Consider the following 72,089-nt stretch of genomic DNA (forward strand, 5'->3'; position numbering starts at 1 on the left):
CTCAGAGACACAAAGAACAGCAGAAGCAAGACTTATTTTATTTTATTTGTATTTTTATTTTTGTTTTTCTTTTCCAAGATGGAGTCTTGCTCTGTCACCCAGGCTGGGGTGCTGCGGCGCGATCTCAGTTCAGGAACAAGAGTTTTAATGACAGTCTTGCAAGATCAGGTGTCTGGTAGGTAGACAAACCCAGGGTAGTTACAGCAGACAATTTATTTCCTAGCACACAAGTCCCTCCCCCAGTTTCTCATTGGTCAAGTACTATGGGTATACAATCTTCCTGGACTTTGGCTAAGTTTCATTATTCTCTTATAAGGTCATATCCTGTTCCCTTTCCCCATTTAAGTTTCGATTTCCCAGTAATGACACTTTATTCCCTTTTATGGGCTGACCCCTCCTCTAAACCCTGTTGCTTATCGTGACTTTCTAGGTGCATGAGCCATGCAGTTTGTCACGTTTGCAGGCTGGTTGCCAGTACTTAGATTTACCATGCCCTGAAAATGGAGCATTAAATGGTTTCTTATGAATTCCTCCCTGCCTTTTTTTTTAATCGTTTGGTATCATTTTAATCTTTGTGTCTTTTGGTCTTCAAGTCATTTTAGGACTATTTTCGTCTTCATAGTCTGGGTTGGTGTCTAACAGCAGTAAGTTACTTTGCTGGTAGGTCACGGGCATTTGTTTGTTAATAGCTGTTTCAATTAACCTTTGTGCTAGTCCCCTTATACAAGGGATAATACAACATCCCCCTGCTGTTAAGACCCCTACTACAATTATGAGAGATGTAAGGATTGAAGCGACAGTGCCTTTCCATTTCCCAAACCAACTTTCTAGCCAATTAGTAAATGGGTCATCAATTCCAGCATTTTCTGCCAGTTCATTGGCTAAAGTTGTTAATCCTTGCAACACTTTTGTGATGCTTCTATCTGGGGCAGTATTGTTGAGAATGAAAGTACAACATTTCTCACCCAGCATAACACATATGCCCCCCTTTTCTATTAATATCTTGTCTAGTGCAAGCCTGTTTTCCCAGGCTATTCAGCTGGTAGCCTCTAACTGGCTAGCTACCCCTTTGAAGGTGTCCTGAGTGTGACTGATGAATCTCTGTTGGTTATAGATGTAATTAATCCACTCCACATTTTTATTAATAGTTAACCACCAGAAGAGTGCTGACTCAAACCCAGCAGCTATTTGGCTTCCGGCCTTAAATTCATTAGGCATCCCCTAGCGACTCCTTTTGAGTCAACGCATATATTGGGATCAAAAGAATTTGTCGAATCTCTGCAGTTTCAATGGCCATGTGTATTTTCAGGTATCTTGTCGAATGCCAGGGTGAAGGGGATGGCCAATTGAACTAAAGCACAAGTCCTGGTCCAATTGGATGGTAACAGGTTGCAGAGGTTCCTCTTCCCACAATACCATCAGATATCAGCCTGGGGTATACGGAGAGCTGAGTAATTGTCATTGCCTGACTCACCAGTGACGTTTATGATGTGGATACAAGTTGAGAGTTCTCCCATGGGTTTATTGAACTCTTCCCCCTGTCTAGAGAGGCAAGAAAAGTGATTCATATTCCCTATAGAGAACAAGGGTATTGCTCTGGGATTTGACTTCCGCAATGCAGGAAAGAATAATGACAGACTCTTACAAGTCTCATTTCCCCATGCATCTTGTCCTGGTATACAGCCAACATGCAACACATTCCTTCAGGGTATGTATCCCATGCTAGGCATCCCAAAGTGGCTCCCAATGAATGAATCAATATTTTCTACCTGAGGCTGTTCTGCAGCACAAGCGTAGCAGTTATCTTGTTAATGGCTTGTACCAAAAATTTGACCCATTCGACTCAGGCATTCACATCTCTGTACGCTGTCTCAGTTTCTAAGGTTTGCCTTAAATCTTTTACTTCAATTATTTCTCCTCTTTTAGGGTCATTATTTAGTGCACTAAAATGTTTATTAGGGTCTGGGGTTGGAGAAATCTCAGGCAAATGGGAGGTTGAGTTCTTGATCAATTTGAGAATAAATCGCCTTAGGAGGTCTTTCCCTGTGCTATCTGCTCCTAACACATATACTTGAGATGCTACTTTTGCTTCTTGGTCTAGAACGGCTGGATTATCAATGATGATGAGTATAGGATTGCATTCTAAATTCTGGCAGTTATTTGACAGGGAGCCCTTGGACAGATGTATTATTCTTCAAGGGTCTCCAGCTCGGAGTTACCCACCCCGTGTTTACTGTCTAACCCTGGAATTGGGTAGTTCACCATACATTATCCCAGCTGGGGCAGGGTGATGTCCTACTGTAACCTGCATCTTGTTCAGGGAAAAGATATTTATCTGCCTGCAAGAGCTGTCTCTCTCTGATTTTCTAAATTTCCACAAGGTAAAATCTGGCAGGCATCAACTCTTATAGTCTGGGGTGCTACCATCTTAGTTACATTAATCACTAACCTGATTGGGTAGGGAGTATTCCCCTGTCAATTTCCATTCTGACCTTCTGCTCTTTATATAGTAACCCATACAAACCATATTAACTTCCAGAGATGAGGCCAGCCCAAGTTTTCCTTTTAGGTTTTTCTCAAAGTTAACTTTAAGGATTCCTCAGGTGACCCATACACTTTCCACTGGTCTTTTTCTCTCCCTTCTGGGGTCTTTTTTACAAGTCCCTTGACTCAAGTATAGTGAGTCCACCCCTATTCAGCTGTTTGCACGGCCGTCTTGGTGGTCAGGAGCACTTGATAGAGACCTTCCCAGCTTGGGTGGAGCTTGTCTTCTTTCCAAGCCTTAATCAGTACCAAGTCACCAGGATGGAAGTGATGAACCGCAAACCCAAGAGGCAGAGTTTGAGTCAGAAGTCCTTTTAACCTAAGGGGTGACAGAGTGAAAGATATGGCCAATACATAATTTCTTAAGAATTGGTCCTTGGTTTCCATAGTAGGAAGATCTGTAGCTCTGCCCAAATATGACAGTCCATATAATAACTGTTAGGGGGACAGTCCCAAGTCTTTCCTTGGGGCTGTCCTAATCCTAAGGAGTACTATTGGGAGACATTTGCTCCAAGGCTTTTTAGTTTTTAAGATGAGTTCAGTTATACGCTTTTTGAGAGTTTCATTCATTCTTTATACCTTTCCGGAGGAAAGGATGCCAAAGGGTGTGATAATCCCATTTAATGTGTAAACCTTCCGTAATTCCCTTTAGCACTCTTGAGGTAAAGTGGCTCTTATTGTCTGAACCAATATTTTCTACCAGGCCAAAACTGGGGATAATCTGCTCTAAGATTATTTTGCCCACATTCCTGGTGGAAGGAGTCAGGAAGGGGAAGGCCTCCACCCAGCTGGAGAGGTGAGTGGTCTACCATTACCAGTAAATATTTTAGTCTCCCTATTCTGGGCATTTCTGTAAAATATACTTGAATGCTCTGACATGGTCTTAGCCCAGGAGGTCTTCCTCCTGTAGGCTGTTTTCTAATCACCTTTTTGTTTATTCTTTGACAGGTCATACAACCCCCACACACGTGTTTAGCAAGGTATAAATTCCTATACACCCATAATTTTTGAGTATTGCATCACACATAGCCTGGGGACCCAGTGACTTCCCTGGTGCAGTATGGACATCGGTTCTGTCATCATGGGCTTACTTATTATTTCTCTCCCATCAGGAAGTATGCACCTTCCCATCTTCAGTTTGAGAGGCCCCTATCTTTTCTAATTCTTCTTTCTCCTCTCTAGTAAATTTACCCCTTAATACTGTCTTGGGGATGTATGGGATCTGGCTAAATAGTGTAATTTCTTCCTTCAGGGAGGCTTGCTTAGCAGCTTCATCTGCTGCTGTAAGCCTGTTTCCTACAGCTTCTATAGTGTTCCCTTTCTCATGGCCATTTACATGAACTATGGCTACCTCTGCTGGAAGCAGATGGCTTTCTAAAACCTGTTTGACCAGTTCCCTGTGTACCAATGCATTTCCCCTGCTATTTATCAGGCCCTGCTCTGCCCAGATTTTTCAAAATGTGTGTACCACCCCATAGACATATTTGGAATCAGTATATATAGTGCCTTCCTGGCCTTCAAGGAGCTTTAGGGCCTGGTTAAGCACATATAATTCACAGATTTCAGCCGACCAGCAATTAGGTAACCTACCTCCTTCACAATAAGATTGTTTGTCTCCATCAAAGATTGTATAACCATTATGTCTTTTGCCTTCTATCACCTGGGACGATCCATCCAGGAACAGCCTTATTCCATTATGTAGTGGGACCTCTCTTAGGTCTGGTCTGACTTTGGTTTGATATTCTATAATGTCTAGGTAGTTATGATCTGATGCCTCTTGACTCTCCTCTCCTTTCTACAGAAAACTGGCTGGATTTAGGCAAGTATCTGTTGTCAAAACCAAATAGTCTCTTTCTAATAATATGGCTTCATATTTTAGAATTTGGGAGTCTGTTCATCATCTACTGGCCCTTTGATTTTGTATACTGATGACCTGATGCAGAGTGCTCACTATCAGGACCCTGCCAAAAGTCAGCTTCCTGCTCTCTTCTACCAGTAGGGCAGTAGCAGCCACAGCCTGCACACACTCAAGCTGTCCTCAAGAGACAAGATCAAGGAGTTTGGAAACAAAAGCAACAGTTGTCTTTTTCCTCCTAGAGTCTGGGTGAGCACCCAAGGGCCACACCCTGGCCTACTGTCACAACAGGTGGAATGGCTTCTCCAAAGAAGGGAGGGCTAAGACTGGGACTGTAATGAGGGCCTGCTTTAGCTCTTCCATTGACTGAATTTCATCTGGGGACCATTGCAAGGGATTGGGTTCCTCTTCTAGTAACTTCAGATATAGAATTCTTGCCTTTTGAGCGTATGAGTCAATCCATAACCTACAGTAGCCAGTTAAACCTAAAAAATTTCGGAGTTCTCTCTTTGTCTCAGGCAAAGGCAGACCCACAATTCCCAATATTCTTTCTGGGTTTATTCTCCACATGCCTTCACTAATCAGGTGTCTTAAATATTTAACTTCTTTTTCCACAAATTGCAATTTGTTCTTGCAGACTTGCAATCCCCTCTCCCCTAGGAAATTAAGCAAGCCTATGGTGGTTTCTAATACCTTGGCCCTCCTCTCCCCAGAAATTAAAAGATCATCTACATATTGTAATAACTGGGTTCACCTGAAGGGTTGGAATTCCCCTAGGACTTCTTCTAAGACTTGACCAAATAAGCTTGAGGCCTCCGTGAAATCTTGTGGCAGCACAGTCCAGCAGTACTGTTGTTTTCTCCTAATTATGTGATTTTCCCTTCCAAAGGCAAAGAGGTCCCTACTTCTAAAGTCAAGGAGACACACCCAGAATACGTCTTTCAGATCCACCACACTGAACCACTTATGTTCATAGGGTATCTTACCAAGGAGGGTGTAGGGGTTAGGCACCACACGATGGTGGGATTGGACAATTTGATTTATAGCCTTTAGGTCTTGCACCAATCTATATGAACCATCAGGCTTCTTGACTGAGAGGACTGGAGTATTGTATGGTGACATGCAAGGTTCTAAGAGTCCATCTTTAAGCAATCCCTCTATTACCGATTGGAGACTTCTCCTTTCTTCAATGGGAATGAGATATTGCTTTCTGCAAACTACTTCTCCTGGTTGTTTTAGTTCAATCTGTAAGGGTGTGATATTTAACCCTCCCTGTTGCCTTCCCTAACCCATACAAGGAAATCAATTTTTCTTTCTTCCACCTCTGTTAGACGGCTCATCATTACTTTTATTTGGCCCTCTTCTATTCCTAATCCTAAACCCAATCTCACAATCAGGTCCCAACCAATGAGGTTAGTTCCTGCTTCAGGAACATATAAGAGTGACCCCTCAATTTGTTCTGGTCTCAATCTAATTAACATTTTCTTGACTATTGGAACCTGAAATCTCTCCCTCTTTACCCCTGATACTATTAACTTTTCCTTAGTGTTCTGTGCACCTTGCTTGGCGTATTAGGGAGGAGCAAGGCACTCCAGGGTCAACCAAAAATGTCATATCTTCCCCTTCCCCAACCATCAAATTTATCCAGGGTTCCTGGTGGGACCTACTCAGAAGGAAGCCCTGACCCCCATAATCTTCATCAAAAGTCATAAAGGGGATTAAATTCTCCTCTTTTTTCTACTCTGGGCATTCTCTTTTTAATATGTCCTGATTTTCCACATTTGTAACATTCACTTACAGTCTTAGTTTTTCCCTGTATCTCCCTCTTATCTTTTTGTTGAAATAAGTTAGTATTCTCTCATCTCCTCCAGGAGGGGTCTTGATCTAATCTTTTCCTGACTACCTCTTCTACAGTGGAAACCATGATTTTCACTTTTTGTGTCTGCTTCTCTTCCTCTCTCCTTACAGAAGCCTTTTGACTTTCCCTCAGTAACTCTTCAATCAGTTTCTCATTCCACTCATCAATCTTCTGTAGTTTCTTAGCAATGTCAGGTCAGCTTTTAGTTACAAAGTTAACCTTCAAAAGGCCTTGCCTTACTGGGTCTTCTGGATCTAATACGAGTATTTCCTCATTTGATCTCTGAGAGTCTCTGCAAGAATGCAGAGGGAATTTCTTCATTTTCCTATTGAATCTCGTATGCCTTCAAGACATTTTGTGTCCTAGGAGTGGACTCTTTGATCCCTTTAATTATTAATTCCCTGAGGTATTGTATTTGGGCCAGATCTCTGGGATCGTTATTTTCCCATTCAGGGTTGACATTCAGAAATTTTTGTTTGGCTGGTGAGACTCCTTGCCCAGGAGGGTGTTGCGTCTCCCAGATGGTCATGGCTGCTCTCCTAATCATTCCCCTTTCTTCTCCTGTGAACAGGATGCTCATAATAGACATCATTTTAGCTCAGGTGTAAAAGTTGCATCCTAGGAATTTGTCCAGCTGATCTGCTAAACTGAGGGGATCTTCTAGGAGTGTTTTTATTTCCACTTGTAAGAGGAACATTTACAAAGCCAAGCTCTCCCTGTCCCATGGAAACTTCCCTAAGAGAGAATATGCTAGATGTCTGCTGTTTGGAGGGGATAGGAAAGTTCTCAATATCCTTCTTACACTGTTCTAATTCTTTTCTTAAATTTGGATAAGGATCTAAAGGAGCAGTTGGTTTGGCTTTCCCACGGTCTCCAGGTCTTTCTTTCTCTAACCCTCCTGCTGCCCCTTGATCTTCCTCTTCTCTATTTTGGTGGTCGTATGGAGGGGGCAAGCATGATAGGGGGTCCCAGGGCTTTTTACTAGGCAAGGCCTTTTTACTAGGCTCTTTAGACCTAGATGTGGGGTTTAATTATTTGATCCAGCAGACAGCGTAACCTATCTCTTCTTGTGAGGATGGGGTTTTATCATTTACACACAGAATTAAAGCTTGGCATACCCAATCCTCATCTGAGCCAAACTTAGGCCAAAAGACCAAAGGCTTACGAATGGGGTCTTTGGGAAAGATAAAAGAGCAATGCTTTACCATCTTTTGCTTTCCCTTGTTCCTTGTTTACAGGTTCAAGCATTGTCCCTCCAAACCTGTAGCATTCTCCCCAAAGAACTATCTGGGGGAATGTCAGAGAGAGTCTCCTTGGCTCCCTCTTTCCTTTGCCCCCTAGGCCTAGAATTTCTGTTTCCCATTTCTGGCTAGTCTCTGTATCTGAGTTTTTCCCTATGTACTCAACCCCCGACACTGGAGGTTTCTTGCACACCCAGAGAATCACTTTGTCTGTCTCCAGTCATTTCCCTTGTGGGAGAATGGAACTGTGGATTGGGACTCCGTACTTGCTTTGTATCTAGGATGTGTCTCAGTCACACACACTTGACCTCCGAAAATGCCCAACCACCAAGGCAGTACCTATAGTCCAATTTTCCGACCTTGGCTCATGCACGAGGTTGCTTGGTTGCCACGGTGCCTGCTTTTTCTCTCTGTGTTGCCTCCGTCACCTCCTGAATAACAGTCTCGGGTATGTCTGTGTCCTCTGCGGGTAGCCAGAATGCTGGGACAGAGCAGGCCACCTAAAATTGGGTAGGACATGTCTCCTCTCTCAGCTGGAGAACCATTCCATTGCAGGCATAGAGATCCCAGACAAGACGCCAGGGTTGTGAGAAACACATTCACCCATCCAAACCCAAAGAATGGATTCAGAGAGGCAAAGAACAGCGAAAGTGAGACTTTTAATAACAATCTTGCAAGATCGGGTGTCTGGTAGGCAGGCACACATGGGGCAGTTGCAGCAGGCAATTTATTTCCTAGCATGCAAGTCCCTCCCCTAGTTCCTCATTGGTCGAGTACTATGGGGTTATAATCATCCCGGATGTTGGCTAAGTTTCATTATTTTCTTATAAGGTCATACCCAGGTCCCCTTCCCCACTTAAGTTTCGATTTCCCAGTAACGACACTTTATTTTCTTTTATGGACTGACTACTCCACTACATCCTGGTTGCTTATCATGACTTTCTAGGTGCATGAGCTGTGCGGTTTGTCACACCCACAGGCTGGTTGCCAGTACTTGGATGTACCATGCCTTGAAAATGGACCATTAAATGTTTTCTTACACCCATAAATATAAAATATACAGATATACACATACACATATATTTTTAAGTATGAAAAACATGGCTTATATTTTCATTGCACCACAAGTACTGCCTAGTGCACTTGGGAAAATAGTAATTAAATAAAAATGGAGAAAAATTTCAGTGATTTTTTTTCTACATTCAAACTGAACCCCATGTTTTTATAATTCTGAAAAAAAAGCATAAGAATAAATACAATTTCTTGAGTTACCTCATAATTAATAAACAATACATATATTTTATTTCACAGCTACAAATGTTAAAAATTTTATCATCAGAAAATAATTATATTTTCATTGTGAGGTTTTTTAAATATGCTCTTTGCAAATACATCTGTAGACACCCTCTACAAAGGTACTTAAATTATAATTTTGACTTAAAATCTAAGGCATAACCACAAATTACTATTATGAAATAGCTTTAAAGATAGAGCCTATTCTCAAAAGTCACATAGTTCTTCACTTTATTTTAAGATTTGGAGATAAATGAGTAAATCAGAATACAGATACTATGTACTTTATATTATTTATGACAATGTTGAGAATGTATTTTTACAAGATATTAAGATTTATATATTCTCTCTAGTTTTAAGTCTGTAATGACAGTTCATTGAATTCCACAATTTAGTAAATTTCCATTAACATGGAAAATTAAGCCCCAAATTATCTAATCTTGTGATGTTTTATATTAATGTACACACAAAAATTAAAATAGGGATTTTTTTAAAATTATACTTTAAGTTCTGGGATAGATGTGCAGAACGTGCAGGTTTGTTACACAGGTATACATGTGCCATGGTGGTTTGCTGCACTCATTAACCCGTCATCTACATTAGGTATTTCTCCTAATGCTATCCCTCCCCTAGCTCCACACCCCATGACAGCCTCCAGTGTGTGATGTTCCCCTCCCTGTGTTGATGTATTCTCATTGATCAACTCCCACTTGTAAGTGAGAACATGCAGTGTTTGGTTTTCTGTTCCTGTGTTAGTTTGCTGAGAATGATGGTTTCCAGCTTCATCCATGCCCCTGCAAAGGACATGAACACATCCTTTTTTGTGGCTGCATGGTTTTCCATGATGTATATGTGCCACATTTTCTTTATCCAGTCTATCATTGATGGGTATTTTGGTTGGTTCCATGTCTTTGCTATTGTAAACAGTGCCACAATAAACATATGTGTGCATGTGTCTTTATAGTAGAATGACTTCTAATCCTTTGGGTATACACCCAGTAATAGGATTGCTGGGTCAAATGGTATTTCTGGTTCCAGATCCTTGAGGAATCACCACACTGTCTTCCACAATGGTTGAACTCATTTACAGTCCCACCAACAGTGTAAAAGTGTTCCTATTTCTCCACATCCTCTCCAGCATCTGTTGTTTCCTGAATTTTTAATTCTAACTGGTGTGAGATGATATCTCATTGTGGTTTTGATTTGCATTTCTCTAATGACCAGTGATGATGAGCTTTTTTTTCATATGCTTGTTGGCTGCATAAATGTCTTCTTTTGAGAAGTGTCTGTTCATATGATTCACCCACTTTTTGATGGGGTTGTTTGTTTTTTTCTTATAAATTTGCGTAAGTTCCTTATAGATTCTGGATATTAGCCCTTTGTTAGATGGACAGATTGCAAAAATTTTCTCCTATTCTGTAGGTTGCCTATTCATTCTGATGATAATTTCTTTTGCTGTGTAGAAGCTCTTTCATTTAATTAGATCCCATTTGTCTATTTTGGCTTTCATTGCCATTGCTTTTGGTGTTTTAGTCATGAAGTCTTTGCCCATGCCTATGTCCTGAATGGTATTGCCTAGGTTTTCTTCTAGGGCTTTTATGGTTTTAGGTCTTAAGTTTAAGTCTTTAGTCCATCTTGAGTTAATTTTTGTATAAGGTATAAGGAAGGGTTCCAGTTTCAGTTTTCTGCATATGGCTAGCCAGTTTTCCCAACACCATTTATTAAATAGGGAATCCTTTCCCCATTGCTTGTTTTTGTCAGGTTAGTCAAAGATCAGATGGTTGTAGATGTGTGGCATTATTTCTGAGGCCTCTGTTCTGTTCCATTGGTCTACATATCTGTTTTGGGACCAGTACCAGGCTGTTTTGGTTACTGTAGCTTTGTAGTATATTTTGAAGTCAAGAAGCATGATGCCTCTAGCTTTGTTCTTTTTGCTTAGAATTGTCTTTGCTATATGGGCTCTTTTTGGGTTTCATATGAAATTTAATGTAGTTTTTTCTAATTCTGTTAAGAAAGTCAATGGTAGCTTGATGGGAATAGCATTGAATCTATAAATTACTTTGGGAAATATGGCCATTTTCACAATATTGATTCTTCCTATCCATGACTTGGAATGTTTTTTCATTTGTTTGTGTCCTCTCTTATTTCCTTGAGCAGTGGTTTGTAGTTCTCCTAGAAAAGGTCCTTCACATCCCTTGTAAGTTGTTTTCCTAGATATTTTATTCTCTTTGTAGCAATTGTGAATGGGAGTTCACTCATGATTTGGCTCTTTGTCTATTATTGGTGTAAAATAGGGATTTTTAAAACAATCACTATTGAAACTCACAGAAACTAACAGATGTATTTATACACCATGAAATTCAGCAAAGTTTCATGAAATATTAATGAAGTTTTGCAAGAGTCTCATTTTAAAATTCAGTGATTAATAATTGATTAGTCTATAAAACATATATTGCACAATAGTATCAACACTATAACAAATTTACTTGAAAAATTTAATTGATCTAAACTGCTATTTTTTTCTTACAAATTGGAAAAATAGTTAAAGCACTCCTATTTGTATTGATAGCATTCTGAAAGTTAAGGTCTCTATTCATCCTCACTCCTTTTTAAAAACTAATGTTGCATGGAGATATCTTAGGGGAAATGAATATTACAAAAATGCATTTCAATTTAAAGAAAAGACGTTTTGTACTCAAGATAGTAACTTGTTTCCAGCAAGTAAACATACAATGATGCAAGTAAAACATATGGGAGGATGAGTTGTAGCAATTTTTCCAACTTGCCAGTTGCTTTAAATGTGGTCATATGGTCACTATAGTCAATTTCAAAGAAATTAGCATTCAAATCCACAAGCTAACCCCAATTTTATGCTTCATTTTTTCCAGAATTCATACAAAAATAAGAGAGTTAACAGTGTAAAATTTTAATATTGTAAAAATGGGAAAGCCTCTTAGGAAAAAAATTAAAGAAAATAGAGAGTTTAGGCTCATAGACAAGGACAATTAATATAAGAAACTCCATAGATTTTTTTTTTCTTTAAATTAGAATAACTATGGAAGATTTGTCAGGCATTCTATGAAATCAGTGGATGGGAATGCACCCACCCCTAAAACCCAAACGAACAAAAATAATGTATCTCTTAATCTGTCTGTCTCTCTTTCTCTTTCTGCTGTATGTGCATATGTGTGATAAGATATCTACCATCCCTTTAGCAGGTTTACATATTCAAGCTGATTCTACTCTATTTTTATTGTGAAATAGTTGGTACATACAAAGTGTTAGATGCATGCCTAAACTATGAAGCATAATAGTAAATAATTAAATAAATATATGTGAACATATTCTCCATTTAAATAAAGGGAACATAACCATCTCTCTTGTAGATTTTTTTACCATCCCATATTTTTGCCTTTCTATCAGACACACACACACGCACACACACACACACACACACACAAACACACTGTTTCCAAATTTATTTGTTTTAACGTTTATTTTATTTTTGCAACATATTTATTATCTATATGTATACCACAGTTTAACTTGGAGTTTTCTGCTTTGTCTTATTAAAATATTTTCATATGTATGCATTTTCTGTTTGTAAAATTTCGACGCTCATTGCTATAATGCAATCATTTTCATCTCCATACAAGTATTATACAAGTATTAATTCCTTGAAAATTTAGTTATCCATTCTCTTAGTAGTCATTAGGTTGTTTCTACATGTACAGCATTGAAAACAATATTGCTATCATGTTTTTTCCATGTTTCCTGGGAAAAATGCACAAGAATTCACTTGTTTATAAGATGCCACTAAATTACTTTCCAGAGTAATTATACCAACTTACAAACTCATAGTTACTGTATGGAGTTCCTGAGTGCCACAAACATCCAACCAACATTTTACAGTCTTATAAATTCAAATTTATGCCAAATTGTGATATGAAATATTATTTTAATGTAGTTTCAACTATAAATTTTCTGATATCTAAGGCCGAGGATATTGTCAAATGTTTTTGACCACTGTGTTATCTTCTGATATGTTTGTTTATAACTTTCTCCCATTTCTCTATTGTTTTACTTTTCAATTTTTAGTATCTTTTAACTTTTATGTCAATTATTCCTTTGTTAATTAGACGAAAAACATTTTCCCAACATGTCCATGCTATTTTTTCCTTCTTTATGTTGCCTACACTTACTTTAAAAATAATCCCTGATCAGACAGACTGCAAGCAATTAAATAAAAGTGCTTTTTCCATAAAGATCCTCACACACTTTGACAGTCCAAAGCAGGATAAGTCTGTAGATTACTGAGCAGTTTATAGGTGAAAAAATATCATCCCTACTTGTGGTTATCAGTTGAGGACACTAGAATCTGGGGAAGGACACAAGTATCTCAAGTTCTGGTTATAGCATCTCCTCCTGAGATGCAGGAGAATGGGAAAAACATTTTGATGGATTTGATGGTGACAGGAGTTATTACAGTCAAACGAGTATGAGAAAGAGAAATAGATGACATTTAAAAACTAAAACTATCTACCAATTGCTGAAACTGTTAGGACAAATTTAATTATAACGATGCTGGATTTCATGCAAAACAGATGAATGTTTCAATTAGAAGATTTATCTAACAGTTATGCTGATCCTTTTATTTTCTCACAAGTGTTTGGGAAAAATGATGATAAAAACAAAAATTCAGATAAATTCAATAGAAAGCTTCCACAAGCCTTAGTGACAAATATATGTGAAGTATTTGGCTTTCTTTGGATTATGGTAACATTTTTTGCCAGGCCCGGCTGCTTGTAATAGTTTTGAAGTCCTAAAGTCATAATGCAGTGCAATGTCACATATTAATGTTAGAAGACAATTCTCCATGACATTTCATTTCTGCACTTTGTATCAGCTTTTTTCCTATACTAAATTCCACGTATGTTTATATAGCAAGCAGCTTTGGAAGACAGAAATAGAGTCTCTCTCCAGAACAAAGGACAAATTTGTTTACTGGCCAGTTTAGAAGAAATAATATCTTTCTCCAAAAAAGAAAAAAAAAATGTGGACAAGTTTGCTAATAGTCATTTTTAAAAGATTAGGGTTTCTTAAGCTCAGAGTTCTTCAGCTGTGACATAACTCAACTGTGTGCCAATCCCCCTGAGCCCAGCTCAGGTTCAACTCCGTGGAATTTGGTGGGTAAGAGGAACTGATGCATTGCCTGCTCTGTGATGCTAATAGAGTAATAAACTCCTTTTTCTCTAACCCAGGAGCTTCATGTCTTCTGTCACCCTCTAGGAAAGTGTTATCTTGCAATCAGGGTAAAATCTCAGACCCAGCACAGTTCTTGAAATGTAAAATGACTCTTCTTTTACTTTCATTTCTTGGGAAGCATATGTTTTTATTATCTGTCACTACCACACATTCTTACAGAACTTTCTGAGAGTTCCTCCAGTAATAGAAGGGCTTATGAATGCTCATGGAAGCGGATAAAAATGTATCGTAAGTGGAGATGTTTCTTAATCATACTATACTAGTTGTCTTTCAAATTTTCTGTTGTATTAAATCTCTAAAAGCATAAGAGAATTTTCTGAGATTACTAATCTGGTAAAGTGCAACATGATAAAATAATTCTGACCTCCTTAAATTAGCTTAAATTTTTAAAAAGTGATTAATTATTATCCACATTTTTGTACATAAGATGCTGAATCCAGTGAAACAGTCTATAATGAACGAAGATCAATACTAAAATATAGTGCATAACTATTGGAAATGTAAGTTTTCTACTTCATATACATTTATGCCCTAGTCAAAAATTAGGGAGATCCTAAGGAAACTTCTATTACTTTTGTTTTAGTAGGAAGCTAAATGTTTTTAACTACTGTAAGTAATCCAAAGTATATAATATGCAATAAAAGGGGTTGGGTCATTGATCTGAGTTACATGTTTATATTTAGTGTCTCAATGGCCCAGTGACTGTGTAGGATGTGGTAAAGGGTTTTGTTTTTTTTTTTAATTACAGAAATATATCATCAGGTTCCTTCCAACTCTAAGACCTAATATTTTTACAACTGTCAGAAATTTTTAAAAATATACACAAATACTTCTAATTTTGAATTTTTTTGTAACAAAATTTTAATTGCATGGTTATATTTTACATGCCTGTAAATTAATTCTCAATTGGAATCATCTTGCATTCATTGTGACACAATATTCTTCAGTTTCATTGCTTACATATGCTAAAAACTAAAGTAAGAGTTGAGATACTTGGGGCATTTCAGGAATAATATGCATTGGTTTTATATAACTTTCTAAAACCTTATGTGTTCAGAAAGCTTAATTCATCTAAATGTAGTCTATAACTCATAAGATTACATACTAATTATTCATTCTTTTTGTCTTTAAACTGTAAAAAACTGATACAATCTCTTTAAGAAATTAGTTTTTTAGAGCACTATGAATTTATTTATAATGACATTCCTTGAAGAAACATACAATTACTCCAAATAAAGTTTTAAAAAATCTAATGTATATTACAATTTGAAAGTTTAAAATGTTAAAGCCAGTATATTATATACAAGCAGTTTCAAAGACAGCACATATTGGTTTGAAAATGTAACTTATTTCTTAGAAAAAAAAAACTGGACAATTATTTGTGGAGAACAAAGTAAACAAACGCATAATCCAAAATGTGATAAAGTTTTTTTTTTTCTCTAGGAGCAATACAACTGAAATATTTGATTTCACTCTAATTCTAGCTCAGTAAATGGTAAAAAAGAAAACCCCGACCTAACCTTAATAGTTTAAATTGTTTTAACCTATTATTTTTATATTGGTGTTTATTATAATGTTGGAGTTAGTGGAAATCATGTCTGCTTTATTCTGGAAACAGAAATATATAGAGATAGGGATACATACAGAAGAAAAGGAAAGAGAAAGCTAGAAGAAAAAAGTAAAAAGTACTGTTTTTTAGCAATGATGAAAAGCATGTTTTAGGTGACAAAATGAGATGCATGTAAATGACAAGAAGGCTCTCTGTATCCTGAAAACATTCAATTCAGAGTGACCTGTGGCCATAAATTACCAGAACGAAGCTTCAGATCCCAGTCTTGTAATTTCATCAAGGCCAACAAGATGCAATCTTGAAAACTGTTTGCATGGTGTGAGGACGAATTGATGCCCTTGTTCTTTCAGACGGCTGAGCTTGATGCACGGAGTCTGACTACTTTTGTGTCTCTGTGTAGCCGTATATGGTCATTGTAAATAATTAAGTAGAGATTTGTTACCCTTTTGTCAAATGTATTTCTGATGTTGCTCTTCCTAGCTTCCATTAAGAAATCCCTTGATTAAATTTTAAAGTCTTAAACAATTTGAGCGTCTGAGAGCACTGGATACAAACTACAATTTAAATGTTTTGCAGGGGAAAGTCATATTCTCTTTGGGAGTAGGGGAAATAATGTTAGGTATTTAGTATGCAGCCCCATGATTCCTTTTCAAGACACAATATTACAGATTTGATTACCAACCCTGTAGCTGGTCCTTGTAGGTCATTTATTTTCTCAACTACTGTCTTGTAGATTTTTAAAATATGTTGCTTAAAATATTTGAGAATATTTTAAGTTAAGCAAAATATGCTTGTAACTAGAAATTTAAATTCTTAGTCACTCCAGCTCTTACATAACATGGTAATAAGAAAATATTGAACAAATGTTTTTTTGTAATTTAAAACCCATAATTCTTTTTTACATGTTTATTTACAGTATTCTAAAATAATTTTTAGACAAGGAAACAAAACAAAACAAAAAGGAACTAAATAGTGAAATACAATTTTCCTTATGCTTTAGGAAATATGAGTAACTGTTTAAATTTTAATTATATTCTTCCTCAAATGCATGAATTCAAAACAGATTGGTATGAATATGTGACACTTGTTGTGGTTTTATACCATATTTATTATCTATATTTTGGAAAAAAATAAAGCAACCTTTAAACCTAGAATACATATAATTCAAAAAAACAAAATATGGCATTTAGTTTTCTATTCTAATTAATAAAGAAACAGAACACATTTTGTATTGTGAGGTGATATTCCACAGCAACATAATTAAAAGTTTTCTGTGGATTTTTCACTTTCTTTTATGTGGGTGAATGTTACAAGTCTTTATTCCTTCTCTCTGCATGTCATTTTTCCTTTGCCTCAACAAAATGGATGAAAATGAAATTTATATTTATAGTATTTGGAACTACGCTCCTCAGGGACTTTATTTTCATGGTGATGCATTCCCTTAATAACTCATCTTCTATTTTGACCACTGTAGTCATGACATTTACATAGTGTACGTGTCTCTTTCATTTTGGGATAAGAAAATTAGAAACCTCGTGATTTCCTTTTTATTCAGTAATTCTATCCGGGTTTTGAATTATGCTTTGCATATTATAAACCCTGGCTCTAAATAGAAAGTGCTAAAAAATTAAATTTGTACCACTTCACTCATACTGCCTCATCCTCACTCCCAAACTTTGCCTTTCATGAACTCTAAAGTGTTCATGTTCATGTTCCATTATTTTTATATTTCAGTGCCTGCTAGTCTTTGACTACTGAAACCTGACAGTGCAAACCAAATTTAAATGTAAGGGTTGTTGATCCAGAGACAGATGCTGGCCATAGCAGGCCGCCACCTCTACTGTTTCTTTTAGGGGAATGCTCTCCACAGGCTGGCTATGGTCACAGCCCCTGCTCAAGCCTATTCCATAGAAATGCTCTCTTGTAACATTACCTCCTGCTCTGAAAGAGAAAGAGGTGGATAGCCTCAGATTTATAGCTGGAATCTCTAATTGAATCAATCATCACAACGTAAGTTTCTTTATTTTTTTTTTTTTGAGACGGAGTCTCGCTCTGTCACCCAGGCTGGAGTGTAGTGGCATGATCTCGGCTCACTGCAAGCTCCGCCTCCCGGGTTTATGCCATTCTCCTGCCTCAGCCTCCCAAATAGCTGGGACTACAGGCGCCCGCCACCACGCCCGGCTAATTTTTTTTGTGTTTTTTTAGTAGAGACGGGGTTTCACAGTGTTAGGTAGGATGGTCTCGATCTCCTGACCTCGTGATCCACCCACCTCGGCCTCCCAAAGTGCTGGGATTACAGGCGTGAGCCACTGCACCCGGCCTTTCTTTATTAAAATAAAAAAAGAAGGATAATTTGTGCTTGTAGAGATGCATTAAGGATTGAGATTATATATATGTAAATGAACATGATCCTGATAAGCACTAGGCTTCCAGTAAGTGGTTAACATCTTTTGTTACATCTGTTAAAATCCTAGTCCCAGATCCCTGGATCTGGATAAGAGAGGTGCTATGGTTTTGATTTGATTATTAAGTCAACACATCTATTTTAAAGGTGTTAAGCTGGAAAAGAGTTTTGATTACAACATTAAAATCACAGGCATGGAGAAGGGGAGCTTTGAAAAACATTGATGTGTGGGTCTCACCTCCACAGATTCTGATATAATTGAGCTGGGTGCTGTGTTGGGCATTGGGAATATTAGGAGCCCCCTGAATTACCCTAATGTGCAGCCAAAACTGAGAGGCACTGGTGTAGTGTCCCATACATTCGTGGTGTTATTTTTAATTTAACAAGACCTTCATGAGATACAAAGTCTTGCAGTAGTTCTCCAGCTGGGAGGTATCATCCACTTGGGTGTATTTATAAATGTTTATAGGCAGTTTTGTTTTTTATAGTGACTGATGTCACTGGTGGAGGCAGAGAGAATCATTGCTCCTAACCCACAGCCAGTAGTCCTCCTCTTCCCCAAACACACTGAGATTACAAAGGCATGTTTCTCTAATCATCTCCCTTCCTTCCTTCTTCTCTTTCCTCCTTCCTTCCTTCCATTTTTAAAATCTTTCTTTTAATTTAATATTTTTTTCTTTCATATTTGTTTTAACGATCTCATGGTATTATTAGAGAAAATAAAATAAGAGCTTGAATTTGCCTTTGTGCCCTGGAGACAGGCTAGGATTACTTCAGACAAGAGATGTTCAGGGAAAGGTGGTAATTTCTAGAGTATGGGATAGACATTTTGGGCAAGCTGTTCTGAAAGCACTCTTTAACCACTCTGGGTAAATAGGTATCTGTTCTATTTACTCCTTGCCATCCTTACCCTGAGATGATAAAAAAGCAATCCATTAATGCAATTTGCAATTTCTTTTCATTGATTACAAAATGTTCCAAGGCCACCTTAGAGTACCAAAGCAGCAGCAATAATTAGTACTTATTGAACACCCACTGGGTTCAACACTAGCTCTACATAGTAGACCACTGTGTGAATCTTTAATAATTCTGCTACTGCAAAGTTCAATGGAAAATAGACAGACAAATAGCACGTTTATATCAGGTGGGAATTTATCTTTTCAAGTATATAGTCATAATTTAATTCGAATTTACAATTTTCCCTGTGCTGATTAAATTTACAAGGATTTATTCTTTCTCTGTCTCTCTGTTTCTGTCTTTTTCACTTGGTTCCCTCAGTTACCTACTTATTCTTGGTAACTATAATTGCCAAATGAAAAACAGCTGCAACTACTTATATAACTAGTAAAAAATAAGACCAATGTTGATGTACAACACTTGGTTTTGACTATGACATTGTTCAATGTTTCTCTGAACTTCTTTTCTTAGAGCCTAATCACTGATATGTAGAGCATATATTCTAGAAAACCCTTGTTTCACATCCACAGAGAGGGGAACATGCAGACACACCAAATGTTAAAGAAGCACGAGAAGCATGTTATTGAACTATTTTCTACCACTAGATTTTGGGTTTGCTTTATTCCTTTTAATGTAAACTGTTCTAAAATCAATTATTAAAATCCAAGTTACATTGAGAAGGTGTGAGAAAGGGGTATTGGGTTGATAAGCAAGTCAATGACCTAAGTATGGCACCTTGTGATTTTTCTTACTCCTTATCTCTGATATCCCTGGATGCAAATAGTGACAATCCATGTCTTCCTAACAAATAAATCAGGATATGAAACAGTTAATTTTGCCAATGATTCGTGTTAATATGAGTATTTGACTGTTATAGATGAATAAGTAAATAAATAACAGTGAAATAATGAACTTGTAGCTCAGAATTTTGTAAGAATTAAAATGATTCAATGCTTTTGTTTGTGCTTTGATGTCTTTTAAGTAATTAATATCATAATACATTGTTCCAAGTGCAAAAAGCACGCATTTCCTAGAACACTGCTATTGAAGAGATCTTTTTGATCTTCTTCATTCATTTTTAATTACTAGAGTTGTGTTGATTTTCAGTTTTTGCTATGGAATATCACACAAAGCACACTAGTGCATAAAGGAATGGGTAAAGATCCCAGTGCACTCTTCTTTGGATTTTACAATTGCTATTTTCAAGTACTATGTTAGATAAAATACTAAAGCCTCCAGCAGGAGAGTGACTTTACCAAAATAATTCTATATAAAGATATTGATTAACATTAATAGAGAGTATAAGCCATCAGAACATTTGAGTATTTTATTTAGAGATCCATATCCAAATAAGTAGAACTTATTTTTATAACTTTATGGCCTTTAATAACAGTGTAACTATTTAAATACGCAAACCTGTTCACCTGCCCGGCATGAATGCTATCTGCCATAAGCATCTTCCCTTTCCAAACAGTTTACACATTTATTCTTTTAAAGTGATTTGTCTTATCTATTATACAATGAGATAAAATCACCTTTGAGCTTATTTGGGAGATAGGAAAAAGGGCATATTCATCTGGTTGCATATGAAGAAATTAATTATGAAGTAGTTATGCCCTGTGCTATATTGTTTATATGTTTAGTGTTTTAACAAAAATATTCCATTTTTAGATTTGATAATTTTTTAAAAAAAATGTGTAAAGATCCATTAAGAATATTCAAGTGAAATAATTCACTTGAATATAATATGAAATTATATTAAAATATGGTATACTATTCTAGCAACCCATTAAAATACTGAAAGTAACACTAATCACAATTCTATTAGGTATGCATAATATAGATAATACTGTAGTCATAATGTGTATATATATCTCAATAAGGGGGGTCTTTATATTATGATTTCTCTATGGAGTGATATCATATCAATGATCTAGGAAAATACTTATATTTTTATTAACTACAATAAGCTGTTGACTTAAACTGACTTATTAATGTGGTATGCTAATATGTTTTAATATCAATCCATATTTAGAAATGGTATATATCTGAGCAGGGTCCCAAGTCATAGAGTTACACTTAATTTAATGAGATGTGCAACCCATGCTGCCAGAAATTAGTATTAGTATGATCCTCTTATCTAATAGCTACTACTAACCTGCACACCAGAAATATTTTTTTAATATTGAGTGACAGTTCATCAAGAATAGATATTTATATGTAATAATACCCTGAGGAGTTCTAAAAATTGAGATTTTTGAAAGACAAAAATGTCTTAGAGAACCAGTGAATATATAATAAACCAAAGAGACAATAAGTGAATATGAAATAGGTTATATAGACGTTTCTGTATGGATGCCAATGACGTTATCACAAAGAAGTCTTCTCATGACCTCAGAAACAAGTTGGTGGCATATAGAGCAACCATAAGCAAATAAACATATACAGGTTATGAATCACATCTTAGACAGCATTTAGGATCAAAAGCTTGAAAGTAGTCCAAAGCTGGCAGATCATCTGAGGTCAGGAGTTCGAGACCAGCCTGGCCAACATGACAAAACCCTCTCTCTACTAAAAATACAAAAAAAATTAGCAGGGCATGGTGATGTGCACCTATAATCTCAGCTACTTGGGAGGCTGAGGCAGGGGAATTGCTTGAACCCAGGAGGCAGAGGTTGCAGTGAGCCAAGGTTGTGCCACTGCACTCCAGCCTGGGCGACAGAGCGGAACTCAGTCTCAAAAATAAAATAAAATAAAGCTAAATAACCTAAGTCACATTTACATTTGTAACCAAAACACACTGGATTTTTACTAGGCATCATTCTTCCTTCCATTTCATAACATTAACATCTGATTAAACCCAGTATAAAAAAATATGACTCCAAAAGTGCTGAAGATATTCAGCTAAAGTTTTTGGGTCGATGGAAACTGGATAACATCACATATAACACAACATACTCCTTTTAAAATCTGTCTCTCTTCCCAAAGTTCCCCACCCAAATAGCAAATTCCTTGTCAGCATATCCATTTATATGATTCCACTTACCTTTCCTATACCTCCTTTCTAAAAGTCTATCTAGGGTCCTATACGAGTTGGTAAGACTAAAGCTATTTAAGCCCAACCGACGGTTGCTCCTTGAGAATACCTGAAGTCTTTCATTTTACTTCAGTACACAGAGATTAGATGAAGTAATATGAAACCAGTCTGTGGTGTGGTAAGTAGAATAATTCTTTCCCCATCCCCAAAATGTCAAAATCCTAATCACTAGAATTATCTCAGTTGTTTCACAATCTTAATTTCTTTTTGACATGTATGGTATCATATTAACAGGTCCTGGTAATTAGGTTCCACAGGCTGTACAAGAAGCATGATGCTGGCATCAGCTTGGCTTCTGAGAGGTCTCAGGAAACTTACACTCACAGAGAAAGGTGAATGGGGAGGCCAGCACTTCACATAGCCAGAGCAGGAGGGAGAGGGGTCGAGGTGCCACACACTTTTAAACAACCAGATCTCATGATACCTCTATCACAAGAACAGCACCAAAGGGATGGTGCGAAGCCATTCATGAAGGATCCACCCTCAGTATCCAATCACCTCCCAGCAGGCCCCACCTCCAACACTGAGGATTAAAATTTGACATAAGATTTGGGTGGGGACACAGATCCAAACCATATCAGATACTATCAGCTTTGGGTTATTGTATTAGTCAGGGTTCTCTAAAGGGACAGAACTAATGGGACATATAATATATAGGAGTTTATTAAGAAGCATTAACTCATGTGATCACAAGGTGAGGTCCCACCATAGGCAAGCTGAGGAGCAAGGAAGCCAGTTCGAGTCCCAAAATCTCAAAAGTCAGGAAGCCGACAGTGCAGCCTTCAGTCTGTGGTCAAAGGTCCAAGAGTCCCAAAGCTGAAGAACTTGGAGTTTAATGTTCGAGGACAGGAAGCATCCAGCACTGGGGGAGAAAGATGCAGGCTAGAAGACTCAACTAGTCTAGTCTTTCCACGTTCTTCTGCCTGCTTTTATTCTGGCCGTGCTGGCAGCTGATTAGATTGTGCCACCCAGATTGAGGGTGGGTCTGCCTTTCCCAGTCCACTGACTTAAATGTTAATATCCTTTGGCAACACCCTCACAGACACACCCAGGAACAATACTTTGCATCCTTCAATCCAATCAGTTGACACTCAATATTAACCATCACAGCTATCTTCTTAATTTTCTAGCCCTTCACTAAGAGGCTTCAAGATTCTGTCTTCCTAGTCTGCTCTTTTGCATTCTGCTGCTATTCCTTGAGGTTCTACCTTTGACCCATTCTTCTAGTTTGACTTCTAACAGCTGAGTGATCTCATCTATAACCATGCATTCATTCATTCTTATATAAAGATGTTTTTCAGATACATATTTTCTACTCAGATATCTATCTTAAGTTTCAAAACTGTATATTTCACTGTCAGGCATGAACCTACATTGCAAGTTCCTAATCAAACTCATTATATCAACAGTCTTAATCCCTCCTCTTTGAATCAAGCTGACACTCTTTTGTTCCTTAAGTTGTGATATACAAATTTCTGTCTTACCAATCTTTCTTCTATCTGCCTTGCCTCAATTCCTACAATAGACCAAAGATATTTATAATTACTTAAATACATTAGACTATTTCATATCTCCTTTCTCTGGTTGCAGTCATCGTTCTACCTGGAATCCATTTATTCTTATGACACTTCCTAAGCTCACTCTAGGCTGGATGAAGTGCCCCTTATCTGTGCCCCCATCAGACCATGCACACTCTTTTTTCTTTCCATCTTAGCATTCATCAAATGTTACTGATTTTTTATTTTAGCACACATCTCTAAGAGCCAGCATGAGCAATGCTTTTCAGAAGAAAGAATTATCTCATTTTCTTTCCCATTGCCCAACCATGTGATAGGCAATGATCAAAATAGGCAATGAATAAGTATTTGTTGAATGAAAGTGAATTGAAGATGCACAGAAGCCTGTTAATACAATTGCCATACTTTCTCCAGTAAGACTTCAAATCCTCAGCCAGAATTAAATAAAAAGTATAATGGACTTACTCAGGTTTGGCCATCAGTAAATGTGCACGAAAGATATAAAGCAATATCTCTTAGTGTGACTATATTATGGGTTTGGGCTTTATAAGATGACAAATCACATTAGAATTATGTTGGAAAATTATGATAATGGCTGGGCATTGGGAAATAATTAAATACTATAATGGGGAGAAAGAGTGAAGGACATTAGGAGTTGACACAGGGAGTTATACTAAAAGAAAAAATGCATGTTTGTCATCCAATCAGAATGTAAAATCTTGGAAGTACCAAGTGATAGTAGTAGTTCACCTATAACTTTTAATCTAAATAATATATTATTATCTAACTGAAAAGTATATATTAAATGCTCTTTAAGGACTATTTATTAAAACTTACACGTTTAATTACTCATATTATAGCAAATTGAATTTCAAACATGTTACCTTTGCAACAAAATTTGAACTATAAGATGTATTTTCTCTTTCCAGTTTCTGTATTCTGAGTAACAGACTTTCCTGGGCAGCCTCGTATAACAGCTCCTTGAAAATGCCTGGATGAATTTTCTATAGTACATGATGACCTCAAAATAATTTTTTTTTAAATCCTGAAGGCTGGGCATGGTGACTACTCCTATAATCCCAGCACTTTGGGAGGCTGAGGTGGGCAGATCACCTGAGGTCAGGAGTTCGAGACCAGCCTGGCCAACATGGAGAAACCCCGTCTCTACTAAAAATACAAAATTAGCCAAGTGTGGTGGTGCATGCCTGTAATCCCAGCTACTCGGGAGGCTGAGGCAGGAGAATCACTTGAACCTGGGAGGCGGAGGTTGCAGTGAGCCAAGATCGCACCATTGCACTCCAGCCTGGGCAACAACAGTGAAGCTCCATCTAAAAAAAAAAAAATCCTGGAACAGGAATTACGTAAATGGTGATAGTAATAATAGTAATATTGATAAGTTATTGCTATCTCCCTCTTTGATATGGCATTTAAGTCCCATGTGGTATTACAGAATACATTTCTTTTTGAATGGAAGAGGAATGGAGAGAGAAGATATTTGCTAGAGCAGAAAGAAAGAGGGTCTGGGATCAAGGGCTTCCTCTGGCCTAAGAGGAGTGATATATGAAGAGACAGCTATGTATTAGAATTGAGAGAAGTATGTGTTGACAGGTGTTGGGTTTGTCTGGAGTAAGAAAATTGTGAAAATCACGTCTAATGATTGTAGTCTTACCAGATCATGAAGAAGCAATGTCACCTGCTGAATGATACAAGCAGAGATAATATTGAAAGCAGAAGGAGATCTGGAAACTTGGAAAGACCTGCCATAAGGCAGCCTAAATGAATCCACAAAATAATAAAAGAAAATGATTGATAAGTAAAAATAAGAGTTTGATATAAATTATGGTTTGATAGCAAAGATTATAGTGACCCATTCAGTAGAACCTTATGATTTTGTCCAACACTGCTTTAAAGTGCAGAAGCAAATTAGAGGAAATGAGATTAAAATGTTGACCAAAGGCTGCAAATGGTATGGCAAGTAGTAAGGAATGTCAAGAGAGAAAATATTTCAGGATGCGATGGATAACAATGAAAAAACTTGAGAATAACAACATATCTACGATGCAAGGTGTTGTTTATGAATTACTGTAGGTCAAGATAAGTATGGATAATTTTAAAATTTGTTTTGTTCCATTGGGATTTATTACAGTAGAAGTTTATGTGAAGTAGAAGGTATACTGTTTCTTAGATGTTTAGCTTTCAATTATAATTAATATCTGTTAATTCTAATTAAAACAATCTATATATTAGAATAGAAAAAGGTATTCTATGAGTAAATGTTATGAATTAGATCCTTAGCTAGATTTTACACAGTGTAGGTAGAAAAAGTGAACTCAGAGTCATTTTAGCAAACTATTAGAAATGGGACTGAAGTGATACACAGAAGCTTATGGGTGAATATGCAGTTTCTCAGTTCCAGAGTGCCTTGAGTTCCAATAAGGTGAATTAAAAATGAAGCCTATAGATGGCAAACTTTTGAGATCACTGATTTTTTTTTTAACTATACTTGGTGCTAAAGAAAAGAATCAAGCATCTATGTTATCACCTAATGGAACTGGAGTCAACATAAAGAAGTCAACTCTCCATAAAATTGATCCAGCCTGGTAGTTCAGGACCAGGATGTATGGATCCCTCTAAGGCAGACCTGTTGGAGAAGTAAATTTCCTAAAGGAATGAATTAGAAAAATATATGAAGTCACCCATTATTAACATACAAGAATGGAATAATATGCCATGCATACTAGTTGATAGTATCCTTGGGAATGGCTGGACACTTCCTTAGTGTGGTCTTATTTCCAACCTAAAATAGACAGCAAAGGAAAAACCTATTCAGTGATTTCTCGTGTTATCTAAGCAAGAAATAAGAATTATATATCTTTTATCAGCTGACTGTGTGCATGTTTTCAGAGCCCTCTACTTATAAAAGCAGTAACTGCATGTATACTTGGCCATGCCCCAACTGTATCTAATTTACCACCTTTTTGCACAGTATGAACTTTAAGCCATCCAATCAAAAACTTTTCATTTATAGTCTATGAAGTATGAATGCAAATTTTCATAATATATTTTAAAACTTATTGTTAACTGTTTTTTGGAGTTACTATTTCTGAAATGCTTATATATACCATTTAATCCTATCTACTTCTTTTCTGACTATGTGTGCACAGATGTGCACAACTTGATGAAATGGATACTTTTTTCTTGGAGAGTAGATTTAAAATTTATTAAGTAATTATTCTAAATCTTTTAAGACATTTTGATAATAGAGCAGACAGTATAATTTTGAGTACTGAAATCAGAAGCATTTTTTAAAGAATGTATACTCTAGGGGGAAATACTTAATATTGTTCCTTCCCATTAAATCAAGTAATTTTTAATTAAAATTCCAAGATATCTTTGTAAACTAATGAGCATGGTAATTCTTAATATTTTTCTTTTATTCTTCTTTTCTTTCTTTCTATTGCATCGTTTTTAAAAATGTGATCAGCTTAATCTGTCTCAAGGCATAATTTAAAAATGAGAAAGGCTTTGATTTTTCTATTTTTTTTCCTTTCCCTTTTTATGGTTAATTTCAGCAACAGTGAGTGCCATGCAGACTCTTAGGAGAAGTGTTAGGGACAATAGTTTTAAGAATGATCGAATCTTGCCATGTTATTGAAGATATTTTAAAGCTGATCCTATTGTCTTTCTTATTCTCTCACTAAGAATTGAAGAGAAGCACTTTGGGCAGCCCCTTATGATGCTATGTGCATTTCTGGTTACCAGGACAACAGATTATGGTCATCTTCTCCCATTGCCATAGAAACAAGGCTACAACAAATGTAAATTGCCTATAATTTTCTCATTCTCATAATTTGCATTCACATTTACATGAGCAGAGATGTACAAAAGCAGGTGTGATTCATAGCTCTTTACAGAGATGTTAAGCCTTAAATCACTATTATTTTCAATGTAAAATCAATTTAAAATGGAAAAACTCTGAAAGATTAATTGCAAGTTGTTTTAAAATATTTCTGAGTATTAAGGAAGGTTGAATCTGATATATAAACTTTCAAACTAATTTTAGACCTTCTAAATTAAACAAAATTGAACAAAGTTCTACATCCTATATTACACTTACTATTTTCCTCATATTCTTGATCTCATCAGAAAAAATAAAAAAAAATCAATTAAGTACTATTTTATGTAAAATTCAATCCACAATACTATTAACTTTCTCGCATACAGTGCCAGCTACCACAAAACTATAAATGCACTATATTTTATTTTGTATTATTCCAACAATTGTAACTTTTTACAAAACAATTGTAACTATTTAACAAAAATGTGAAATTTCCATTTATGAATAGATTACTAATGTATTCTTTCACTCACTCACTAAAAAATATTGCATGCAAACCACACAGTGGTTTGTGTTCCTGGGTTTACAAAACAAACCACAAAGAACATGAGAAGCAAGCAACATAATGTGAAGTTAAACAACGGGCTTTTAATTAATAATGTTTAATAAAATATAGAATGGAATAAGTCATTTTTATCACTTTGAGTCTCAAGTTATCACCATATAAATGGGGATAGCAATAATACCTGCTTCATCAATTTTTTCTAAGTCAAATGAAATAATGCAATTGAAATTATTTTGCATTTGGTCAAATTTTATAAATATAAATATTATAATATTTTATAAATATTATTATAACTTTCAGAAAGTTCATAATATATTAGAAGAAGTTAGACAAGTATATACAGTCTGCCCTCTATATCTGTGGTTCCATATCTGCTAATTCAACCAACCATGGATAAAAAACATTTGGAAAAAAATAAATTCCACAAAGTTCTAAAAGCAGAACTTCAATTTGCAATGCACTTATTACTACATTAAATCCATGCAAATTAAGTGGTGGATTAATTGGCATGGATTTATTGTATTAGGATATTATAAGAAATCTAAAGATAATTTAAAGTATATGGGAGGATGTGCATAGGTTGTATGCAAATATTATGCACCTGAAATATTTCCCCTTTATTTAGTTTCTATTGTTGCACTGAAGTCACAATGTGGAGCTGGATCTTATCTACACAAAGAACAGTGATGCAGCTTTGATTTGCCTTGTTCTTTATAATAACCTCTCTTTCTCTCAGACTCTGGCATTTGATTGAATGGAGTTAGATCAGGAGATAATCTGAGAGGCTATCCAATCAACATGCTTATAGTGTTCCTTCATCTCTCCACACAAAGACTGAAGTGTTCTTGGTCAAGGAGCTGGCTGTGGAGCCACACTGTCACCTCAGTTTTCCTTTCTTACTCGAATGTACTTTGTGCAAATCAAGGAGAGGTAGCAAACTGGTCAAATCTGCTGGCCAAATCCTTTTATTTTCCATGGTCTTAATATGTAACAATGGTCTGTGGCCTACCTTGATGATCTTATTTTTCCAAATGACTCCATTTTCAGAAAATAATCACAGGCATTACCTTCTGGGAAGGCATGAGGTATGCTTACTTGCTTTGTATAATAAATGTAAACATGGATTAAATTATCACCTTACATTACACCTTTTAGAAATGTTTAAAGGAATTTTTTTAAAATTTTGGTTATGATTATAAAACGAACGAATTATCCAGGAAGCACTAAACAGTACAGAGAAAAAACATATTCCGGTTTATAGTAATAAAAGTTTACATAGAATTTAAATGTATTTAGTGTAATATTAATTATCATTATCATTCCCCCACCCAATTATAGTATTGATTAAGTCTCTATTCAGGATTTAGTACTTCTACCCTGATTTTGTTCTCGTGTTCTTTTTTGTTTTAAATTCCTAGCTACATTGCTTTCAATTAGGTTGACAGCTCCTAAATATCAGGACAAAACATAAATTGTAGAGTATAATCAGTCAGTTAGAAATGTCTGTAAAATGCAATACTTTTTTCATAGCTACCCACTTTATCAACTGTATTTCTGTTTATCTTTTCATCTCAAAGTCTATTCAAAATTATGGTTGTAAGAAATGTATACAATATGGGAATTGCAATTGAGAGAAATGTGTAATGTCATTTCAATATATAAACAAACTCAGCTTTTTACAGGAGAGGAGTTTTTGTGTAAGTTCATATATTCAAGAGGTTACAGAACACTTCGTAAGTGAATAATCTCTCTAGCATCACTACCATTACTAAAAAATTATTTGTCTCGGGGCTCTTTCCTATCTCACACTACAAAAAATACCACTGAAAGGGAACAGCTTGTCCCTACGGCTTTTGAACTTAGCATAGTCAGATGAGTAAGTACATTTTATGTATGCAGTTAGAGGTTAGTAAAAATAAAGATGTGATGAAATCATGCTGGAATTCCAACCTCTTGAATTTCCATCCTAGCACTGCTTTGAGTTTATAAGGAAGATATATGAAGAGCATTTATATTTTATTTCTATAGGGATTTGGCTACAATCTCCTACACAAAGTCATTAATGATGAAAAGCTAGAATGTACCATTATGGACATAAGTTTTCTTTTGTAGTCCTGGTTTAGAATCAAAGCACTCTTCTACTCTTTTTATTCTAGGCCATGCCATACTTTTACTTGAATAGAAAAAAAAAACAACATATTTTTTCACTTATCACCAGGTGAAATTTAACACTTCCTTCAATTACGACTATGCACAAAAAAACCCACAGCTGTATCAGCAAATCTGTCTATATTTACAAATAGATATTACATATTTTTTCCAGTTGTCATAGATATCCCAAAATATCATTTTGATGTCATGGTTGATATTAAACCAGCAACTATATCTTATTATTTAATATGTTAAAGAAACAAATAAATACCATAATTTAAAAATTATTTTGATAAGTATATTTTAATATAACTGGCTTCCTTTTTAATCCTGCGTATTTTATTTTATTGATTTAAATGGAATATTCTAAGAGGTTTACAGGCTGCTCCAAACTCTTGAAAGGGTTTACAGAACAAAGAAGTTTAAAAACTCCTGTTCTACTTTCACGTCCTAATCTTGGTCCACATGGGAGAATAAACTCAAAAAGGGATAAAGGCCAAGAAAATACCTAGGTATGATTGAAAGATATTCTCAGAAAGAGGTTACGGACTGAAAATTTGAACAAAAAATTGCAATATCATCCCACATCACACAAAGAAAAATCCATAACATCATAAATTTGGCTCTGTCAAAGCAAACATCGGCCTAGCCTAAATTAGGCAGGCTTTATTCTTTATTTTCCCATTGCAATAGGGGAGAGAGACAGAAAACCCCACCAAAACAAATGTGGGAAAGGTTTTAAGAGCGGAAATGGAGGAGGAATTTTAGGACAACTATTTTTGCTAATTGGCCTTACCTAAAGAAAAAGCAAGCTTTCTCTTACCTTCGTGAGGGGAGGTAATTTTACAACTTAAAGCAAGGCCACTTACTGACGTTAAGCTTCTACTCGCCCACAGAAACTGGGAGATGGGAGCGCTTTCTTTCTTTATTTTCTTTGTTTTTTTTTTTTTTTTGAGAGGAGTCTCGCTCTGTCGCCCAGGCTGGAGTGCAGTGACGCGATCTCGGCTCACTATAAGCTCCGCCTCCCGGGTTCACGCCATTCTCCTGCCTCAGCCTCCCGAGTAGCTGGGACTACAGGCGCCCGCCACCACGCCCGGCTAATTTCGTTTTTGTATTTTTAGTAGAGTCGGGTTTCACTGTGTTAGCCAGGATGGTCTTGATCTCCTGGCCTCGTGATCCGCCTGCCTCGGCCTCCCAAAGTGCTGGGATTACAGGCGTGAGCCACCGCGCCCAGCCTCTTTCTTCCGTGATGAATATATTTCAAAGGGATGGCTCCCAGGTCTTTGAGAAAGACATCCCTGGGTTGTAAATCCTGTGAGAGGCTTTTTTGTTTTTTTGACTTACATCTCAAAGGGGAAAATGAATTTTCAATTCCAAGTTTTCTAACATTAAATGCCCTTAAAAATGGAGATCAGGACCTAGGCTCAGGAAGAAGCTTATCTAATGTTTAGTCAAGCTGAGGGAAATATTATGGCCATCCTTGCTGTCTTTATCAGTTCCTCGTAGTGTTATTCTTCATAAAATAGAATGAGGAGAAAGAATTCAGCTCCTTCAAGAGAGACTATTTCTGAGCATAGGTGTGTGTGAAAGAGAAAGTGTGTTTGTGTGTGTTTGTGTGTGTTTGTGTGTGTGTGCGTGTAAGTGTATGTGTGGTATTTTGCAATAATGCACAATGCTGTCAAATAAATGTAAATTGGAATTTCATACGAACAACAGAAAAACAAAACTAAGAGCAAGTGGGTAAAGAGTTCTTGGGATAAGAAAGACTCAATAAAATGTTGCTTTTTGTTTACTAAATCTGATCAAATAAATTACTGAATAAAATAATATGGCTTTGTCAACACGTATAGGGTTTTCTGTCAGTCCTTTTTAAGAAAATAATTCCCATTTCTTTTTCAGTCTGTCTCCAAAAGAAATGATATGCCATCTAATCTCAATGTAAGCTCTTAATGTACCACAAAAAGCAAATAAATCCAATGTCATTCTTGATTAAATAATCACCTTTTCAGGGCAAAGCCAAGAAGTGTTTTTTCCCCCCTCCCTGCCACAGGAACTGTGACCTAATTCTCATTCCTAATCACAGAATCAAAGGTTAGTATTTGAACAACCTGACACTCACTTTAAGTCTTTCTATTTTTCTGCCAAAACTTCAACTTTGTTGACATTCCTTGATTATCCACATTAACGACTGAATCAGCTATTTTTGCCCTTGGATATTTCTTGTTCTTTATATTCTGCGCTACATTTTTTTCATACAATAGTAATCCCTGATCACAATGTTAGAATTAATAATAAGTTAACAACTGATACAGACTGAATGTTTTTTATTTTTCTTGTAATCTTATTTAACCTTATAATTCCATTATTGTTATAATGGCAATTATTTGATTCCAAGAAGTAATACATTTATGATGGCTGATGACAAGCAAGTTTAAACTTGAACTTCTTTGAACAAAGACCATTTTTTTCTCCTTTTGTCCAGAAACTAAAATTATTTACACTTTCCCAAGTCTTCCCTCTGCAAAACAAAACACAGAAGTTTCCTTGAGACTGAAATTTGGCATCATAATTAATTTTTTCTTTACTTTGAGAATTGCCCTCTGGATAACTTAAGAGAGAAGAGGGTGGGGAAAGAGAGCCATTATGTTTTGTGTCTCCTCGGTGTAAATTAAATTGCTGGTTTGGGGTCTAAAGGGGGCATATATTTCCATGATAAAGGGAGATATCTGTTTCGATTCAGGAATACAAATGGTTAAAAACAAGATAAAGCTGTTACCTACTCTAGGACCCTACTTCTGCAGAGAAAACTCCTGGGTACTTCTAATAAGAAAGATACACTGGAGCTTCCTGACAGGAACAGAGTGAGCCTTTGTTAGTCCTGGACTTTTCTGTCACTCACTTACAGATAATATCAAGCACTGTGACAGAGACAAGGTATATATGACTGCTACTTAGACAGTGGGAATGCTAAGCCTCTAATTGAATTTCTCTCTGAGAAAAAGACATTTTCTTGGGGGAAAAGTAACATTTTGTCAAGTAAAAATGATCTGCTAATTGTTGTAGAAAATTTCTCAGTTTTTATATAATTGATCTTAGTTTTATACTTAAGTCTCATTACCCTCTCCACATTATCCATTTGCAGCTTCTTTACAGTATGTTTGTGCTTGCTAGAGTAAAAATAGACTTTTTTTTTTAGTTTCTAGAATCTTATTCATGGAAAATCTTCATCTAAGTGGTGGAGTTTTCACATTTAAAACGCCACCTACCAAAATGTTACAAGTATTGTTTTATTGCTGTCTTCCTAATTATTCATGTATGTCTACGTGTATAGAATCACAATCACTTATACTTGTTAATGTCATGTATAAAACGTTGAAATTCTATATTGTCACTCTAGATGCACAGTCAAATGCACTATTTTCAAGGCGCACTGAATACACATAGCTTTTCTTTTGCCTGGAGGCATAGAAGGTACACAGTTTCTTCATCATCTGTTTAACTCCAAACCTTTTCTGAAAATTGAAACTTTCTACTTTGCATATGTGTCTTTATTTCCCTCCTTCTGTTTATTGATATGATTGATTTTACATTCCCATTATGTTACTTTATAGGAAACTATAGACAGATAAAAATTGCGACTCCCTTGTGTTTGAAGATCTGTTCATCACAGAAGGAATAATGGCTTCTGTTTTGTGTGAAAACTCATGTAACGGCATCTTGTGCGAATTTAATATCAGTAAGAGTGGATGAGTCATTTTGTTACATTTGTGTATGAGATAAACACTATTAGGATTTAAGATTAGTGTAAATTGTAAAAATACAGCAAATAAGCAAGGATTTCTTTTTTCTTATTTTTTTCAAAAATTTTATGTTTTGAACAGAGTTACTAAAAAGAGACAAATCCAAATGCCTGTAAAAGTGAAAATTTTCCACATGTTCTCCCAAGATATGGTGATAAAAAATAAACATCCATTAATAGCGAAAGCTTAATTTTATTTTTTCCTCTAGATAGAATACAATGAAGATGAAGATTTATAAATGAATATATCTACCATTAATTTTATATGACTATAAAGAAATTTACTAGTTAAATTTAGTACTAGGTGTTTTAAACTCATCTCTCTTTGCAGCCCCAGAAAATGACATCTACTTTTTCTAGCTCTAGTGTGTGTATGAGAATCTGTCAATCATTTTGCAGGATGTTTTATATCTAAGTGTACCTGTCAGGAAGTCCTATTCAAGATCCATTGGAGTTATTCTGGGCAAACAACTGAAGTAAATCCTTTTGGAAATATTAAAAGTAATTACTAAGCCCAAAAATGTTTGTGCAAATTTGAAAAATGAAAAGTAAATTTTGGAAATATGTTGTCAAGTCACAATCTATTTAAAGGTTAAAAAAATATGTTTTTGAGAGGTTATTTTAATATTTTAAGTAGTATAAAAATGATGATTTTTCTTTTTTATTCTCAAGGAGAAATTTATTTCAATGAGCCAATCTGAAAGAGCTATTTGCCAAATGGCTTTCTTTCCAATACTTAATGAAAAGATGCATTTTGTACTACTTTCAAAAAGGTAAAGATTTTTCAAAAAAAAATCACCCATTCCTTTGCTTAATATGCCAGAGTGATTTTGATTGCTTTTGAAATTCTAAAAATGATGGATAAATTAGAGTCATGCTTTTATCATCATGTTAGATGGACCTTAGTTTCTATACTCTTTTCTTCAAGGTAGATAGAAGAATACTGAGGCATGATCAACAACTTATTAAAAAAAAACTTAAATGCCCTACTTAACAAGTAATTAAACTGTTTAAAAGGACAAAAAAATACCTGTAATACTGCTTTTTTAAGTGTGTGACAACTATTTGTAAAATAAATTACATTTACAATACAAATTTAATTGTATTATTTTAATATATATAAAGCTATAAAGACAGGAGGCAATAACGAGGTTATAAATGCTTTAAAATCTCAAAATTCTGCATTTTCCACTTTCTTTTTATTAACCTGCAAGAGGGATGCTTATGTGAATGTTCTGCCTTCAATTTCCTTAACCTGTCTGTGGATTTTGTTTCTCCCTTCTAAAATGTGTATTTTAATAATAATCCTAACAATATTTTATCATTTTTAAAAATAGATATATTTCAAAGTGAATTGTAATCTGCAGTGGTAACTATTTATTATAAGTTAACAATGTATTGGGAGGTTGAGGCGGACGGATTGCCTGAGCTCAGGAGTTCGCGACCAGCCTCGGCAACACGGTGAAACCCCGTCTCTATTAAAATACAAAAAATTAGCCGGGCGTGGTGGCGGGCGCCTGTAGTCCCAGCTACTCGGGAGGCTGAGGCAGGAGAATGGCGTGAACCCGGGAGGTGGAGCTTGCAGTGAGGCGAGATCGCGCCACTGCACACCAGCCTGCGGGACAGAGCGAGACTCTGTCTCAAAACAAAAATTTCAAAAAAAGAAAAACAATGTAGTCAGTCACATATACAACTCTTATCGAGTATGTACTGTGTGTTCAACACTAGTTTAGGACCTGATATTAATGTAATTCTGAATTCAGTGTTTCTGATTCTTGAAGACAATATCAGCTAACTTCAATTCATATTATAATGATGTTGGCCTATAAGTCACTTGTATTAGTTTGTCATTGCTGTATAACAAATTACCACCTACTTAGTGATTTACAAAAACACACAGTTATTAGTTTGTAGCCCCTTTATATTTGCCACATAATATAACATAATCATGGCAGTGATATCCCATCGTATTTATAGGTTCTATAACACCCAAGGAGAAGGGATTATACAGGGTATGCAGAACAGAGGCAGGAAACTTGGGTACATTTTAGAATTCAGCCTACCTATCGCAATATGCCAGGGTCACTTGATCTGAACAGTAGAGGATGGTGACAAATGTGCCTTATTCACAGAAGGCTATGAGAATAGGCTAGATTTGGAAGGGGAATGAAGAAACAGGTGACATGCTCTCCATGAAGTAGACACTCTAAGCCTGCTACCACTGAAATGTACTACTTTGACTTTGTAAAATTAGCCAGTCTTGACAATCAGAATATGAAAGGCATGCTGAATTACTAAATTATATTGAATATGTCCTATATTGGTGTTACTCCCTGATATCACAAGACAAGACAAATTGCAATCCAGGGATTTGACTAATGAATGTATCAAAATAGTTATGATGACATTGGAAAAGAAATAGGATCTCAATATTTTGAGATATTAAGCCAGAGACACATGTACATTGATAATGGCACAAAATTGTCTGTATTCATGACTCAGTCCTTGAAAGTTTGTATTACAAAATGAACAATACAATCAATCAGCTATTTCTAGTCACTTTATATTTGATTCTTCTGTCACAATGGCTTTCCTCCTCACTTCTATAACTCAAATTGGAGAATGACTGTCTGCAGTTGTAATATGTAAAAAATAGTCCACATTTTGATGGATCCTTATTACTTATTAAATGTTTAATAGGCTGCAGGGCTCACTCTAAGATCTGTTTCATTTCCCTTGGTGCATATAGTATTACTTGATAGCGGAAGGATACTATCCATTTTTGGAAAGTTTTATAAATAGTGTTAGGGAAAACTTCAAGATACTTATCATTTTCTCCTATTTAAGTTACACTGAGTTGAATTTACAAGTATAATAACTTCAATGGGGAAAATTACTAAAGTTGAAAAGAAAATAGTGGAGAGAAAAATCATTACCTGTATATAGAAAACTAAAGAATTAAAGAAACATTTTTTGTGTGTGTGATTTACAGGATCTTCAGTGTAATCAGAATAGGGAAAGGTCACAGGGCTCAACAGGTAACCCCCTGCTGCTTTTCTCATCGCTGGTTTCCTGTTCACTCTATACACTGGTCTCTTCTCTTTGTCTAATACATATTGACTTTCTTATTTCACAGACTCTGTGATATTTTGCACAAGGTTGGTAACCCTGAAGATTTTCTTTCTCTGCAAAACAAAGGGTCATTCTTCTGAAGATGTTTCATATATCCTCGTTTTTAAATGTTGTTTAGAAGAGGAAGGAATGCTGTGGTTTAAGGTAACATAGTTTTGTATATAAATTTCTTTCTTTAAAACCCTAATACAGGGTTTATAAGGCTTGACCATACGTACTGTGTATATGTGTATACAGTTTAATTATATGTAGGATTAATGTTTACCCAACCTAAAGCATGCATGTGCTTGCATACAAATGTGTGCACATGTATGTTCATGTTTGGGCATGCCCTCCCCCACTCCCACACACAGAAACACGTGATCACACACACATATATACATATATGTGTGTAATTCTGTTACTCTTTCATTCCAACCAGGTTTGGGTATATATATCTATATCTATATCTATATATACACCTATATATATCTATATATCTATATATACACCTATATATCTATGTATCTATATATACACCTATATATATCTATATATCTATATATACACCTATATATATCTATATATACACCTATATATATCTATATATACACCTATATATATCTATATATCTATATACCTATACTTGGAATGAAAGATTAACAGAATTTGATTTTCTGGGACTAGATGTCACAAATTCAAGAGGATTAGATTGGTTATTTATAACTAGAAAAAAAAATTGTCCCAGCCCTTTCTCCCTTCTCAGGAAATATCTAGTGGGTTCATGTTTTTGTTTTACTTTTCTGGGAGACAAATGTTTTCTTATTTATCGTGTTCAACATCACTGATTCCTACTGTTCGCTATTTCCCTTGTTTTTTTTTTAATATATGTTTGAGTACATATTATTACCTCTCCCTTGATAAAAAGGATCTTCAAAAATAAAAAAAAAGTCAGAGAAATGGAGTGTTTTCTTTCACATACATTTCTAATCCAAAAACCTACTTGTGGAGCACTTTTACTTCCTACTGCTGAACTAAAAGTTTTGAGTATTGCCGTTGGATCCCTTGATTTTTCTCTTCTTCTCTTCACTCAAACCCCTTCCTGCTTCAACTTCTCCCAAAGCTCAAGCCTTTGAAAGCTTCTTAGAGCTGACACACCACAGAAGTGAACACTCACACCTGCTTAGTCCATTCCATTTGTTTCGTAGTATTTTTTTTAATTGGGTATGATCCCAATTACCATTGGAAACACAATGGTATTCTTTTTCCTCTTTAGACCACACTTCTAAGTGTATGTAGTGTGTGTGCTTGTGTTTAACCTAATATTAATATTGTCAAATTTAGCAAACCAACCAATCAACCATCTATTTAATTTGAATTTCAGATAATAATAGAAAATTGTTTACTACAATTTGTATTTTAGATAAACATCAAACAATATTTTGGTATATTTCCCAAGCAACATTAGAGATTATTGCTTGCATTATTGCTTTTCCATGCAACACATTAGAATATTTTATTCCATAGTTGGATCAAATCTCTGTTTATCCTCACTCACTAAAGCCCTCTCTACTAGTTTAGCATGGTATTAAGTGCTACACACGAAACCAAAACAAAACAACTGCAATTGCATCATCTTTTGCAAACAACTCAATCTCTTTCATTTTCGTTTACCTCATCTGTAAAAGGGGATAATAATACCTATATATCCAAATTAGAAGTAAAGTAAATTATATATGTATATATATAGTTTTCAATAAGAATTTTCACATAGAAAGTACTCAGTATTTTGTTTTTATAATTAGCAATGGTACTATCTGTTTTTGTTTTGTGACTATCACTGCACCTTAGCCTTTGATCTCTCTGAGAACTAGACCTTAGATTATGATCGGTCTCCTACTTCTGTTCCCAGAGAGAACTACTATTAACAGTTACTTTTCAAAATATTGTCTCTGAACATATATGCATATGTACCTAAAATATCTTATAGAAATTAAGTAACCGTATGCCCAGTTGTGGGCCTTGATTTTTTTTCTCTCGATGTGTATCTTGAAGATCTTTCCATATAAGCACACATAATTCTATTATTCTGAATTACTGCATAATATGACAGTACATTAATATAGCATACTTTACTATTATTATTGAGAGAGACAAGGTCTCACCCTGTTGCCCAGGCTAGAGCACAGTGTGTAATCATAGCTCACTGCAGCCTCAATCTCCCAGGCTCAGGGGATCCTCCTGCTTCAGCCTTCTGAGTGGCTAAGTCGACAGGCACAAGCCACCATGACTGGCTATTTTTTTTTTTTTTCTCTCTTTTGGTAGAATAAAATAAAAATCTTACCCAGACTGGATGACATACTTTATTTAAACTGATTTGTAATGATGGACATTTAGGTCTTTTACAGTAATTTGCTATTATAAATGTTTTAACAGGAAATATTTTTGTTTATATGTCTTTATTCACAAGAAAATGTATCCATAAATTCAATTCTTAAAGTTTAATTATTGGATTAATCAGTATGCAATTTATGTTGTTGCCAGCCAAGTATTATGATAAGATAATAGACACATTTTATAAATCCGTCATTTTCTGCAAATAAAATTCCTTAGCTTGTAGGCTTGTTTTATTACTGCCTCAACAACATATAAACAGATACACATATACTGTCTTCCTAGTATTTTTGGAAAAGTTACTCAAATGCCATTAATTATGTGATTGCTTGTGTATAACATCACAGATTTTACTTTTATTACAGTTTACTTAATTTAATGGTTACTTAAGTAACCACTATTACTTATGTTAAGCATTAAATGTCTATGTCTATTCATTTAATATATATGCCCATATGAAAGGAACAATATAGAGTACTAATGTGCAAAAAGGGACTTGAGTCAATAACTTACTTAAATTCTCCATGCATTCTAAGCCTCAGTTTTCTTATTTTTAAAGGGAATAAGGATTACTTTTCAAGGTGACAGACTTAGCCTTTCCTTAGTCTTTGCCTTCTCTTCCTCCTAGTGATATGGACAGGAGACGGAAATACTGGGTAGAAGAGGGCAGTTCCCTGGCAAAGCCTCACCCTCAAGCCTGGATACCTGCTGTCTTAAATGAAAACAGGCATTTCTGTGTTCATGCTCCAAAAGTTGTCTTTTGGCCCACCACACCCCCTATCCTGCACCCATATGAATCCCGAACCCCAGACTCCAGAAGCAGACCAGCAAGCCCGCAGACCAGCAGAAGGACGGCAGAATGATGTGGCAGAGAAAGGGAGAAGAGGAGGAACATCTGAATGCCAAAAGGAGTTCAGTTGGGGGCAGTCAGAGAGGAGTCCAGCCACTGGGCAGCCAGAATCCAGGGGAGGATCACCCTACCACTTCATCCCCTTCCTCCACCTCCCCATCCATCCTGCTGAAAGCCACCTCCACCACTCAATAAAACCTGCCATTCATCCTTGGAGTCCATGTGTGACCTGATTTTTCCAAGACACTGGACAAGAGCTCGGATACAGAAAGCTATCACCCTGGCCCTCTGCCCTTGTGAAAAGGCAGAGAGTCCATTGAGCTGATTAACACTCAAGCCATCTGCAGACGGCAAAGCTGAAAGAGTTTTGTGGCTCACTCCTGCAATCCCAGCACTTTGGGAGGCCGAGGCAGATGGATCACAAGGTCAGGAGTTCGAGAGCAGCCTGGCCAACATGGTGAAACCCCGTCTCTACTAAAAATACAGAAATTAGCTGGGCATGGTGGTGTGCAATCCCAGCTACTCGGGAGGCTGGCACAGGAGAATTGCTTGAACCAGAGAGGCAGAGGTTGCAGTGGGCCGAGATCACGCCACTGCACTCCAGCCTGGGTGACAGAGTGAGATACCTTCTCACACACACACACACAAAACTCAAAAACAAACAAACAAACAAAAAAAAAAACCCTTTGTAACACTGGGGTTGCAGGCACCCACCCCAGACACTACCACGGGGCTGGAGCCCAGAGCGCTTGCCCCAGCCTCTGCACCTGCCCATCTGCATGCTTCCCCTCCTGCAAGAGGTTTGAGCAGCCGGGTGACAGAACAGGCATACATGCAAGGGGAATTAGGGAACTCTTCCATTTCACTAGGTCACATTAAAAGATTCAAAAAGATATTAAAACATATATGTTACAGTATTCTTTAAAAAAAAACAAACCTGCTATGTAAGCCAGTTTTTACTAGAATACAGGAGGTTACATAGACTAGAACTTTCTGAAAAGAGTGGAAAAGTCCATATCTTTAATGTTGGAGAAGAGAAAGGCAGAACATAGCTTGGGTGACTCTACACTTCCAATATCCAAAAGAATATAGATGTGTATAACTTTATAAGGCATAAAAACTATTAAAATACTCTACCAGGAGAAACATTATCATTACTTAGGAAATAATTATGTGGATCAAAATCATGTTTACTTATTTCCAATTCACAATCCCAAAAGGAAGCCTATCTGTTAATAAGCTCTCTCCATTTGCACTCAACCTACAGTTTAGTACGTATTCATCCAGAAAGTACAATGAAAATTCAACAAAATAATGCATTGCGAAAGTGAAAGGAAAGTAAATCTTGGGGCCCCCAAATCATTAACCTAAAGGGAGAAGTCAAACTGAGAACTGCTTAGAGCAAACCTGTCTCCCATTCTATTCAAAGTCATTCCTCTGCTCACTGAGATGAATACGCATCTAATTGCCTCCTTTGGAAAGGCTAATCAGAAAATCAAAAGAATGCAACTGTTTATCTCTCACTTACCTGTGACCTGGAAGCCCCCTCCCTGTTTCAAGTTGTCCCGCCTTTCTGGACAGAGCCAATGTACATCTTACATATATTGATTGATGTCTCATGACTCTCTAAAATGTATAAAACCAAGCTGTGCCCTGACCACCCTGGGCACAGGTCTCAGGACTTCCTGAGGCTGTATCACGGTCACGTGTCCTCAACCTTGGCAAAACAAACTTTCTAAATTAACTGAGACCTGTCTAAGATATTTGGGTTCACACAACTAAGACTATACCTAAATTTCAAAAATAAACAATGAGTTATAAGACATGTGAAGACAGCTAATAGCAAAAAAGAAAAAGCCTAAGGTGAGTAAACAGAACATTTACTCAAAGAAATATATATTTTAAAATTATAATTACTGATCTTAGAGATAGTCTAAAATATATTCAAAAATCAAGAATTGAACAGGAGTAATATGAGTAAATTAAAATTATGATTTCTAAAATTAAAACTTAAAATCAATTAAGAATATGATGATTGAATTAGCTATTTGCAAGATAGACTCATGTATATATTCCAGAATATAAGAAAAAAAATTAGATGAAAAAGTGAGAGAAAATTAAGAGATACAGTTAATTGTTTTTACGATGACTTTAAAGAATCCAATAAAATTTTTGGACAGAATTAAGCGAGGAAATTATTAAAGAAATTCATGAAGAACTTTTCAAAAGCAAAATTAAAATAGAGTTGTTTGAATTGAAAGGGCAGCTCAGTGCCAATCAGTTTGAATGAAAAAAATCCAACAACATAAAGGGATTTCAGAGGACCATCCACAGATAAAGATCTTAAAATCTTTCTTAAAGAAAACACACATTATCTAAATGGAACGAGAGTTAAATTGTCATCAGGAAGCTTTGGTCACAAAGAATTTAGGAAGACAATTGAGCAGTAGCTTCACAGTTGAGAGGGATCATGCTTTTGAGTCTAAAATGTTGTACTCATGAAAATCAGAGGGAGAGTTTAGCAATAAATAAAAGGCAACCAGGCTAAGATAAGCTTACATGTACAAAGTTTTACTATTATCACATAGTATGTACCTGCTGGAAAATGGCGCCTCCTTAGCAATCATGCATGTCTTCACATCTGCCATATAGGCACAGCTAAGCCACAGGCTTCCCCATCTCTTGGCAGAACACCCTGTGTTGCTTCCTGGAATATGGCGTTCTGAGCAGTCTTCCCAGGAGCTGTACACAGATGTTTTACATATACCTTCCTGTTTCTAGTCAGATAAGGAACATTCCATCATATCCATCATTTAGCTAAAAACCTCCCTTACTAACTTCTTGGTCTCATCTGTCATCTGGCCCCTCTGGTTCAGAGTCATCCTGTGGGATGTACGAAGCCAACATGACACTGATCTTGCTTATGTTGTCTGTGTAAGTTATAAGCTGCCCGAACCCATTTGGGCTCATTGTCATTTTACTGACCAAATCCATGAGAGTGTGGCAAGCCAATCTCTAGCAGCTATGTCAGAGTTAGATAGCACATTTGCTGCTTGGCCACTTGCAAATAGAAGTTTAGCATCTGAGTAATGTTAAAAGAGATGCGGGCTTACTGTTTAATTCCTTTCTTTTTTCTTTTTTTTTTTTTGAGATGGAGTCTCTCTCTGTCGCCCAGGCTGGAGTGTAGTGGCGTGATCTCAGCTCTCTGCAACCTCTGTCTCCCAGGTTCAAGCGATTCTCCTGCCTCAGCCACCTGAGTAGCTGTGATTACAGGCGTGCACCACCATGCTCAGCTAATTTTTGTATTTTCAGTAGAGACTAAATTTTAGATTTCACCATGCTGGTCAGGCTGGTCTCAAACTCCTGACCTAGGGATCCGCCTGCCTCGGCCTCCCGAAGTGCTGTGATTACAGGCGTCAGCCACCGCTTCCAGCAGTTTTCTGTTTGTTTGTTTCAGTCTTTGCTCATTTATACTGGCTTCTGTCCTCATTCTTGTTGCCTCGTGGTCACATGATGGCTTTAACTGATCCTGAAGAGTTGATGTGCAAGAGATTAAGGGGGTTGCATAGGGCAGCTTACATGACATCAGCTGAGTTCTTTTTTTAAATTTGCATGTGTTCAGGAGACATTTTTTTTTTCTTGACATGTCCTTCTGTTAGCAGAATTTCACTTAGGTTCACCAGATGCGACTGTGTTTCTTAGCCATTCATAGCTGTCAGGAAGCTGAGAATTGAGTACTGAGACTGAATTTCACTCTCCTAAGGTTTTATATTAGAGGCTGACAAGGAAACCTGGAGCTGGGAAAGAGTATTAAGTAAACCAGTCATACTCTTTGGAAAAACCAAATTAGGTTTAAGGTAAAAAAATAAAGACAATTTCAGACACACACAAACAAAAACTCAGAAAATCTACCTTTCACAGACTATGCCTAAAGAAAAAATTACTTGATGATATACATATATCGGAAAAAAAAAAAAAAACCTTAAAAGGCAAACAACAAAAAGGGGAGGAAGTTCTGGAATTAAAGCAACATTAAACCAAACCCAGGAGTAGAAGTTTTTTAAATGCAGAATGTTAAAAGGTGGCAGAAAATAAGAGGTCTGAAAAAAATATTGCCAAAAGTGTGCTGTATTATAGTTCAAGGAAATTTATAAGTTTATGATGACTACAAATCAAATATTTTCTATAAATAAGGTGAAAAAGTAATCTAAAACTCTAACTAAAATAAAAGCTGTTCAAAAAGCCTTATTCCATCTATGCAAAAAAAAATGTAGTGCAACTTTTAAGCAATCAAGAAACGTACACTTACTGATATAATTTTGTTTTTTTCTTTATGAGTTCAATTATATAATTTGAACTTGAAGTAAAAAGTAGTTACTTAAGCATGGTATTGTGAATCTTGTATATTGCTTTTTAGTTTGTTCAATCAACATACCTAAAAAAATAGACTGAATTGTAGTTGAAGCATGTGAATATTATAAACTTGAATAATGTAAAAGAACAGTATATTCAACATAAATCAGGAGACACTAGGAGACATGAACCATGTATAGAGTTTCAATAAATACTTTCTATAATTAACACATCAAGGATGAGCTTTATATATATATATATATAGTCAGGTGAAAGACAAACTAATGAACAGAAACAAAAATTTGGAGGCTAATTTGGAAGGAATTACAACAGGCAGGACAAATTCTCTAATACTATTATTTCTTATGTTGGGGGATCAGTATATTTTATCTAAATACAATCAAATAAGTAGACAAAGTATAGGCATAATATTTAATATTTTGATATTTTCTTGATAGCTATAAAATGACCTAAAAGCATAAATGGTAAAAGTTAGTGAACTCAGTAAGGTCCTGGATATTTTATCACTGAATAAAGTAGCCCACTGAATGGGCTACTTTTTAAATTTTACCGTTTTGTTTCTCTAGTTCATTATATTTAAGATGGTGCAAATCAAAAGTATAATTTTTTACAAACTCAAAAAAGAAAATGCTGCAAATTAAACTGTTTTAATTCATTACTAAAATTTAAAATTTTAATTTTATACTTTGAAAGAGTTCTGTCAGACTTATATATATATATATGGAGAGAGTTTATTTTTAAGCATACATCACCATAGTGAATAACTGAATGAAAAACATAAGTGAAATAAATTGGTTTAGGTATTTTTAAAGTTTTTTATATGAAGAGACTGAATCACTGTTCCTCTCGGTTTTACTAATGTCTGTGTGTTTTTTTTTTTCCAAAATATATTCTCTGTTGAACTACCAACAGAGTTAAAGATACATAATTTTCTTCAAATATTACTCTGCTGTGTCTCCAGAACTTTCTTCTATGAGATGGACACTGATTCTACAAGGTTTGTTACTCATACTCCATTTGTCTTACTAGTGTGTGTCTATGTAAGATTTTTTAAAATATAAACAACTCATATTCCTTTCTTAGGTAGTTCTCAAATAGTTTGTTGATGGAAATCTTGATCTGTCAGTTGTATTATAATGTCACAAAGAACAATGACATCTGCTCATGTTCAAGCAGTGATATATTTGTCATGTATTTATTTTTAATTTTTTAAAACTTTTATTGTGGGTTTAGGGGTACATGTGTGGATTTGTTATATAGGTAAACTGTGTGTCTTGGGAGTTTGATTTACAGATTATTTCATCACACACGTAATAAGCATAGTACACTGTAGATATTTTTCCTGATCCTCTCCTTCCTCCCAACCTCCATCCTTTAATAGGCCCCAGTGTCTGTTGTTCTCCTCTATGTGTCCATGTGTGTTCCCATTATTTAGCTTCCACTTACAAGTGAGAACATGTAGTATTTGGTTTTCTGTTCCTGTGTTAGTTTCCTTAGATAACGGCCTCCAGCTCCATCCATGTTGCTGTAAAGGACATGATCTCATTCTTTTTTATGGCTGCATAGTATTGCATGGTGAATATGTACATTTTCTTTATCCAAGTCTACTATTGATGGTCGTTTAGGTTAATTCCACATCTTTGCTATTGTAAATAGTTACGCAATGAACATAGTAGTACATGTGTCTCTATGGTAGAATGATTTATATTTTTTGGGTATATACTCAATAATGACATTAATTGGTAGAATGGTAATCCTATATTAAGTTATCTGAGGAATCACTGTGTTGCTTTTCCCAATGGCTGAACTAATTTACACTCCATAGGCTCAAAATAAGGAAATGGAGATAAATCAGTCAAGCACATGAAAAACAGATAAAAGAAGAGGTTGTTGCAGTCCTAATTTCAGACAAACAGACTTCAAACCAACAATTTTTTAAAAAAATACAAAGAAGGGCATTATATAATGATACAGGGTTCAATTCAACAAGAAGACCTCACTGCCCTAATCATACATGCACCCAACACAGTAGTACCAAGATTCATAAAGCAAATTCTTAGAGACCTACAAAGAGACTTATAAATTCTCACACAATATAGTGGGAGACTTCAACACCCCACTGACAGTAGTAGACAGATCATCAAGGCAGAAAATTAACAAAGATATTCAGGATCTGAACTCAACACCTGATCAAATGTACCTAATAGACATCTACAGAACTCTCCGTCCCCAAACAATAGAATAAACATTCTTCTCATCACTACATGGCAAATACTCTAAAATTAACCATATAATCAGACATAAAACAATACTTGGCAAATTCAAAAAACTCTCAAATTATACCAACCACACTCTTGGACCACTGTGCAATAAAAATATAAATCAATACTGAGAAGATCACTCAAAACTGTACAATTACATGACAATTAAATAACCTGCTCTTGAATGACTTTTGGGTAAATAATGAAATTAAGGAAAAAATCAAGAAATTCTTTAGAACTAATGAAAACAAAGACACAAAGTACTAGAATCTCTGGACACAGCTAAGGCAGTGTTAAGAGGAAAGTTTATAGCACTAAATGCCCACATCAAAGAGTTGGAAAGATCTCAAATTAACATACTAACATCACAGCTAGAAGAACTAGGGAAACAAGAACAAACCAACCTCAAACTTAGCAGAAGACAAGCAATAACCAAAATCAGAGCTGAAATGAATGAAATTGAGACATGAAAAACTATACAAAAATCAATGAACCCAAGAGTTGGTTCTTTGGAAAATTAATAACATACATAGACCACTAGCTAGACTAATTAAAAAATACAGAAGTTACAAATAAACACAATTAAAAATGATAAAAGAGATGTTACTACTGATCCCACAGAAATACAAAAAAACTATCAGAGATGACTATAAACTCCTCTATGCATTCAAACTAGAAAATCTAGAGGAAACTGATAAATTCCTGGACATATACAATCTCCCAAGACTGAACTAGGAAGAAATTAAATTCCTGAACAGACCAATAACAAGTTCTGAATTAAATTGGTAATAGAAAACCTACCAACCAAAAGAAGTCCAGGACCAGATGCATTCACAGCTGAATTCTACAAGATGTATAAAGAAGAGCTAGTACCATTTCTACTGAAACTATTTTAAATAATTGAGAAGGAGAGTTTCCTCCCCTACTCATTCTATGAGGTCAGCATCATACCAAAACCTGGCAGAGGCACAACAAAAAAAGGCAACTTCAGGCCAATAGCCTTGATGAACATAGACGCAAAAATCCTCAACAAAGTACTATCTTTGTTGTTTAATGCTATTTGGTGGACAGAAATTATAAGATTTCATCAATCATAGATGCATCTTGACTTTAAAAATGTTAAAATGTGGAAAAAACTATGCAACTTATAATTGATGAAATGCAAGTCTTGACCTATAACTGTATAGCTTTCCTGCTACTGAGTGATATGGCTGTCAAGTACTGACTTCCCAGATACTTAATGTTGAATTGATGCATTAGTTTCTAGCCTCCATTTTAATACACATGTCAGCTACCATAATTTTTCAATGAATATAACATTATTTTATCCTGACTTTCAATGCATATAGCATAAATAATAATTTTCTTTCTGCCTTTTATATTCTTCATTAGTACTAAGAAAGAATATATAAATGTGATTTTAGAGGTATAAAAAGTAGTGATCAGTTTAATTGGCTTAATAAAATTGGACTGCATATATTCTAAAGACCTCAGGTAAAAGAGAGACACAGGTGTTATAGATGGCCAGGAAAATCATTTGACCTTGAAGATTGGGGCCATGCACCAGATTATGCTCTATAATTATAAGGCTTATCATCTCCGCTCAGAATGGAGCCTATTTTGTGAATTATCAGAAAGCCAAATTATTTTGTCATATAGTGGGGTAAGTTCTAGATGAGCTTAGTCCAACAGAAATGCAATTTGAACCACATATGTAATTTCAATTTTTCTAGTACTCACACAGAAAAAGGTAAAAAAGAAGTATTGTTTATTATATATAACAAAGTCTTAACAAATAACATTATCATAACATATCAATTTTAAAATGTTTATGAAGTATTTTACATACTGTTGGTACTAAGTCTTCTAAATTTGCTGTGTGTTTTGGACTTACCAGCACATCTCAATTTGTACTAGTGTTCAATAGCCAAATGTGGCTGGTGGCTAACATACTAGACGATACAGTTCCAAATTTTAAATACCAGGGTAGTTCTAGACTATAGATACTGTTGTCTTTGAAATAACTATTTCTAGCTTCCACTGAGATCTACCTGCCTATGGCCAAAGAAATATATGTGTAGTGTTATGATTTCAGGTCCACTGGTTTCTTAAGCAGCAGTGGTCACCGAAGTGCTGATGTATATATGAAGAAGGAAGCGTGGCGTCAGGTCTGTGAAATGCTATAGGCCTCAGGTTGTGAAGACATACTGGAAGAAACTTCAGGAAGACCTGTTCACTACTGGAATGACAGTAGAAGGCTGATCTGGAGAGACTGGGTCATTGGTGTATGTGATCTGCCTTGCTCTTAGCCTCTCTTTTCAGGCCTGGATTTTGAGAGTGAGAGTTTCTATTTTTGTTTTTCTTCTTGACATCCTCTCTGTCTCTCTCTGCTCTCTTCTCTCTCTCTCTCTCTCTCTCTCTTATTGCTGTTGCTAGTCCTGTTTTCCTCGTTCAGATCCAAAATTTTTATATCAAACTTGATTCCTTTACTATTTTATTCTCTTTTCCTTTCCTTCTTCTCTTTGCTCTCTACCAGTGTTTGTTTTTTTTCCCCTCTGTGTCTTCTGTCTTAAGACATAAAATCCATTCACTGTTGATCCATCATGAGAGGCAGCAATGTGTTTTCCCTTTGATATTAGTACATCTACATGCTCAAGCACGAACTGCACACTCTGTTACTACTGCCTAACCCCGTACTTACGCAGAACATCAGCTACTTGCCATGGTTTTGTTGTGTTTAATGCTTGCTTATAATTTATTCTCCACATAATTTCTTACATTTTATCCGACTGTTTTTCATCAGAATGCCTTCAACATTCTCAGCTGTATTCCTCAAGCTGTGTTTTGCTCTGGTAGGCACTCACAAATCTCTATTATTGCTGTATGCTTGGAGTGAAAGATTAAATAGTTATTAGTTTCTACTTGTCTAAAACAGTCTGTTTTTGCTTTTTAATAATACACAGAGTTTTAAAATGTAACATTATTTTTAGACATTTTGAAAATAAGAATTGGCCAACTGATAAACCTATTTAGCCAATTAATGAAGCCATCGCTTATAAAAGTGGATATAAAATTAAAAAAACACACACACACACATCTTTTGTTAGAAGTTGTAATAAAGCCTCCATCTTAAAAAAAATAAACTTATAGAGGATTGATTTAGTTTTACATTAGATATCACTGAACAATGTAGGTTTCAAGAAAATAAAATACAAGTCTATAAATAGGCATCGAAAGAAAAAAATATGAAAGACTAATAAATACTTTATTTTGAAATTCATTATTCCAGAGGAAAAGCAGCCACAGAATTCTCTGGGCTAACTTTATTAAGATCTTATGTACCAAATACTCTTCCAAGTGAGTGCATCCAAAAACATAATAAATATTTATAGTAACCTAATGAAGTTCATTTCCATTTAACAGATGAGGAAACTGAGATACAGAATAGCAAGAAAGCAGCAGAACCAGGATTTAATCAAAGGACATATATTTTCGGAAGTGATTTTCTAGAAAGCTATGTCATATCATTCCTTATCAGGTATATATGTCTTAAGAGAATGAGGAGAACAGGGAACTATGACATAGGCATTTTTATTAGGCTGCTAAGACTAATTACTATAAATGTCAGTATTCAACTTACAGTAAAATGTCAAAGTGCTAACCATCCTCTAGTATCTGTAATCATCCAACATTAAGTTTGGCCAGGGTCAAGGTTGCTTGGAATGAAGACTACATTTCCCATCATCCTTGAACCCAGATGGGGTATGTGACTAATTTCTGACTAGTGTGATGTTAAATGTAACTTTAAAAAATTTGTTAACCTTCAAGGTTGTGTGCTTAAAGAAAAATATGACCAAGTTATACATGCTTTTTCTCTTTTCCCCTTTCCCCTTCCCCATTGGGTAGAGTGTACACATGGTGGTGAGTCATCTTAAACTCTGAAGTCAGGTCATCCCAAGAGGAATGTTTTACAACAAAACAGAAGGCACTAGCATCATAGACAGACTCATGTCAGAGTCTCCATATTAACCATGATTTACATTAGAGATAAATAATTGTCTATTTTCTTTAAATAACTGTTACTCTGGCTTGTTTGTTTGTTTGTTTTTTGAGACAGGATCTCACTTCGTTGTCCAGACTGGAGTGCAGTGGTGTGATCATGGCTCATAATGGCCTGGACCCCTCAGGCTCAAGTGATCCTCCCACCTCAGCCCCTCAAATAGCTGGGATTACAGGCACACACCACCATGCCTGGCTAATTAAAGAAATATTTTTTGGAGTGATGGAGTCTTGCTATGTTGCCCAGCCTTGTCTTGAACTCCTGGGCTCAAGTGATCCTCCCACCTCAGTCTCCCAAAATGCTAGGATTACAGGCATGAGCCACTGTACCCGGACAACCTGGGCCTTTGCTAAAGCAGCACATCCAGTGTCTTAAGTAATACAAGTGGACTGAATCTACGGCGTAGTTCTCTGTATCAGTTATCACAAATTATTTTCCCTGCCTGTCCCACATCTTTCGTTTAGGTGCTGGTAGAATTGTCTGCTGGAGAAAAGACAGCAGAGCAGGTAATATTATATTTCTGCTATGCCTCTGTTCAAGAATTTTATATCCAGCATTCCTTACCTGCTTATAAACGACACTGTGCATATATTACCCGCACGTGCACACACATACACTTCAGAGATAGGGAAAACAGTTCTGCCCCAAAAGTATGTCTCTAACAAGATGTGTAGATGACAATGTTTTCAGGAATATTGTAATCTTATAAAAAGGTCTCCTTGGAAAACATAAACTAACTTGATTTATTCCAATTGCCTGAGAGTGACTAAAGAAAAGTCTTAGTTTGCAGAAGTCTGTGAAAGAAACAGTCTATTTAGTTCTTTTAGATATTGAAAGGTAGGAGTTTTTCATGCCACTAAATAGTATTAGAAATACCAGTTAAGTTGATGTTCCAGCTCATAGATTTTTCTCACTATTCCCTGAAAAACTGTGGGAGTGGGAAAAGAATTTTGTTATACTTGGTTTTAACTGTTTCCAATTTTTACCTTAGACAAACTGTGTATATAGAGTCAAACGGTACTCAGTTTGAAATAACTTGACACTGCATATATTAAACTAAACAGAAGGCAATGCAAGTACACTGAAACTGATTTAATATGCAATATTTATCTGTGGGAGAGAGAAACACAATTCAATTGAGGCTGATTCATCCTCCATTTTCTGTGCACAGAATTCCACAGGAGGTCATCTGCTATTATTTTATCCCTATTAGGTATGCTTGAATATATCAGGTAGCAACAGAGTAAAACCTGTGATTATGGCAGACAAGGTAACCTACTTTTCCCCAAGTAGCTAGCATGCAGAGCTTAAGTTTCTGCTTTTATCCCTCATCCACTTTGTGACTATGAAATTACCATGATTGTTTTTGAAAAAAAAAAATGTTGTGTTTTCACTTTGCTGGTCAACCTAGGAGGCCTTTCCATGCTACGTACTGCTTCTAACTTAGGATGAATATCATTTTTGAGTTTGAACAGATCTACTTTTGGTTAATTCTCTTGTCACAACTCATTAATAGGACATGTTATTTTTAAAAATTATCTATTTTTCTAGATTAGAATGCTTGCTCTCCAAATATAAATAATATTTCTTTCTTCATATATATTTCCAACTATTATTTTCTAAAACTAGACTTACTCAAGATTTATGTACTCATAGGAATAGTATTCAGGAAGATAAATTTGAACTTTAAATATATTTAATTCAGTTTTTTTGTTATTACTCCTGCTTCATTAAGTTACTATGAATTCTCTCTAATATTACACTGCCATCAATTTTAGTAATCTGCAGTCATAAAAAAGACAGCCATCAAAGTTTGAGAGTGCTTTTAATAACCTTCATTTAAAAAAAGTATGGGTGTATATACATACCACACACATATTAACACATTAAATATCTGTATTTAAATACACAGTAAAGCAAAACACACACACACAAACACATATATACGTGAAGACTGGCAAAAAGCACAGAACTTATTTTTCTTAGTGTATACACTAGAACTCTATATTCAAATGGCAATTCTTTAAAATAGTTATTTTGGAAGGGCATCACTTACTTCAATAACATTATTGATGCTTAAAACTTCCACAGAATGTTTTCTGTGAATCTTCCAAGCTACTTTATGTTTTATAAAATGACCGCTTTTATTACATGATAGCCACACATGGTTTTGAAACCAGAAGGGGCTTTTTTCCAGTTTCATTGCTTTCCATATTTCCATTCAATTTAAAGAAATTTTGGCTTTTTAAAAATGTATTAAATCCATACCAGATAAAGTATTGGCAAAAATAAAAATATTCTTATCCAATCCCAGCTTGTAATTTTCCTAGACTACCAATTGCTCTTTTTAGTGTTCCAGTTTCTCCTTAGTCATTTGGGACTAAAATATGGCTAATATATTTCCTTTTGTCTCTTTATTGTCCGTAAATCAATTTTTGAACTTCTTAAATCTGTGGAACCCAACCATTTCGCTTATTTTCATAAATGCCACCAACATTCAGGCTTTATTACCTCTTACATCATAACTGGTTTATTTCCCCAAACTCTAGCCTCCGCTTCATTTCAATTCTTAAATCTTTCACATTGTAACTTGAAGGCTAGGGAATGTGCACCTTGTCTAGTTTATAACTACAGGTTGCCCTTGACTCATAATTTGGTGGGGCTTCCACAGGGCTGGTGTGTGGTCGTAACAGGAGATAACTAGTCCTTTCTCCCCAGGATGACAAGATGACCACAGTTCTCTTCAAGCATTGTAGATACACGTAAGAGCATAAGTGTATGTAAACTGGTCATGTCTACGTATATATTTACTTAAGAAAGATTATAAATATTCTTTACTTTTTAAAAATGCAGCTTAGAATTTAAAACAGCAACATGACCTTGTTCCAGGCTAGAATCTGAAAGCTCTGCTAGAACAAATGTCAGGCAAAAGAAGTGAGGCCAGTTGTTTATTTTGTCTAGGGTCATATCAAACACTTGTTGCAGCTATATAACGAAATTCTCTAAGTGATGAGTGGAGGAGGCATTCCAAAATAAAGAGCACGACTATGACCATCTACCTCTCTTAATATGCTTTTTAAAATATATGTTCTAAACAATAGTCTAACATAGGTTTTTCTAAAAATATATTAAAATTCATGATTCAAAAATTATCACTTCTAAAAATTTCATCACTACAGCTGAATTCACCATTAATCTTGGCAATAATCACACAAATTAATCATAAATGCTATATCCATTTTCGCTTTCTTTTCCTTTCCACTTTTTTTATTTCTGGAAGAGGGGCCATTTGACTTTAACACTTTATTAGCAAGAAAGTACACTTACTTGCTCAAGGGAAACCTGTGCTATTTTGATTTTGTATCTCACTAAAAACTATAAAGAAGACAAATTCAAAGGCCTACCTGTTCATAAAGTGCATGACCCCTGTTCTTTTGTTTCTAAGCCTGTGGAGTGGTATACATAATTATCTGCTGACCAGAATCCCATATTGAATCTCTCTTGCTTGTGAAGCATTTACTTTTCCTCTTGGAATTATTATTCCTAGTCTTCTTCCAGCATATTCTCTTATTCTTCACAGCGTTGTGAAATTAAACCTGAAGTGTTTGATCATGATCTCTCCAGAAATGAAAATATTTTGAGCACAATTAGAGAGATCCTTAGCTGATATCTACTTAGATGGCTGACAGTACTCCTCCATCACGGGGACACTGTCCCAGGAAAAGAGAATTAAAAAAAGAAAAATGGATAGGAAGAATGGGCTGAAATGCTTTTCTTTTACCTTGCCCTTTTGTTAATAATTATCAGCCATTAGTTTTCCATTTTTAACTGCCATTTGACATGGCAAGACAGAAAAAGAGATTTATGGAAAAAAAATGTTCTTACATGGTCATTGCTATTCCTTAGTTTGTCAATTATTTCTTTGGCAAATAAATATTATTAACATTGGCTGGTATTTTTTTGAGTGCTTACTATGTACTAGGAGCTGTCTCATAGATAGAGCAACTCATTTAATCCTTAAGACAACTCAGTGAGTAAAATATGTTATTATCTCTACTTTATGGTGATAAAACTGAGGCATTGAGAGATTAAAAACCTTGTTTTCTTACTGCCTAGCGCTTAGTAAGGTTTCATAAAATATAATTTCACTGAAAGAATAAATGAATGGGTAAGTGAAAATCATGTTCTCTAGAGTTACTTTAAGGAGCAATCATTAATATACAATGGATTTCCAGTATGTATTTCTTATACCATTTTGCTAGATACTGGAAGAAATCTTGTATCAGGATATTTAGAATTTCTGAGCTTTCTCTTTTCTGTCTTGGTTTGGTTTCTCTTACTCTTGAGTCCTCCAGATACTGATAAACTTCTTTTGCCTTCATGATATTTTGCTTAAACTCATTCCATACAGGAATGGTTATCCCCTTTTGTTCAGGATTAATATTTTCAAGCTTTGCTTCTGTTCTTATCTCAAGATTGCCTTAAGTATGGGATTTTTATCAAGTACTTGGCTGAGTGACTTTTGCGTCTTTCCAATAAGTACACCAAAAGATTCTGATAGTTGGCTGGGCACAGTGGCTCACGCCTGTAATCCCAGCATTTTGGGAGGCCGAGGCGGGCGGATCATGAGGTCAGGAGATCAAGGCCATCCTGGCTAACACGGTGAAACCCCGTCTCTACTAAAAACAAAAAAATTAGCCGAGAGTGGTGGCAGGCGCCTGTAGTCCCAGCTACTCGGGAGGCTGAGGCAGGACAATGGCGTGAACCCGGGAGGTGGAGCTTGCAGTGAGCCGAGATCTCGCCACTGCGCTCCAGCCTGGGCGACAGAGCGAGACCCCGTCTAAAAAAAAAAAAAAAAAAACAGCAAAACAAGATTCTGACAGTTATTACTAGGCATCATCTCACTTACTATGTGTGTGATATTATGCCTTCAGCTTTTCTCTATTTGAAGACTCTGTATTCCCTGGCTGGCAGCCTCACTGCTGTGTCCTAGCCTTCTTCATGTTGCATGGGTTGTTACAGAAGGTATCTTATAAAGGAGCGCATTTTGGAGGGAGTAAACTGCAAATCCCTGGGCCAAGAATGTACAGTTATACTTCATGAATAATACCACTACAAAGCAGACAAAATTCAGTGGTTTGAAGTGTAGTATTGAAATACTGAATGGGTTATAAAATTCATTTGTTAAATCACTCATTTATTCAAATAGCCATGAAGAACATGCTGCATGTCAGAAAAAGCTTAGTCGTGAGAAACATAATGAGTGTGTGTATATGTATATGTTTTGTGTGTGTGTGAAGAGCTCACAAAATTAAGCAACTATTACATCACAAGAAAACTTATTGTACTGAAAGAAAGATATTATTGCCATCCGCTTTCTCAATAAATTCACGGGATAGTTTTGAGCTACTACTATATATAAGCTAGTAGGAGGTAAAGATAAAGGAACGTGTATAACAATATGAATTTAAATGAAAAATTGTGTTTTAATGCTATGAATTAGAGATTGTTAATTTGTAAAGGTTGCCTATGTATATGCTATTTTTTATTATTACCACTTCAATTTTTTCACCTACTTTCTACTATCTTGGTTTGCTTTCCTTAGTCTTTATTTAAAACCTTAATAATTCCTTAGTGAAGGTCTTTTGATGGTAAACTCTCAAAATTTTGTGTTGATATGAATAATTGCTTTGCTCTGTATTCAATCCTAGGCTGACAATTTTACACTTTTGAACTTAGAAAATGTTATTTCATTATTATTGTTGGTATGCATGCTGCCATATTAATTTTTTCTTTTATAAGTGATTAGGGTAGTAATACTTGAAAAAAATATTTTAAGACAGAACATCAAGAGAGAGAGCTAGTAAGATATTTTACACCTAATAATGAAACTAATAATATAGCATTGAAATAAATGAAATGAACATTGAGAGAAATATAAAGAGAAATAAACACATATCAATTTAGTATTGAAAATTGTAATATACTATTTTCAGTACTATTATCAATAATTGGCAGAACATGCAAAAAATGCCAGGAAATACGGATATTTTGAACAATAAGACTCACAAAGTAATAGAAATTGATTTATGTATCAATTCATCTATATTATCCTTGCACACAAATGTGTAATAAATATTCACTTAAGTATTCCTCGAATATTTCCCAAATTTGACCATATATTGTCCATGTAAAATGTTTCAAGTAACTCAAATTTTGTTACCAAGTGCTAAAAAACTATCAAGTACTAGCCAAAAGAATAAAAAATGTTAGCAATGAGTAAATTTGCCTCTAAATGACTCATGTGTTAGAAAAAACCCTCAAAATTGAAATAAGTATTATTTTAAACTGAATTATACTGAAAATATTATACATAAAACTTGTAAGTAGAGATATAACTACTTAAATGGAGAAGGAATAAAATTGACAATTAATAGCTTAGACTTCATTTTAAGCTATAAGAAAAAGAACATCAATGACCATTAAATTTAAAATGAAGAAGATGGTAAACATAAAAGCAGAAATTAATTAAAAAGTATGCAAAGACTTATTAACAGAGACTTTGATTATCCAAACATCTTATAAGAATGATACACATAGTAAAATTGATATAAAAAATATAGAAGACACAAATACATTTAACAAACTATAGATATTTCATATGTAAAAATGCTGAATGATATAAAATAATTTTATGCCTATAAATTGAAAAATGTCAGAATAAGGGAGGAGACCACCCCTCATATTGTCTTATGCCCAATTTCTGCCTCCAAAGAAAGAAGAAGTAAAAACTAAAAGGCAGAAATGAAATCCACAGGCAGACAGCCTGGCGCCATGCCCTGGGCCTGGTAGTTAAAGATCGACCCCTGACCTAATCGGTTATGTTATCTATAGATTACAAACATAGTATAGAAAAGCACTGTGAAAATCCCTGTCCTGTTCTGTTCTGTTCTAATTACCAGTGCATGCAGCCCCCAGTCACATGCCCTCTGCTCGCTCAATCGATCACGATCCTCTCATGTGGACCCCCTTAGAGTTGTAAGCCCTTAAGAGGGACAGGAATTGCTCACTCTGGGAGCTTGGTTTTTGAGACGTGAGTCTTGCCGATGCTCCCAGCTGAATAAAGCCCTTACTGCTTTAACTCCATGTCTGAGGGGTTTTGTCTGTGGCTTGTCCTGCTACAGATGAATTTCTATAAACACTATAGCAAGATCTATAATTAAAAATTAATAGTTAAACATTTCTCAAAACAAACAAGCAACAGACCCCAAGACCTGATATACTCACAGAGAAGTTCTCCTGAAATGTTAAAGGAAAACTTAGATTGTTGTGGAATATAATGTTTTCAGGAGAGAGAAAGAAGGATTTCTTAAACAGAGTTTACCAAAAGGGCAAAGATTGGTGGATTCACATAAGCTCTATTTAAGATTCTTTTTTCATCAGACTCTACCACCGAAAAAATAGAAAACAAATCATAGCATGGGGAATAATACTTTCAACACTTTAATCTTATAAAAAACTAGTGCTCAGAATATAGTTTAAGAACGCTGAAGCAGAAACCACCCTTAGGGGCCTGTTGGCTCCCCCAAAACATGGACATAAAGGAAAATCTTCAGTTTTTTCAAGGGAAATTTTAGGCACTGATCTGGCCCTGAGAAGTAAATGAGCCCCTTGATAAGCAAGAGGTAATAGTAGCTTAAAACAATAGCCAAAGAAGTTAGTCATGCAATGTTTGGTTTCATATAGAAACAAAAGATAATATCTTAACATATGTCCCTGAGTTGTTTTTCAGAAACTTGGATCCCTTACCGAAAAGGAATCCTCTAGCACATAGACTTCAGACGGGACAGCTGAGGAGTAAATTCTGACAGCCATTCTTCATTCTAAATTTATTCCTGAGGAGCCTGGAGGAAGTCACACCCACAGGCCAGGCCTAATAGTTTGACTGACCCCAAGTGTTTAGACAAAGTTTTCCTTCCTTAACCAATTGCAGATCAGGAAATCTTTTAGTCCACCTCTGGCTTATGAGCCCCTGCTTCAAGATATCCTGGCTTTTTAGGCCAAACCAATGTATAACCTCCATATATTGATTTAAGATTTTGCCTGTAACATCCTTTTCCCTGAAATTTACTCCTGCCTTTAAAAAGCCTTGCTTGTAAGCCATTGGAGAGGTCAAGTCTTAAACATGAGCTGCCTGATTCTACTCACTTGGCACCCTGCAAATAAACATACTCATTTCTCCTGCTGCAAAACCGTGGTATGGATGTTTTGCCTTATTGCACTGGGCGAACAGACCCTAGTTTGATGCAGTAACACTAAAAATTATTAGTGTATGAATACAGCAAACATTAGCTTCTCACTCACACTGCATGCCTGTCACAGGTGGGCTGTATCTCTGCTTTGTGGTCTCACTTAGGGGACCAGGTTCCTGAAGCAAACCTATCTGAAATATTACTGATCTCAGGACAGATGATAAGGAATCATAAAATTCACAAACTGGCTCTTAAATATTGTGCACAGACATGACACACACCTTTTCCACTCATGTTTCATTGGTGACAGTAAGTAACTGACCACCCGTGAGTGCCATAGAACAGAACAGTATAATTCTCCTACAGGGAGGAATATCACTGGAAGTCAATCTCAGAAAGGGATGGAGATTTTAAACATTCATACAATCTCTCAGGGGGCATGTCACAGACAATAAACATATTAAATGACACTCATTCTCATTACCAGTCATGAAGAAGGCAATCAAAGCCATGATAAAATATACATTGATTTGCTGTGTTGGAAAAATGAAAAAAAAGATGCTGACAAATTTGGTGAAGATTTGGAAGAACTAATGGGATCGTCATATATTGTGGTGGCAGTGTTAATTTCTAAAAACACTGTGGAAAACAATTATTATCTAGTAAAGTTAAAAGTTTAGCATCCCTATGACCTAGTCCTCTATTCCTTGGAATATACCCTGTGAAACACCATCGCAAGTACTCTAGGAGCCATATACAGGAATATCGTAGCAAAATTATTTTTTATATAAATAAATTATTTTTAATACTACTAAATTAAAAACATCTTAAATTTGTATTAATAAAATGGGCAAATAATATATTTATTTGTTTTACTTATTAATGTGGCCCAAATAATTTTATAGGTTTCATTCCTTTAATAAAGTAATACATAATAATAAAATGTATAAACTATAGCTCACATAAATCACAGATGTTTTTAACAAACTTACTATGTAATGAAAAAATATAATTCATAAATAAATATATATGATTCAATTAATATAAAACTCAAAATAAACCAGTATAAGCTGTTTTTTGTAATTATAATTACATTAGTTTGTATAGTAATTATAAGGATGTGTATATAGTTAATAAAATCATTTATTCAGGCCAGGAGTGGTGGCACAGGCCTATAATCCCAGCACTTTGGGAGGCCGAGGCGGGTGGATTGCTGGAGGCCAGGAGTTCGAGACCAGCCTGGCCTACATGGCGAAACCCCATCTCTACTAAAAATACAAAAATTAGCCGGGTATGTCTGTAATTCCAGCTACTCAGGATGCTGTGCATGAGAATCACCTGAACCCAGGAGGGAGAGATTGCAGTGAGCCGAGATCAAGCCACTGAACTCCAGCCTGGGCAACAGAATGAGGACTCTGTCTCGAAAAATATATATATAAATATATATAATTTATTAAAACAAGAAACTATTTTTGAAGACATAATAGAAAAAAATACAATATTTTATGGTCTCTTAAATTTAGAGACCTATATACTTTCCTCCCAACCCCATCCTCCCACTTAGCTTGAGTTAATGTCAAGAACTTTTCAGGAATTGAAATTTTATCTGCTTACATCTACAAAACACAGTAAAGATTTTCTATTTAGTAATATCTAAGATGGATTTTGGTTAAGTTCAATGGCAAAATAAATTGCCTTAAAAAGAATTATTTTCAAAATATCAAGTGGGACAGGAATAAAGACGTAGCAAATATGAAATTTCTAAAGTATGTGAAAAATGTTTTTTGATTTAAGAACACAGCTGAGTCTACTCCTTAAAGAAAAATCCTCCTTACAGCAGTAATAGTATTTTCTTAAAGCAATTTCTGTTGTTTTGGCCTTTGCCAACCTGACAAGATTTCAGGCATACAAATTGCAGTCTGCTTAGTTTAGCCAAATCAACTTGAAAAGTTCTGCCCATAAAAATCTCTCACTTCTCTAGCTCTCAAACAGATTTGAATGAGGAAAGTCTGGTACTTAATGTTCTCCTGGTTGGGTTGCTTAGCGACCACTCCACCCTGCAGCTTACACTGTGGGTTAGGTGTGAAGTTAACTGTTGCAACACTTACTGGAATACAAGTGAACATACAAACAAATGTAATGAAATAACATACCTGTAAAAATCATTTAGCATGTCTTTTGCCAGGATAAATGGAGTTTACTCTTTAATATTAGCTCTATTTTCTTTTTTATAAATTTGATTTCTAAAAGCTCTGTATACATAATTCCAGAATTGACTGAATGTCTACCTATTGTGTTTTTAAAAGATTTATTGTCACTGATTTAAAAGGGTTCACCTTAAGATAGTCTATATACGTGAGGTGACTTATGCAGACGTCAATAAACATGTTAAACAAGTAAATATTTTAATTCAGAATTTTTTGTGTGTTTGTGAGGGGAAGAGATATGGTTTGGAAACAAAGTTTAGATGTTTATATTAAGATTATGAACTTAAAACGTTTTCAAAGAAAATGCAAAACACCCTATAAATTGCTATTCTTTAAAATATATTTTTTATGGTTTTCATTCTTTGGTCATGTCGTGAGTGTCATGAATATGACTAGCAAGAGTTGTGATCTCTAAAACTGTAATGAAGATGGTTCTTCTTCAAATGTCTTACTTCAATTTACAACCAAATCTTTATTTGATTGGTGTTCTATTTTGGATCATTTATATTTATAATTTTCATCTTAAGCATGTCACAAAAATTATCATCAAGGATTTTCTTTTTTTCAAAAAACAAATGAAACATATACTTACCTGTTTCTAACATACCTGTAAAATGATGGGCCAGATATGGTGCAAAGACATCTAAACCTGGATTAATATATTGCTAGCATATAAATATTATTTCTTGTAAAAGATTTTTGATGCATTATTGAGGAGACATCTAATCTCTATTTTGTATTCCTGCTATACATAAAACTAACTAAATTTTGAGACAAATTATGGGTTTACGTTATAAGTCTTACAGTCCAGTTTGTTGCCTTACATCATAAAGATACCTTTGGTTTTTCCCTTTAATCACTAATTAAGTGAAGATAGTTATAGTTAATATCTAATAGATGTGTTACTGAAATGCATTGTGTTTAACATGGGAGTAGTTGTATTACTCATGAAAACTTTTTTAGGTTTAACATTTTCCAGTGAATTGCAATGAATTGACTTCTTTATGAAGAAAAAAACTATATTAGAGATAAATCATTTTCAAAAATTGGCTGTTTTGGCTTTCTATCAATTTTCTCAATTGAGCTTCATCTTTTCCCCAGGGAAAGAAAATGATATTTAAGTATTTCCCAAGCTGATAAGCATCATCACTGAAGTATGTTAAAGCCCTGATTTCTGTTGGTTAATCCTATTGTTACCTTATAACTAAACTTAAAGTAAACATTTTCATTTATGAGATGTCAAAAATTTCAGAACCAGCAGGTAGCAGCAAAATAAAAAAACAAGGCTGAACAACTTGATGGGCTACAAGGCTGAGATTAGTGTGGAAAACAAAAACAGAGAGTTCTGATCTTGAATACAAAAATAGTACTAATTTGAACATGCATGACAGTATTTCTGTGCATAAAACCCCAGAATGTCTTGTGTGATTATGGTATGAGAAGTAAATTCTTGAAATTGTAAATAAATGCATTTTTTCATATGTACTATTTCTTTTTAGATTGATCAGTTCAATAAAGGAGACACAAAATAGATCACAGAATTTCCTAAGTAAGAATTCAGTGCCTAGAAGTTGTCTTTAAATCTTCTTATTGTTGTTGACCTCATGGTCCCTTGTTCTGCTGAGTGTGCCCAAGGCAGTTCTTCCTGTCAGTGCCTGAAAAGAAGCATTGATTCTCTCCTAACTATTCAGTACAGCACAGACCAGCAGATTAAGGGAGGTGCTAATGGCAAGACCAGGAGTAGGGAGAAAAAGAATTCAGAGACATGGAGAGGCATATAAGATTCAGAAACGAAGTTATTGCCTGCATTAAAGAACACACACATAGAAATAGAAATTTACTGAAGAATATAAAAATGGATATAAAAAAGCATAGCTGTTTAGTTTTTTTGACAAAAAACTAAAAAAAAAAGAAAGAAAAAAGAAAACGAGGTGTTCTTTGAATAAACAAGTAACATTTGGGTAAGGAGGGTGGTGGAGAGGACAAAAGTGAGATGACAGATGGAGCTAGCTTACCAAAGTAGAAGATTATACTAAAGAACTTCAACTTAGCATTCAACAAAGGGTTAGAAGTTTCTCTAGCACAGACTGGAATACCTTTCTCTGTAGTAGAAAATGAAATATTAAAAGGCTTTATTATTGCACTGGAGCAGATAATTAGGCAATTAAAACTATTAAAATTTGATAGAATATCAGAACTATAAAGCATGCCTGCCAAGTTTTAACTTTTCAAACTAATACTTGGCTTTTGAAACATTACCCTTGCATTTAAAAATTATCAGTACTTTGTTGCTGAATAAGTTTACTTTCTATTATTGGGAAGAAGAAATATTGAAGATAGAAGTACAGTACTGTGTCATAGAAAAATAATAAATGTGTAAAGAAATCATATATAGAAAGTAAAAAAAAAAGGCTGTGCAATGGTAGAAAAAAGTTTATGAATTAAAGAAAATAGTATTGGCTAGGAATAGTTCTTTTTGAAAGAAAGACTAATATCAAAAATCTTTCGTAGAGAGAATGTATACAGAGGAACAAGCATTCTCATGGCAAATTTATAAAATTGTTATACATTTTTATGATTTCAACTACCTGCAAATGTATTACATACAATAACCTAAGGCACAGAAAAGATTTTAGCAACAAGAAGATGGAAGTTAATTTAAGATTGGTAGTAAAAATTCTAACAGATCAAGTTTTTTGAAATCTTTACATAGTATATAATTTAGAATTATTAAGGCTATTCTAATATTTTACAAACAAGAATAGAGCAATTAGGATTTGAGTTTTAACTAGGACAAAGGTGGAAATATAATCATTCTGAGCAAATTAAGTCTGTTTTGTTATTCTGCCTTAAAAATATCATTTTCTGTGGTTGTCATTTGACCATTGCTATAGCAATATCAGGGCCTGATTTGTACTAGAAAAATAAGCTTAAATATTTAAAGTTAGAAGTATCCTGAGAGCCTAGTAAATTTCTGATTGCTGTATTAAACCACTAATAAGTCACAATTAAAATGTGAAGAACATCCGATTTTATATTTTGGATTTTAGATAAAAGTTGGATTACATTTTAGGAGAACATTGTAGTGTTTTGAAATTTCCAGCAATATATTAACGTATATTTCTGAGTAAAATGTATTAATTTATTTTCAGTTTTATTAAGAATCTAGCTTGTCCGTTTTAGGATAACATTGAGGTTTTAGTTCATTTGTCAAGAAAAGCTATGACTTTCAAAAATAAAATAAAAAATATGTATTTTTCACTAATCTAAAGAACATTGTTTCAGAGAAGTATATTATTATATTTAAAGAGTCAGTGTTTAAGATTTTCAGTCAAGATGACGAATTAATGACATCTAGGAAATCCTACTTTCTGTTGTAAAGGAATATTCATTGAATTTTTCCTAGAAAGCCACATTCAAAAATAAGAAAAGGAAATCTCCAAGTGAACAGAAATAGTATGGATATCCAGAATTGTGAGCAGGTGTTAAATTCACAGGGCCCGCAAAAGGACAAGGAGCAAATACGAAACTTAAAAAGCAGGACTTAAAACTCACAGAGAACTCATCGTTAAAACCAGCCTGAATAAAGCCTGAAGCCAAAAAGGTATTACATTGCCTATGAATAAGGACCAGAATATATCTGTCTGTTCTCTTGGGGCTCAGGTAAAGATAGTACCCTATCCAAGCTGAAATATAGGAGAATCAACCATTAAAAGATCAAAAACCCAAATCTCACTAGGTGTCACTTTAGCAAAAAGAAAATGGGAGTTAAATTTAAGACAAAAGTCACTTTAATTCACAAGGGCATTTGAACTTCTTGTATATTCACATAGGTGAGCACTGGTCTGGAATTTACCAGAAAAGGATAACAGTGGACGCACCCTACAGAGAAAAGGTGGAAGATGATTATTGCTGAGAGTAAATTAATAAAGCAAATCTATAGAACATATATATATGTGTATATATATATGGAAAGTATTACTACTACATGGAAAACTGTCTACAGACTCAAGCTATGGAAATTCACAATAGAGTTCGTAAAGAATGCATAGCAGGCTGAGAGGGGTTGTAAAAAGTCTGTATTGAAACTGTGGCTTTTAATCTTTATTAGAATCTTTGGCAAAGTGTTTGAAAACTAGAGTTATCCAGGTGACATGCTTAGAGGTTTTAGTAGAATTTGAGTTTGTAAGTTGACTCTAAGATACCGCCAGTGGTTTTTAGTATTCAAAAAGTTTTGGGAAACATAGATTCCATGAAATGACCATAAAAGATTATAAAAATCTGAAAATAAAAAATATGGTTATTTTAATTTAAACGTTTGTCACATTTTTAGAGTAAAGGAGCTCAGAGCTTCCTAACACCATTGTTCTTTGAGTATGTTATAGTTTACTGCGAGATATAAATTATCATAAATTTTAATTTCAAATGACTTTAAAACCATTAAAAAGCCTATAGTTGAAATTAATGTGGCACATTTTTGTGTTTCTCTTCTAAAATTTCTGAATTCAATGTACATGTATAATTGTGTGATTTTACACTTAGTCTCTGCCACTAGAAAGAGCTTGGTACTGGCCACACTACATGATCCCCTCTCCAACCTTCCAGTTTGTCTTAGTTTTGGCTGCTATGACAAGATACCATTAAGTGGGTGGTTTATAAACAACAAAAAGTTATTTCCCATAGTTCTGGAGGCTGAGAAGTCCACAGTCAAATTTCTGGCAAATTCAGAGTCTGATAAGGGTGTTCCTCCTGGTTCATAGGTAGGACCTTCTCATGTTCTCATATAGTAAAAGAGGCAAGACAGCTCTCGGACCTTTCTTATGAGGGCGCTAATCTCACTGCTGAGGGCTCTGCTCTCATGACATAATCATCCCCCAAAGGCCCCATCTCCTAATACCATCACATCGGTGATTTCTTTCAATATATAAATTTTGGCAGGACACACATATACAGACCACATTGTAGTTAAATATTCTACTTAGATGATTATTTATTACAATTTTCCTTTTCAGTGGCATTTCTTGTTTTGTAAACATATAAAGTATATTTAATTCTGTACATATTTTTCTACAATCTAGGATTATTGTTGAATTTTTCTAGAAATTGTGATTCTCATCATCTAATCTCAGCCACAGTTTGAAATTTGATGAAATGTCATAATGAACTGTTTTTTACAAATTGAAAACATTATTTATTTAAAAACTAGCTATTAGTGTATAAAAGAAGCATCTTAAAATTGATTTTCTAAGTACTTTGTCACACATAAATTATTGTATATAATTATATCATTTATCTATTAAATTATCATATAACTTTTATGATTTCATAGGACTCTACTTACTGAATTAAACAAAATGTCTGTTTTAATATTCCCTACTTTATTTAAAAGATATTTAAAAGATGCTAGATTTTTTCCAACATTTTCATTGCAATTTTTAAAACATTATTTAAAAAATGATTTTTGAAGCTAAAATGTTTGTACTTCAGTGTCTGACATTTAAAATAATTTGATATGTATGTACTTTATGGTCCAAGCATAATAAATGATGTTTTTTATTTCAGTCATCAAAGTCACACATAAATATGACTTAAAAATAAAGAAACAGAAAAGAAAGAAAGGAAGAAAGAATGAAAGAAAGAGACAAAAATGAAGAAAGTAAAAAGAAAGCAACGAGGGAAGAAAAAACATTAACATACACAAGTGTATTTTAGTGTGCCTCAATAATTCTTCTTATTCTTAAGCTAAAAACGTTACTGAAAATTTATAAAATTAAGCAATGATGTAATGGATTGAATAGTTACATCAGCAATGCCACTAAGAATTATAGTATTATACTTAGAATTTACTACAAAAATATTCATTATGGGCAGAAATAATATTGAAACTATAACCTTTTATGAGGACATAACAAAAGAATCACACTGAACTCAATAAGCTAATCACAATGTTTGCAGCTAATATCTGAAGACAAAGTAACACTCATAAGTGCAGAACGATTCTCTTACCTAGCTTGTAAGGCACTTATCAACATCATTTGATGTTAATAAAACAAGAGAAATAGAAGGATATGGTTGCTGAAGACTATGATTAATAACTACAACGATAACATGTCAGTTGATATATATAAACCACAAAAACCGATTGTCGAAGAAAAAATATTTTCATTAGAAACTGGTGAATCTGAAGATATTAATGACCGTGCTTGATGAATAACACTAGCTATAAATCCTGGAGACATTACTGAAAGAACATAAATTATCCTACTAAATTTAAAACAAACAATTGGAGTGAGCAGACTTGCCATTTACTCAAGGGTGCCCTCTAAATATTAATGTTTTCTATATATTCTATGATGAGATGAAGACTTGGAAACACTAAGATTAAAATTTCTGTGCCAATACTTAATGAATTAAAAGGTAGAGCAAAAGCATGCACCAAAATGCAAGACAGAGGGGTAAAAAGATGGCAGACAAGAAACAGAGAATAGGGGGCATGGAGATACAAGGAGGCCCTGTAGCATACTGATAGTGACAGGAAACAGAGAAATTCCTAGGCAGACAGGGACAGGTCCCTGGTGAAACACCCGCTCTTCAAGCCAAATACAGTTTAAAGCTTGAAAACTGAGCTGCTGCTTATGGATAGAGTCCATGACCTGAGTGAGAACTTCTATCCCTTTCTTACTCTCTGTCTCTCTCAATTGGTTCCTTCTGGATGATGCCTTTAAACCAATGGAATGGTGCTTTTTCCAGGACCACCCATTGACCAATCAGCATGCACTCCCCTATTCTAAACCCATAAAAACCCTAGACTTAGCCACACAGAGGGCTACCCACTTCAGGTCCCCTCTCTTTGTCAAGAGCTTTTCTGTTGCTCAATAAAATTATTCTCTGCCTTGCTCACTCTCCAGTGTCCACATACCTCATTTCTCTTGGTCTCAGGATAAGAACTCAGAATCCACCAAATGGCAGATGTGAAAAAAGCTGTAACACTCCTGGCTGGCTTGCTGAGCTGCAGAGTGGGAATAAAAGAGCTGTAACATGCTCAGCTCCCCAGACTATGAGAGAGGAAGCTGTGAGGTACTCCCACTCGCTGAGTTGTGGGAGTGAAGAGCTGCAGCATTTCCTGGGGGCTCAGACCTCAGGACGCCTCAAGCAAGAGCTGTAACACCTCTTGGGGCCACACAATTGCTGGCATCTCCTAGTTTTTGGGTGCCACAACATTCCTCTCTTCTAGAAACCTGCGCCCAATGTAGAAGCTGCTGGAGGCATGCCCTGTCCATCCATGGGCTGAGCTCGGAGCCACGGTAGGTGAGGGATCCAGGCTGGAGTGTGGGCAGAGTGCCGCCTGCTGGGCTGAGTGAGCGGAGCGAGCCCAGTGGGTTGAGTCAGTCCTGAGCAGAGGTGGCTACGGCCACAGAGATTTCCAGCTGGCAAAGCAGCACCAAAGGAATCCTGTAACATTTTGTCCAAAAAAGAATGAGCAGAAGGAAATACAGTGATGGTGGAGAGACAATATTTGAAAAAAAATATTATCTGAGATTATTCTGAAGTGAAGAAACTTACAAGTTGTCTAACTGAGAAGCCCTCTGAGTGTGGAATGGACACATTGTAGTAAAATTGCAGCTCTTCAGACAGAGAGAAAATCCTGGAATCTACCAGAGATGCAAAGTAAGGTTATCTACAGAAGAATAATATCAAGACAACAAAGTTTTCTTTTGGCGGTAGTATCTAAAAAGGGAAATTTATATTTCTTAGATTATTCCCATAAAGGAACTATCAAAGCATGGGCTTCTGCAAGTAAAGAAAAAAAAGAATGCAAAAAAAGGACAAAAAGTTAACAAGGATGAATATTGGTAAAGCACAGTAATAAATTTACTAAATATTAACAATAGGAAATAAGAAAAAAAATTGACAGAGTGTTTATTATTAATACATTTCTACTAAACATTATGCAACAATAACATGAGAATCAGGAGAGGAAAATTTCAAAGAAACAAAAATATACCATGTTATTTGTTGTGTTCTGGATAAAAAAGCCGGCATTGATTCATATTTAGGAAAAAAGTAGATTTTTAAATATTAACAGTTAAAGGGAATATTAGAAAGAAATTTGTAATATGTATCTCTGAAGATGAAAATTAAAGGAATAAAGAAAAATCAATTAACCTAAAAAAGTCAGAAAAGAGGGCAAGAACAAATATAATTATGTCAAAACACCATAAAAGAGTTCAAACTGTCAGTAATTATGACAAATGTAAACCGGCTTAGCTTCATATTAGATAATTTAAACATCTTTGATCAGGTAAAAGCTATAATTTAGATGTATGTTGCTTTAAGATAAATACCTAAATCAGAGGACACAACAAAGTTAAATGCAAAGGGATAGAAAAATGCAAGCCAGAAAATACTATCTGTAAATCCTGGTGAAGCAAAGTTAACCTTGGACAATTGACAATGCAAGGTAAATAGTGCAAAAAAGGGCAAAGATAGTCTCTCCTAAATATGTTTTTAAAGGGAAAAATGTACAAAAATAAAAGGATATGAAAAATAACAATTGAAACCTATTAGATGGCTCTAAGGCACCATTGTCAACAAATGAGATGAAAACAAGTAGCAATTTGTGTTTGTCTGTGTTCTTTTCAAATTTGTTAAAATTATTAATGTGTTTTAGTGTAATAAATAATTACTTTATACAGTTTGGTTTGATATAGAGTTATTGTTACAATATCTTTTGTTCAGTGTTTATACATTTATTGAGTGACCTCCAACTTTGAAGAATGATTTCAGAAACGGTAAGGAAGTAAAGAGACTCGAGATGAAGTTCCCACAATTGAGTAGGACCCTAGACCTCACAAACTCTCTGTTCCTTAGATATTTGAGCTACTTGTTTTTTTCAGAGCAGACACTCAAAAACTTAATTTTAAAATTATATCTAATATACAGAAAAGCTAGGATAATACAAAAAACTTCTTTATACTCTTTTTTTAAAATTTACTAATCATTAACATTTTGCCAGTTTTTTTTTTTTTAATTATACTTTAAGTTCTGGGGTACATGTGCAGAAAGTGTAGGTTTGTTACACGGGTATACATGTGCCATGATGGTTTGCTGTACCCATCAACCCATCATCTACATTAGGTACTTCTCCTAATGCAATCACTCCCCTAGACCCTTACTCCCACACAGGCCCTGGTGTGTGATGTTCCCCTCCCTGTGTCCATGTGTTCTCATTGTTCAACTCCTGCTTATGAGTGAGAACATGTGGTATTTGGTTTTCTGTTCATGTCTTAGTTTGCTGAGAATTATGGTTTCCAGCTTCATCCATGTCCCTGGAAAGGACGTGAATACATCTTTTTTAATGGCTGCTTAGTATTCCATGGTGTATATGTGCCACATTTTCTTCATCCAGTCTATCATTGATGGGCATTTGGGTTGGTTCCAATTGTTTGCTATTGTAAACAGTGCCTCAATAAACATACGTGTGCCTGTGTCTTTATAGTAGAATGATTTATAATCTTTTGGGTATATACCCAGTAATGGGATTGCTGGGTCAAATGGTATTTCTGGTTCCAGATCCTTGAGGAATTGCCACACTGTCTTCCACAATGGTTGAACTCATTTACAGTCCCACCAACAGTGTAAAAGTGTTCCTATTTTTCCACATCCTCTCCAGCACCTGTTGTTTCCTGACTTTTTAATGATCGTCATTCTAACTGGTGTGAAATGGTATCTCATTGTGGTTTTGATTTGTGTTTCTCTAATGACCAGTGATGATGAGCTTTTTTTCATGTTTTTTGGCTGCATAAATGTCTTCTTTTGAGAAGCATCTGTTCATATTCTTTGCCCACTTTTTGATGGGGTTGTTAGTTTTTGTCTTGTAAATTTGTTTAAGTTCTTTGTAGATTCTGGATATTAGCCCTTTGTCAGATGGATAGATTGCAAAATTTTTCTCCCATTCTGTAGATTGCCTGTTCACTCTGATGATAGTTTCTTTTGCTGTGCAGAAGCTCTTTCGTTTAAGTAGATCCCATTTGTCAATTGTGACTTTTGTTGCCATTGCTTTTGGTGTTTTAGTCATGAAGTCTTTGCCCATGCCTATGTCCTGAATGGTATTGCCTGGGTTTTCTTCTAGGGTTTTTATGGTATTAGGTCTTATGTTTAAGTATTTAATCCATCTTGAGTTAGTTTCTGTATAAGGCTTAAGGAAGGTGTCCAGTTTCAGTTTTCTGCATATGGCTAGCCATTTTTCCCAATACCATTTATTAAATAGGGAATCTTTTCCCCATTGCTTGCTTTTGTCAGGTTTGTCAAAGATCAGATGGTTGTAGATGTGCGGCATTATTCCTGAGGCCTCTGTTCTGTTCCATTGGTCTGTATATTTATTTTGGTACCAGTACTACACTGTTTGGTTACATTATTTTATACAATAAAGATCTCAGAGTTTATTAATCCTATTGGGTTAATATTGTTGGATTTTTTTGAATTTCATTTTAAAACACTGTTTTACTTATTACTCCTACAATTCATGGTTTTTCAAAGTACTGGAAAACATATTAAAAGTATTATATAAAATGATCAGACTGAACCCCAACATATAGAGATAGGACATTGTTATTACTTTGGTTT

General features: G+C 35.2%; 1 long non-coding RNA gene across 1 annotated transcript; it reads left to right on the top strand.

The window, feature by feature from the left end:
- The first annotated feature begins 34,626 nt into the window (after positions 1-34,626).
- Positions 34,627-40,525, top strand: LOC129049556 (uncharacterized). Its single transcript, XR_008512732.2, has 3 exons — positions 34,627-34,727; positions 37,091-37,230; positions 40,088-40,525. It is a non-coding gene; the product is annotated as an uncharacterized LOC129049556 (long non-coding RNA).
- Positions 40,526-72,089: the final 31,564 nt, after the last annotated feature.

This window comes from Pongo abelii, chromosome 14 (genome assembly GCF_028885655.2).
Source record: "Pongo abelii isolate AG06213 chromosome 14, NHGRI_mPonAbe1-v2.0_pri, whole genome shotgun sequence".
Lineage (NCBI taxonomy): Eukaryota > Metazoa > Chordata > Mammalia > Primates > Hominidae > Pongo > Pongo abelii.